The sequence below is a fragment of the Leiobunum rupestre genome, chromosome 2, assembly GCF_980474605.1.
Source record: "Leiobunum rupestre chromosome 2, qqLeiRupe1.1.hap1, whole genome shotgun sequence".
In the NCBI taxonomy this organism is placed as follows: domain Eukaryota; kingdom Metazoa; phylum Arthropoda; class Arachnida; order Opiliones; family Sclerosomatidae; genus Leiobunum; species Leiobunum rupestre.
The window spans coordinates 91,584,597-91,656,685 of record NC_143385.1 but is presented as its reverse complement, the minus strand read 5'-3'; the positions used below and the strand labels follow the sequence as shown (position 1 = coordinate 91,656,685).

At 36.5% G+C, this 72,089-nt stretch overlaps 1 protein-coding gene and 1 long non-coding RNA gene across 4 annotated transcripts; one reads left to right on the top strand and one right to left on the bottom strand.

Annotated features, from left to right (window-relative positions):
- Nucleotides 1-39,075: 39,075 nt before the first annotated feature.
- Nucleotides 39,076-53,130, top strand: LOC149960336 (uncharacterized). 3 transcript variants are annotated; one of them, XR_016478438.1, is made up of 5 exons: nucleotides 39,077-39,286; nucleotides 39,340-39,413; nucleotides 52,649-52,704; nucleotides 52,761-52,947; nucleotides 53,004-53,130. It is a non-coding gene; the product is annotated as an uncharacterized LOC149960336 (long non-coding RNA). The 3 variants fall into 3 exon arrangements; XR_016478437.1 differs by having other exon boundaries at nucleotides 39,076-39,286; nucleotides 52,649-52,947; XR_016478439.1 differs by lacking the exon at nucleotides 52,649-52,704 and having other exon boundaries at nucleotides 39,079-39,286.
- A 657-nt stretch (nucleotides 53,131-53,787) lies between these two features.
- Nucleotides 53,788-54,385, bottom strand: LOC149960335 (death-associated inhibitor of apoptosis 2-like). The gene is made up of 2 exons (XM_090167449.1): nucleotides 54,354-54,385; nucleotides 53,788-54,154 (listed from the first exon to the last, which is right to left on the bottom strand). The coding sequence occupies exon 2, from the start codon at nucleotides 54,145-54,147 to the stop codon at nucleotides 53,788-53,790; it is 360 nt and encodes a 119-aa protein (XP_090023575.1). The 5' UTR covers nucleotides 54,148-54,154; nucleotides 54,354-54,385.
- Nucleotides 54,386-72,089: the final 17,704 nt, after the last annotated feature.

The following is a 72,089-nucleotide window of genomic DNA, read 5'->3' as shown; positions in this document are numbered from 1 at the left end:
CAAAGTGCATACAGTTTTTGGACTCAAAGTTAAGAGGTAATTGTATGGAGATTTTTAAAAGAACTACATTTCACATTTAAGAAAAATAATCAAAATTTGAAAGAACAAGCTTCATCAAATGTTCCATCCTTTTGATCGAAAGTAAAGTTAATTTTATTGAAACGTTTTGTAAGTGTCATCATTTGATCGATACGTTTTTTAAGTGTGATCATTTGATCGCAAAAAATAAATAGCACCCGTTGTAGACCTTTCTAATCAATTTCATGTTTCAATTTCAGTAGCTAGAATTTCACTAGTTAGAATAGCAGTAGGTGGGATCTAACTAGTTACGATATCAATAGGAGCGATATCATAAGTTACGATATCAGTTGGTGGGATATAACTAGTTACAATGTCAGTAGGTGGGATATAACTAGTTACAATGTCAGTAGGTGGGATCTAACAAGTTACGATGTCACTATGTCGGATCTATTTATTTACGATGTCACTATACTTTTTGTCAGTAGCTGGGATTTCCCTAGTTATTATGTCAGTAGGTTGGATTTTACTAGTTTTTGTCAGTAAGTGGGATTTTACTAGTTACTATGTCAATAGGTTGGATTTTACTAGTTTTGTTGTCAGTAGGTGGGATTTCACTAGTTACAATGTCAGTAGATGGGATTTTTATATACATCCATCGTGATTATTGAGAATAGGGTTGCTAGGCTAGGCACCAATTTTATAGGTACTTTGAACTTAGTTTAAAAAATAAAAAACAATGCATTGTATTGATTGGTCGATTTTTTGAACTTTGATATAATATCTTTCAATTATAAAGGAACCCATTTTTTAAGGTTGATCAAATACACTGCGATCAAAAGAACCTGCCGTCGATAATTTGGAAATCTGTCAAAAGTACCCAAATCTATGGAATCAGAGATGAACACGGTATAAAAAGTTAATATCTAATCAAAGTAGAGCGGTTGATGTATTTTTAAGCTTAGTTAAATTTGTGATAATTCTTGGGTTTTCGCTCAAGAATGCTTAAAATTATCAGATTTCACGTAACATTTTTTTAAAAACGTATTTTCAAGAATTGTTTCTGATTTTACGCGCATATTCATTTCACAATTGTACTCAATGTACGAAGTAAGTCAATCGCTTTAGTTTTGTCAACTCTTCCAACCTGGGATTCGGAAGTTTTTATTTTATTTTCATTTTTCTCGTGATAAGAAAATATAAATACACCTTTCTATAAAGTTACATTGGCCTTCTTGTTGAGATGTATCGGGCGCGTCACTCGTGAAGTTTCACTATGAAAATTCGACGAGTCACCCTTTTTATAAAAATGTAACCTTCAAAACTGAACTGAACTCCTACGTTTCTCGTGACGAAAGCGATACATTAAAACAAGTTCGGCAAGCGTAATGACTTTATAGAAAGGCCTATTGAACTAAGCACTAGCATCAGACAAAAACGCTTGAAAATAATGACAAAAGGACACCATATGATTATAAAATCGAGCCTCGTGGATTGATGTCTTAAGCTTGCAAATGTTTCTTGATGTCTTAAATTTGCATTGTGTCTTGATATCTTAAGTTGGCAGATTAAACTTGCAGATTGTGCGTTAGTGCTTTAATCTTGGAGATTGTTTGTTCGTAAACATGCGGATTATGTATTAAATTCTTAAACATTTCGATTGCGATTTAAGGTTTTAGTTTTAACTCAATTGACTAATGGATAATAATAATAGACTCATGGATTTGGGAATCACTGTATTTAGTGAATTTTTGTAGTGTTTACATTCTTCCTGATTTGATCAAGAAGAAAATCCAGTAGATGATAGTGAACAGTGCCATCAGAATGGGAAATAATATTTTCGAAATGCCATCGAAATTAATTTCCCTTCGATTTGCTCCCAAGAGCTTCTTTTGTCTTTTCCCCGAGGTTTTCTTGGGTTCATTGTTCTCCGAGTTAATCTCCAGCTTTGATTTGTTTATCCAAACATTTAAATTCTCCAAACTGTTAAAAGGTGGCTCTTCTGGATTTATCTACAATTTAAAATACGAGTTATCGCGTAAATAAATAACATTGAACCAAAAAGAGGAACGTAGGTGTTACTCTTATTTGAAACTTGGCTTATCGCAAAGTTACAACTAAGCAATAGAGTAGAATCAATGTGACACTGAAATTGACATTTTTCTGTAGTTAGTTTGGAAGAACTTTTAGGAAATGAAAATATAGCAAATGCAATTGACTAGGTCATTGTTTTATCATAAATTATTCAATCTCAGGACTTTTTGTTAAGTATTTATGAATTTCTATTTCATCATTGAAAATATAATTCAAAATATTAATCAATCTGTTTTAGAGAAAAATCCGAATTAGAAGAAATGCTTCATAAAGCCAATATTTTTATATTTGGTGTATTGCCGGAATTTTTAAATTTGCTCTATTGCCAGAATTTTTAAAATTGTTCTTTTAAATGAATTATTGGTTCAATGCCAACCATATTAAGCCAATTTAAAAAAGGAATTTTTTAACAATGATTGACCGAATCCCAGGCTCAGGTAACATTTCCTAATTTCAAAAATATACAGTAGTTACATAAGATACGTTATAGTTTATTTCAACCATGAAAGGTTTATTGGAAAATAGTTCATAACTATATTTCTCAGGTGGTGGTGTGTTTCACTTTCAGGTCGTCAAAAATATGTTACTTAAGACTAAAAATTAACAAGCAGAAGAGCCATTGCCAATTTTTTTCTTTACCAGGTAGGGTAAATTCACCTTATTGAAAATTGATTTTTAATATTAACAGGAGCTCATCAAGATAGGAAAATTCAACTTTAAATGCAGTAATAATCAGCTAGGTTAATGCCAAAGCAACACGGTAGACCCAAGTCAGCTAGCGACTTGAATACGTTTTTTAAATCAAGTGACCAGGTTACAAGCTCTTCTTACCACGCGAGCCAAAAGCTACATATAACCACTTTTACTATTAATCTCAACCAGTTTTAATGGAAGGAGAAAACGAAGAAACCCTTTTATCAGTGGTTGCGAAAAACTTTTTTCTGTGTAAAATTAGAAGGTCAGTTTTAAGAGATTAATAGTCACACTGTATTCTGTTTATTATTTATGATAATATTAATCTTTCTGTTGAATGTTTCGCTTTTCATGATTTGAAAAAGCCATGGCAAGGGTAGATTTTCATTAAGTTTTAATTTCACAGGTATTTTGCAACTGATTTCGCTGCAGCACTTCTACCATGATGAGCTCCTTAAATTTATAACTTACAACGTTTTGACTTTTCCTCGCTCTGGAATTAGCGACAATAAATTCAACCAAGGATAGAAAGACGAAGACCAAGCAGCCCAGCAGCCAGATGTCTTGAGCCGTCATGTAATTTACCGAAGGTAGCGCGCTACGAGACGAATGGATTTGGGTGGCCAAAGTCAGCAGGCCGGTGACTCCCAAGGTCACTCTTCCCGGCACGGCATCCACGTCCAACCAGAAGGACACGAACGACAGGCAGACAACCAAGGAACTCGGAATGTACACGTTGATCACGCTTCCCGTCAAATAGCGAATGAACTTGAAAGTGCAGATGAGGTTTGTAGTATTTCCTATAATGGTGTTCAAAATGTAACTTTATTTTCATAAATTTGTTTTTCGTCCGATCAAAAAAAAAGAGAAGTGTACATCAATTGCCAAATATTTTTAGTTTCTACATATAAATTAAAGGCTGGGGCTACTTTAACCCAGGGCCCTGGGGTGCCCATAGCCTCTTCATTGTCGCCACACCTCTAGTTGTCAATAGCCCCCATACTACCACCATTCACTTTGGTGTTAATAGCCTCCACTCATTTTCCACTCCCCTTGGTCTCAATAGCCTCCACACTACCACCATTCATCTTGGTATTAATAGCCTCCACTCATTTTCCACTCCCCTCGGTCTCAATAGCCTCCACACTACCGCCATTCATTTTGGTGTTAATAGCCTCCATTCATTTTCCACTCCCGTAGGTCTCAATAGCCTCCACACTACCACCATTCATCTTGGTGTTAATAGCCTCCATTCATATTCCACTCCCCTCGGTCTCAATAGCATCCACCAGAGTCTGAACGGATCGTTGTCTTCAGATGTCCAATCCGTCAATGATTACTCGGTTCGGATTCAATCCGTCCGTGAACTGTTTATGTAGGATACAATCCGTATGCGTTGCATCCGTAAGGAATTTAATTTGAACTGGCCGATCCGACAATCAAAATAATCCCTTCTGTGAAACAATCCAATCCATAGGATTACGGATGAACATATCCGAATAATGGGACGGATTGGTCGGTTACGGATTTTCCAAATTCAATCCGTGAGAATTGGCCACGAATTGGAGGGATTCGAATTTTACTTATCGAAGGGAATATTGCGGCTCTGAAGTTAACGCGACTAAATACGCATTAAGCTATTAAATAGTGGTATACAAACTTGAACGCCAAATCCCCGGATGTTGCCATAGATTAGTTTATGGTACCGCTATCGAGTAGCGCTTTTTGGAAAACTTTTAGCATCACCGTGAGGAGAGCATTTATTTCCCATTGTCATATTTGGTGATATTATGAACCCCAATTTAGAAAAAAACCAAAAAACAATAACAAAAATCGAAAATTCGATCTCAAAAAAGGCTCTACTTCCTAAAAGTAAAATGAAACATTTGTGAATTACAATTTATAGTTTACTTACTTTTACAAATTACGACAAACTGTAATCAACTAAATCATTAATGACTTTTAACAAAACTCTCCTATTCGAGGCACCATGGTTCATTTTAATCACACCAACAACTTCACTGCAACGTCGTTTACCAAATGTTGCCGCGGATGGCAGACGATTTCCTGATGACATGGAGTGTGCAAATTCACATTTTATCATTAAATAATAGAAATAACACATATTTGTACGTTCATACTATACAAGTAATTAAGCCACTTAGCTGTATGCAACTTATTGCACTCCAGAAAACTGTGTAGTGTTAACAAAGAAATTTAACCATTCTTACAATTTTTCTGTTACACAAAACAATGTTCTTGCCTTCAATTAATTGGATACAATTAAGTAACCCACTTACTTGTAGTGTGAACGGGGCTTTAGACCAAAAAATTAGCATACTTAAGAATATATCTTGTAACATTTGCATTTCATAAAATAGTCTAAACTTAACCTCCAAAAATTGGGGCTTTCAAATGATACAACCACGGTTGATCAGAGCAGGAAGCGAGAAAAACCCCGCGGCACCCAGGGCCAGGGGGGAAAGGGTATTCTTAGTAGCAGCTCCGATGACGAGGGCCAACTACCGCGACTTATAAGTAGAGGAAGAACCATGGGCGTTTATACGACTGTAGACTCTTTCGGCGCAATGTCATTTGGACATCCAAGGCTTTCGAATTGATTCCCTCCCCCTCGAGAAATCAAAACTTTATATTTTTATGCCTAATTGCACAAAACCTTTCCTGGGTTGACGAAAATGGGGTTCAAAAATCGGTCCAATTTCGAACCTTCATAAGATCCAGCTAATTAATCAAATCCTTTCAAGCTCAGATTCATACAGAAAAATCAAATTCGTAAGATGAGTAAGAAATCAAAATCCGTAACTAACCTAGCAATTCATTTATTCGTATATATTAGTCTGTAGTCCTAAAAATTTTAATGTTTTGGATGGTTCGAATTATATTTATTACGCATAAAACACTTATAGTTGTATCCCAAGTGAACGGAACACGGACGGATTGAATTTGGAAAGCCTGAATTCGTTCAGTATCGTATTCATCCAATCAAAATCCAATCCGTGAATTTTTGAGAGTTCAATCCGTAATCCTACGGATTGGAATTTTGCATAAACTTTATTATATTAATTGTCGGATCGGACGGTTCGGATTAAATATCTTACGGTGTGAACGCTTACGGATTATATTCGAAGAGAAAAGGCCACGAACGGATTGGATTCAAAGTAAATATGTAAAATTCCATTACCGATCAATTTGTCCATTGTTACGGTTTACTAATCCGTAACCGTACGGATTGGACGGATCGGATTTTTCACGAAGAATCCGCAATTCGTTCACGCTCTAGCCTCCACACTACCACCATCATCTTGGTGTAACTAGCCTCTACACATTTTTCACTTCCCTCGGTGTTAATAGCCGCCAATCAAACCATTCCTCAAGGTGTAAATAGTATCCACAAATTTCCCACTCCCCTAGTTCTGAATAGCCTTCAAACTAACATCATTCATGTATATGTAGATAGCCTAAACACATTTCCCACTTTCATTTTTTATCAATTTATGGGGTTTAATTTAATTTGCTTAAAAGGTTAAATTTCATAGCTGTTCAGAGTACATTTCCAATAAAGCCTATTAACAATTTTTTTAATATTTAATATTGGCGTTTAAAGTCAGACTTTACTCATCATACTCTTTCCTTTTTTTATATAATTTAATATTTTACTCACTTATAAACACATCAAAACTCTTTTTTTTGCAATTTGATTATTATGTGGCTGATATATTTTTTAATTTAATAACGATGTTTTGGAAACGTACAAGATCTTACTCTCCTCTGGCTAGAGAATTTTTTTGACAGTTATTCTAACAATATCCTTCACACCTTTGCCACTCACAAAGGTGTCAAAAGCCTCGACAGTATCAGATCTCTCCTTGGAGTCTATGGCCAAAACACTATCGCCACTCTAGTAATAACCCCAACAAAATGTAGAATTTAGTGGAATATGAATGATGATATAGGGGCTCGGAGTGGATTCATATTGTGATGGTTAAGGACACTTCAAATCCGACCTCTGACCAATTTAAGTTTAGTCTTTTGGTTCTGATGTTTGATGGAGGATATACAACAAAGCAGGCCTGCGTGTTATTGATTGAACTACCTTGATCCACGAAATCTCAAATTTATATTTGCAATATTTTGGAAATCGGATAAAATTTTAAAATTAGGTCTACTCTCAGGACATCACAGTCTAAATTTATATTAAACTGTTAAAGTGGTTTGATTACCTTCACTGATAAATTATTCTAGCATAAAAGTGTAAATACTTATTGGACCATATATAAATGAGACATTTTCTGGATATTAGGTAATATTTATTGTTATAATTTCAAAATAGCTTGCACTAAACCAGTATCCCTTGAGTTACAGTGCCAGAAATCATAACATAACTCAGTATTTTGATCAGTTGATGACGAAAGGATTAAAAACGATGGTTAGTGCTGTCTAGAATATACATTTAGATTTAGAAAGATTAAATTAATTAACGATCATTAACTTCCTTAGAATTGAATATTTGGGTCCTTATTTTTGCTTAGCTACTGATTTAAATAACCCCTCAATTGAGTCAATTCTATTGAAATCATTAGGCATAGAAGCACGAGTTTGTAATTGTAATTTAAGTGAAGTGATTCACTAACTTCTTAAACCAATACTTGTAATAAAATATCAACTTGGCTATATTAGCGATCTCGTCAACTCGTGCTATATGTTGCTACAGTAGTATTTAGAATTATTTTGTATGGAAGTAGGCTGCAACAAGCGCCAAGCCAAGCAGCAGGGACTTAAATACCGTTTAAGTTTAGTTTATTACGATGTTTACCTCGATTTGTTTACAAAGTCCTTTTTTAACTATCACACGAACCCAAACCTGAATGTTCGCGTTTCCGTGCTGCTTGGTTTTCCGCATGTTGCACCCAACTTCCAGAGGATAGTAGGCCACACTTTGAAGCTCTCTGGCGCTCTTTTAACTCATCGTAGGAAAATAGGGAAAACAAACAGGCATACTTATCAACTCACCCCCTACAATTCCTTAAAAATTTTGCATAACCTTTTGAAACACCCTTTATTTGAATTAGAGGTAGTTTTAATTACAAAGCAGCCATTGTTCTTACCACTGCTGGTGGTTTTGGTGTAATAGTCCGAAATGGGCTCTTTTAAATAAAATTGCAGCGGAGCCACAGACTCCTTGATCGCCAGACTTCTGGAATTCTTTCGTTGACGGCCAATTTGGGTGTCACTCATCCATTTGAGTTTGGCTGTATCATCTCTACTATAGACTTAAGACAAAAATGATTTTTATTGCACGGAATAAGAAAGGTCACACTAGCGTTTGGAAAGGCTTCTTCTTAAAAATGGTGAAATAAAATAATTAATTAATATATTGAAACCCTAGGATTGCTATTGAACTGGGACCGCATAAAATTGAATTCATTTTAAAGGAAAAGAACCATACTCTAGTTTCTACTAAGGTTGTCATGTTCCAAATTATTGGATAACGCGTGAACTGAAAAAAATCCCTTCTAGAGCCAAAGAATATAAAGCCCCAGGAATGGAAGGATTGCTATTATTCGCCGCGTGTTTTTGGCTGCGTTAGAAACTTCCACCAGAGCAAATCAGAGTAACCGGAATCGGCTAACGCAACCCGGTCTCTCTTTCAAAACGAGAGGTGCAAAAGTTCTACTAGACGGAGCTACACCTTCCATTCCTGGGGCTTTATATTCTTTTGCTAGAGCCTTCTTTGCTGAAGCAAGTTCTCACCCTCAGAAATCTCCTAAAAGGGTGACACTCTCCTCAGTATTTTTATTTTTATCTATTGATTAAAATAATAAATGTTGCTTTCAAGATGGACTGGTATGCATGGTTCATAAATGATATATGGTGTTACCACCGAACGACAGTGGCCTTAGGCTAGGCGCCCATTGGCTCTTCTTTTCGTATCCGTCTTGCCTTCCACAAGGCATTGTCTCCGTTACGAAACAAAGGCTTGTGGAAGCTAGGACGGAGATGTTACGAAGAGCAGTGAGCGCCTGGTCTTAGTGACGCCACCGTTTCTGGGGAAGAATTTGAAGCTTATTTGATAAGATTCAATAAATATCTGAAATATTTTCGTAGGCAGAAGAAAAATCTGCGTAAAAGAATTTTCGCAAAATTTTAAGTACTTAAAAGTTTAGTTTAGCTTAATTCAAACTCAAAATGAAGCGAACTACTTTTTACCACGGTGGAGGACACGATTCAGGGCCAGATTAAGACCTTGTGGGGCCCTAGGCCTTAGGTAATTTTGGTGCCCCTTTTGGTGCTCCCGCAATTAATAATTGACAAATGGTTGGAAAATACAACTTCAATGTAAACTTCGCGGATATTTTAGTGACGTTAATAAATGATTGCTTTACATTGTTTCGAAAAATGTGGACGCATTTACTCAAATTAAGCCGGAAAAAATATTTTGTGAAAAGTAAATGATAAAAATATTTTACATTTATTTTTTTCGAAACCTCTTGGTGCCAATTGTAGACTTGATGCCCTCGGCCCAATCCTAGTCGGCCTATTGGGTAATCACGTTTCCATAAAAGCCCAGTATGAGGAAGGTCGAGATCGCGCTGTTTATAGCAGTTTTTTGTAACGTAAGATTTTAATTTATTTGGGAGATAATTAATTTGTAGGCAAAGGTCAAAATCTTCATCTTCTAGGCCAAGATGAACATTTACTAAAGTTCACTTATTTGGTACCTCTGAGATAAATATAGCAAACGTTATATATATTTGTATTCTTGGAATATAAGTATGTCTTCTATACCAAATATTGTTTGTAAAATGGAAATGAGTCCCATGTCATTTAGTATCTTACTAACTTACGTTTATGTTACTTACGGTTATATGCCTACTTACGGAAAAATATTTCCAGTGGGCAAGTCTGAGTGTCCATGGGATAGTATTGAAACTCCATATTACAGCTTACTTCCAAGGTATACCTATCGGTGATTGAGTCAAATAACGGTTAAGTGAATCGTAACCATCAATTGACAATTTAAGCAGTCACGAAAATATACAAACGCGAAAGTTATAAGAAGTTTTTGGAAGTTTGCTTATGAAGGGGTGGAAGATTGGTTAGCGATTTCGCCTCGCAGTAATAGTAGCCTGGTTTGAGCCCAGCTTATGGCATTTGGGTCAAAATCAGAACCAGTCCTTCTGCTTAGAGTTTGCAAGTTGTCTTCCCACTGGTAAAAGGGATTTAACACCGAGTTTTTTCATTTGCTCTCTATAAAGACTTGTTAATGAGAATAATTGGTACTGTAGGCTGGTGCCTCACGTGTCATGAAGGGCTTGCCACCAGCCTCCTACGCCATGTAACCAGGCCACCTGATTTAAAGGCATTAAATGTTTCTAGATGACTTGGGCGTAAGGAGGTTCCACGAGTATTAGCCTAGCTAACTGATTATGACAATTGAAAATGTCTAAGAATAATTTTGTTCAAGAAACAATTTATTCCAAAACTTAAATAACCGGCCATTAATTTGTCTTCTAAGTTTGCGTTTCTAAATGATCGTGGTGTGCTTAAACTGTTCACTCACTGTAGTGTTAGTGTTTATTACCACGAATAAAAGTAAATGAACCCTCCGCGAACTATTCTGTATAATGCAGATGGCTGGTGATCTTTGAGGTAGAGCTGAATGCGTTTACACATTTGAAACGAAGTGTCCGGCTTCCAGAGACATTTCGAGAAATTCTCCGGTATCACTACTGCGTCTGAAACATTGAATTTTGTAACATCCAAAACTGGGTCTTTCCACAGCATAGACTTTAAAAGCAAAAGCTTGTATTCCTACAAATAAATAACCATTTAGAGTAGTGGCACTGTGAATACCTAGTACGTCACCCATGTTCTTTCGTAAAGATCAAAATTTAAGACCAAAATGGCTGCTGTGACCAAAACAACGGAGTGCTACTACACTTTTGTTCTTTGGTAGCTTGTGCCATTTTATAACGGTGCAGCCTTTTGAGCAATAACAGAATAAGTGAGAGCCTTTTAAAACGAGTATCAACCATTGAATTGGGATTAATACTGCTAGAATTAAAATTACGATTTCGGTTGCCATGGTTACGCGGGACCTGTTCTGATAAGACTGTACGAAATCCATCTTTATAATTAGGCGGTAGCGCCATCTATATTTTGTAAAGTTATATGGCTAAAAATAAATAATTATTACTCTCCGTAACTTGAATTAAAAAGGGTCGTGTTGACAGAATAAAATTATTTTTAAACAACTTCAAAGGTTTGTTTGTTACGAGTAATCATACATTTCAATTTCGCATCAGATTCGCGAAAAAATTCAATTGCAATATAGTTGCCACCACTAGTGACAGATGCCGCCACGGTAGAACGATAAAGTTGATAAAGTCTCCTTTTGGAACGAAATGGGTCCTGCGCTATCCAGATTTAGTTGTACCTCTATTTATTCCCAACTCAATGGTATCAACTAAAGTAACAAGCGCCAAAAAACCAGAGCTTCTAATAAACCTAATGTCAGAAATGTGAAATTCGTAAAAGTTTGGAAATGCATACTCTATTTAAGAATGACTTTCGTTTAAGGTTTGTTTTTTGGAAATATCCATAGAATACGTTTAAAGTAAATTAACTAAAATGGAAATTAAAAATCCACTTATTGTGAAATAAAAAGTTTTAATTTTAAAAATTACAACTAGTTTCGTTTCCCCTTCGGGAACATCAGATCTAGAAGCAACAAACACAAGGAGAACGCAGCTAGCCTTTAAACACGCTAACGAACGGTTGTGTACTAATTTCATTGGACGAGCTTCACGAGCCGTTACGCTGAAGACAATTTCCAAATTTTCCCCTTCCGACGGCAGCAGGCGCTGAAGCTTCTAGCTGATGAAAAATGTACGCAAGAAAATCCACGACTTTTGACGGTTTGCGTTCTCCTTGTGTTGTGTTTGTTGCTCCTAGATCAGATGTTCCCGAAGTGGTAACGTAACTAGTGCAATTTAAATAATCAATTGATTTGATTTAAAAAATTTAAATAATCAATTGATTTGATTTAAAAAATTTAAATAATCAATTGATTTGATTTAAAAAATTTAAATAATCAATTGATTTGATTTAAAAAATTTAAATAATCAATTGATTTGATTTCAAAAATTTAAATAATCAATTGATTTGATTTAAAAAATTTAAATAATCAATTGATTTGATTTCAAAAATTTAAATAATCAATTGATTTGATTTCAAAAATTTAAATAATCAATTGATTTGATTTCAAAAATTTAAATAATCAATTATGATTAAAAAATAAATAACAAAGCGCCTGGGTTTAATCGACTAACGCAGTAAGTGACAGGTGTAAAGTCGACATATATTGTGAAAGTGTATTTTATAGAAATGTACGCACCATTTTAGCTTCATTTACATCGAATAAATTCATAATTTTAAGTCTTACTGAAACTTCAATTGGTATTTGATCTGGTTTGAGAAATGAAAGATGTTAAAACTAGCACACTTCATTTAACGAAAAAGAAATCATAAATAAATGAAAAAATAGTTTATGGTTTGAAATAACAGACTTTGTTTAATATCACTTTAATATTAAAGTATAATACAAAGAACAGCAAAAATCTACTTTTCATTTAAACGCATAAATGTATTATTTAAAAGGGAACCCTTATTCTCAAAATTGAAAATATGAAATACATTGTAAACAAAAATATATTGACATTAATGTAACCATTTTGTACAGAATAATTATGGTTTAATTATGAAAACAAATTAGTCGTCATTACCATAAACACTAAACCAAAGTATTGTTAAAAAAATTACACAGAAATGAAGTAATTAATTAATTAATTAATTAATTGTTAAATACTGCTCAGCGTTTGCACGGAAAATAAAATAAATATGAACCCAATGAGTTTGTTAATCAATGTGAAATACGTTTCACAAAATCTTCATCAGATCTGATGAGCTTTAAATGAGTTTAGTTGATAAAGATACGAGTATTCTACTTTAAAGAAAAATATTAAAGGGGAACGGCCAAGCTTTTCCAAATATGGCCTTATTTCCGTATCTCCGCCATTTTAGGGGCTGCCGCTAACCCCACATGAGCGATTTGAGAACTATCCTAACGTTTTAAATCAAGCAATTTAGGCTTAGGTCTCTTATAACTAGAGCGCGCCGTGCGTGCAAAACAATTTTTTTGCGTCTTAGGTTGTTTTTCTGTCTCACCGACTTCTCACCAGGGGTCGCGGCGGACGCGCGCTTTTCGATTTCCCGAAATTTCTTTATTTTATTTAAGATTAACCTCTCAATATTTTTGATGCGGTTTTCGAAATAAATTTTAGTTTTTAATGGAATATAGGGCTCTCTAACTGGTTAAAGCTTGACCGTTCTCCATTAATAATAGTTTATAGCATTACCGTTTATATTATATTTATCTTTAATTTTCGTTAGCCACCATACCTTTTTCTTAGTCCATTTAATTTAACATTGCGATAAGGAAAATAAGCTTCACGGAAATCGCCACTATTTTCAATGATACAATTTACACAAGTTCGTTTTTTTAAACTGCTGGTCTCTGGTTTAAGGTATTTTACCCCGAGTTCTTCGGTTACCCCTTCCATTAAAACTTGTAGAGGTTAACGTTAATAGTTAGTGTAGGGAGCTGTTGGCTCGCGTGGCAGGTTGGGCTTGCTACCACCCTCCTACGCATTGTAACCCGGCCACCTGTTTAAAGGCATAATAAGTCGCTAGATGGCTTGGGCCTAAGGTAGTGCCTTTGGTATTAGCCTAGCTGATAATTATTATTATTATTAATTGTTAAGAATACCTTTAAATTCCAGACCATATTCTTCGTCTCCCCAGCAATATTTCGGTTTACTTTCTTTCCAATTAATTTGAGAATCCGTCATCTTAATGAAACTGAAAGATACAAGTTTCGTCATTGTACATTTAGATGCGATGTTCCGTTAAAACGAACGAAAAAACACCTTAGAACAGAATTTACCTGATTAAATGAAAAAGAATCCAGATTGTACCCTGCAAACGAAAACCTTCCATATTTTAAAATGGCACATTTAGGGGTTGCGGAAAATGAACATAAAGTTGCTAAATCATGCAATATGATACTTTAATGGAAATATCGTGTTTCTCTGAAGGGAAAACACATCAGTCTTCTGTGTTTCATTTTGACAATTTCACTCAGATAATGGAATGACATTATTCCTTCCAGAAGGTAAACACAACGTATTATTTTATGTTTAACGCTCTTGATTTCAATTCGCAAGAATCGCGTGTTTTTCGAGATCGAAATTGCCTCGTAGTACACTCTTAGAAGGGTGCCAATTCTAGTTTTGCGCGTATTCGTGTTTTTAAAACATTTTAATTTTACTTAATAATTTAATTTAAATTTCGGAATTTTTTTTAAACATTTAATTTTCCCAGCCCAAAAACCGCCCGAATCTTGGGTAGATTCGGACTAAATTAAAGAAATTGTTTTATCATAGATAAACGTCTAAGGCTGCAGAACTAAAAGAGATCGCAACGATTTTTCACCGTTATTACATTTTATGACTTCTTGTCAACCCACAGTGAAAAGATCTTCGAAACTTGCTCGCAAAGTTTGGAGTTAAAGCCAGTCAAAGATCGCCTTCCAAAAAATACTACGTGATATGAATAGCGTAAAGCAAGTGTCGGCTCTAGGTGAAGTAGCTCTTTTTTCTGTTGAAGGAAATAAAAAGAAAGAAAAATATTTACATATTTCCCTGAACATCTATTTTTGTATAGGTCGTATTGTTTACATTTTTTTTTATATTATACCTTTTTTTAACTTCGTTGTATAAATACTCATTCAGGTTTTTGTGAATAAACATTCCTTTGCATTACTTTAATCAAGGCAGTTGTTTGATTAGTTTTATTCTTAACATGGTAGCATAGAGCGTGGTTCAGGTTCCATGCAAGTATAGCTCACTGTTCTCTTTAAGTCAATCTACCGTCGCAGTATTCCTTTGGAAAGTCTGTCAAGTTGTCAGTCTCTACGTTTCTTCGTGATCGAGATGGCGGAGCAAGACATTTCCGGTTTCCAGAAGCTGCACGGGTCTTCCAATTGGGCTAATTGGAAATTTGGCGTTGAGATCTTATTGATGGACCGACCAGGAGCATATGAGGTGGTATCAGGGGATATTCTTTTTCCGACTCCACTGTTGCCTAGTGCAAGCACGACGGACCAGGCCGACTTTACCAAGAGAGCAGCAGCTTGGGAAAAAGGCAATAGAGCGGCTAAAGTGGTCATTACCAAAATGGTGGACTCGAGCGACTTCCCGATAATTCGACGCCATGCAAGTGCCCGCGACATGTGGTTGGCACTGCAAAATACTTACGAACCGAAGACAGAGCAAGAAGCCTTAAATCTTCAATTCGAATGGTCGAAGCCCATGTTGAAAGGATCTGATGAACCCATGGTGAAATATATCACTCGCGTCAGGGAACTGGTGGACAAAATGGAGGAGTTCAAGATAAAACCGGATGATTCAAGCGTCCAAGTTAAGATTCTTCACGGGTTACCGGAGCAGTTCGAGACAATTACGGAGCTTTGGTTTACGAAGGCTGCATCGGATCGTACTATCGAAAGTCTCACAGCTACCTTGTTCGCTGCTGAAAAACGACACAGCCTGAGGCAAGCCCAACGTACTGATCCGCCGGCTGCTGGTGGAGAAGCCTTTTATGTAAGGTCTCAGAAAATAGCAAATACTAAGACGTCGGTCCAAGGAAAGAATCTCAACGATGAGACCAAATCTGTTCCTGCCAAACAGAAAAAGAGAGGTGTCAGGTGTTTCCATTGTGATAAATGGGGTCACTACAAACGTGACTGCAAATTGAAAAGGGAAGATAAAAAAATGCCACCCAAATCTGGGGAACAACTTGGATCCGCAGAATTGCTCATTGGCGAAACTACTTCGATCATTGACCCAGCTGAAAGGTTCATTGTCGACACGGGTGCGACCTGCCATATGTCGTTTAAGTTTTCCTGGTTTACCAAGTTCGAAAAATTCACCGAACCGATTCCCATTACATTAGGGAATGGAGCGAGAATCGACGCCATTGGCCAGGGATCTATAGATGTTAATACCATCATTGAAGGCAAGTTTTTTATCTCAACAATCTCTGATGTTCTTTATGTCCCACAGTTGAAGCGCAATCTATACTCGATAAAGTCGGCGAAAGAGAAGGGGCTTCGTTTCAGAGACGTTGGTCAACAAATGCTATTCGTTCGAGATGGAGTTGTCAAGTTGGTGGCGGATTACACTGGTGTATTCTATACTTTAAACATTCGTATCCGCACATCAGAAGCAAACTTGACTGGCGTTGATTCTTTGCAACTCTGGCACGAACGTTTTGGTCACATGAATAAACGGCAAGTCCAATCAGTACTCGGAAGAATGAATATCACTGTTGGAGACAAAAACGATTTCTGTGGAGCATGTGTTAAGGGTAAACAAAGTCGTCGTCCGTTTGTAGAAAGGACACAAAGATCGGCTCGTGTAGGAGAGCTCATTCACGCAGACGTGTGTGGACCGATGGATACGCTGTCCTTGGGTGGTACTAAGTATTTTGTTTGCTTCACTGATGATTACTCGAGGTACCGCTTAATCTATTTTTTAAAGGATAAATCTCAAGTTTCAAAAGCGGTGGTAGATGTTGTGAAGTTCGTGGAAAAGCAACATGGCTTCCCAATTAAGTCAATGCTGACCGACGGTGGAGGCGAGTTTGATAACCATGATGTTGCAGAGATTTTGTCCATGATTGGTGCTCAGTTTCGAAAAACCAATCCATACACTCCACAACAGAACGGATGCGCCGAACGGACCAATCGTACGCTTCTAGACATGGCTCGTACAATGCTGTTAGCCAAGAAATTACCCAAAGGTCTATGGGCTGAAGCTATAAATATGGCAACATTCATTCTCAATCGAGTTGGATCAAGTCGCGTGGAGAACAAGTCCCCTTATGAACTTTTTCATGGCAAGCTACCCAGAGTACACGACTTTAAAGTATTTGGCACTGTGTGTTACGTCAAAACACCGGATGCACGGCGTCGTAAATGGGATCCAAAAGGCGTACGTAGTTTTTTCGTTGGAAATAACGATGATGTTGATGGTTTCAGAGTTTGGATCCAAGAAACAAACAGGCTTGTATGCAGTAGAGATGTTGTTTTCGAACCAGAGTTAATCAGTTCTTTCAGAAGCACTGGTCCTTACGAATATCAGGACTCGGAAGACGCCGGTCATTCTGACGACGAGGACGGTTCGAACAATACCGTCGCTGCCACTTCATCTGGTCATTCTGCCGACAAGGACGGTTCGAACAATACCGTCGCTGACACTTCATCTGGTCATGAGGACGTGCCACCAAAGATAGCGATACCTTATCCCATCAAGCGCCGAGACCATCATACAAGTAAAATATCCCAACGACTATTCGAAGCCATGGTTGCAGAGATCGAAGAGCCTTCTACTTACTTTGAAGCTGTCAATTCGGAGGAATCAAAAGACTGGACTGACGCAATGGACGACGAAGTTCTTTCATTGGCTGAGAATGGGACGTGGACGTTGGTGGATTTACCGAAGGGAAAAAAGGCTCTGTCTAATCGATGGGTCTTTCGTGTCAAGCTTCATGCTAACAACACCATCGCTCGTTATAAGGCCAGACTTGTTATCCGGGGATACTTACAACAGGAAGGCATTGACTACCATGAAACGTACAGCCCAGTTGCCCGATACGAGACCATTCGAGCAGTCATGAGTGTAGCAGCCAACGAAAACCTCCATCTTTTCCAGTTTGATGTAAAAACCGCTTTTCTCTATGGTCTTCTGGAAGAGGAAATATATATGTCTCAACCCGAGGGATATAATGATGGTTCCAACAGAGTCTGCAGGCTGAACAAGAGCCTGTACGGTTTGAAACAAGCACCCAGGTGCTGGAATAAACGGTTTTCCGATTTCCTCTTAAATTTTAGTTTGAGCGAAAGTACGGCTGATCCTTGTTTATTCTACAATAACAGCGTTGGAGATAAATTGATAATCGTGCTGTATGTAGACGATGGACTTGGAGCTGCGAAACAAGAAGGCACGAAGCAAAAGTTTATCTGCGAATTACGAAACCAATTCAAGATAGTAGTACCAACAACTGAACGATTCCTTGGCGTTCAAATCTCACGCCTTGAAGATGGTTCTATTTTTATAAATCAAGAATCGTACGCCAGACAGATTCTCCATCGTTTCAATATGCAAGATGCAAACACGGTTTCGACACCAATTGAAAGGTCCCACGGTAATTTTAAAGATATCGAACTTAATACAGTTGTTCCTTATAGAGAGGCGGTTGGCAGTCTGAACTATTTAGCTACTTGCATCAGACCTGATATATCGTTTGCCGTTAGTGTGGTATCACGCTTTCTGGACAGGGCAACCGCTATACATTGGATGATGGCAAAAAGAATTTTTCGCTATCTTAAAGGGACACTTAAGATGGGAATCCTGTATCGAGCTAATCATAAACCTGGGACCTTGGAGGCGTTTAGCGACTCAGATCATGGGACGGATATTGATACTCGTAGGTCAGTGAGCGGGATGGCCTTTTTGTACAGTAATGGAGCAATATCATGGACAAGCCGTATGCAAAGATCAATGGCGATATCTTCAACCGAAGCCGAATACATGGCGGCAAGTGAAGCGGTAAAAGAACTTGTCTGGCTTAAAACTCTGTTCCGTGACATCTCCCCACTAACAAGTATTCCAGTCCTTCAACATCAGCGCCATCAGGTTGATCAAAAATCCCGAATTTCACCAAAAAACTAAGCACATAGATGTGCGTTATCACTTTATCCGGGAAAGGTATACCAAGGGAGAGCTTCAAGTTGAACATGTACCAGGGTCGGATCAAGTAGGCGACCTCCTCACTAAAGCCGTCACGCGTCAGACCTTGGAAAAGCTACGATCCCTACTCGGAATGGTTTTGGAAATTCCAAGTTCAGATGTTACTAAAATATAGTTCAAGGGGAAATGTTGAAGGAAATAAAAAGAAAGAAATATATTTACATATTTCACTGAACATCTATTTTTGTATAGGTCGTGTTGTTTACATTGTTTTTTATATTATACCTTTTTTTTAACTTCGTTGTATAAATACTCATTCAGGTTTTTGTGAATAAACATTCCTTTGCATTACTTTAATCAAGGCAGTTGTTTGATTAGTTTTATTCTTAACATTTTCAACAGATGTCGCTAGCGTCGAAATCGAAACAAGATGCTGAAGCTACATTTTGACCCAAAAGGCGGGACATAAAAGTATGCTTCGCGTTGATTGGCTCATTTGTAAATTTGTCAATAACTTCAATTATAGTAATTGTTTACAATATACTTTATATGGGATATATAATTTAGGTTAAAGTTCACTAAGTAGAGTAAAAGAGGTCTAAATATAATACTCTATAATGGCTCTCTGACGACGTTATTGTTTCGCTATTTTGAATTGTAGCTTCCGTTCCCATCACGCTCTCCACGAAAGTCATTTTTTTTCGAAGATTCATGGCCATCTCTAATAACAGGGGCCTTTTAATAATACAGGTGGCAATGATAGAGCCGACAGTTGCTTTAATATATCCGATATAAAAGTCAAAATTGTCCAAAATGCAATAAGAAGCTAACTTGGCTGCTAGGGGTCCCGTCAAATTTAATTTAATTTCTCTATGCACAAGTAGCCACAAATAATTTATTTCTTTTAATTTTAATTTAAAAATACCAATTTAAGTCGTTTTTGAAAGTCGGTTTTAACAGAATGAACTTCGGGGGAACATGCCGATAAAACGGGTTTAAAGCGATAGTGTAAAACACTAGGTTTCAAACAAGCTAAAATGTTGTAATTAAAAACATCAGTGAAATGTCTAAAATTAATTTCAATTAACAGAATAGTGTATTGATTTAAGTACGAGCTCAAATTAGTTATTTGTGATTTAGCAGTAGAATATACGCCTTTCAAACATCAAAACGAATTTTAGAAAGGAACTTCTTGCCGCCCGAGCTCTTCGGTGTAAAATTCCATACAAACTTGTCGAGGTTAACAGCAGCAAGAAGAGACGGGATCGATCCAAGCTTGTGGCACTGGGTGAAAACTCAGAACTACTCCTGCGTTGAGTTCGCAAGTTCTCCCCCCACTGGTTTAAGGGGTTTTCCCGTAGCTCTTCGGTTTCCCCTTCCATAAAAACTTGTTCAGGTTTATGGTTATAGTTAGTGTAGGGAGCTGTTGGCTCGCGTGGCATGAATTGTAACCGGGCCACCTGAATTAATATCTTTAAAAGTCACTTGATGACTTTGGATTAAGGTGGTACCTTTGTTATAAGCCTAGCTGATTATTGTTAATAATATTATTAAGTTTGAATTCAAACATGTTTTGTTACATTTTTAAATATTTGTATTAAGTGTTCAATTAACTTCTTTTAAGTATTTAACAATTAACTTAACTTAATTTATACATTCAGTTGCATTTAATAAAAAATGACCACTAACTTTTAAAGTATATGCTTATATAGCTTTTACTAAGCCATAAGGAAACTCACGCGTATAAGCCTTGCATTTTCGACATAAACCCTTCTAAGGGTGTATCCGACTATAGCCTGACCTTTAAAAATGACTCGATGGATCATTTGATAAAGCACTTAAGCCGAAAGATAAGTAGTATTATTTCACAAAGTAAATTTAAACTATTTGGCAATCAATGCAAGGTTTCATTTAATATACGTATTGAAATGATTTTGGATATTTATTCGATGAGTTGATGAAGCGAATACAATATTATCGATTTAAACAAGAATAGATTTATATTTAGGGAGAATGGCTATGTTGGACAGTTGGAACGATCCATGGAAACGATGGTCGAATATTTCCCTTGCACTTGGGAGAGATAGAAAACGTCACCGATGACGTCAGTTATAGGGAACCAATGAAATACCGTGCTGATCTGATTTTACTTCAGAGGGAAGGAGGTTACTATTAGAGCTGCCCTACGTTGCAGATACGCAGTATCGACCATTTTTAACATTTAGAGTTTGAATGCTCCTTATACTTATTTTAGTGCGCGGATTCTAAATTTGAAATCAGTATTTTTCTATCTGGTCAAACTTCCGGATACATGTGAAAATTCAAAAACGCCTCAAAATAGAAAAGTTTCACAAAAGGCGTATCTGCCAAGAGATTTATCTAATTATAAACGTACAAAACGACTTATCTCAAATTATTCTGAGATTTACCCCATTTTTGAGATATTGGTTTTTGGTGTTGTAAGTAGGAAAATTTTCCGCTCAGAAATTTTTCGGGAAAATGACCGACGCTTTTTTCCGGAAACTTTTCAGTATTTTTCTGAAAAAAAATAAAAACATTTTTCATTCCATGATTAGTCTAATACAGGGTGTCTTCATTTGATCGGCCCCGGCAATTTTTTTCAAAAACTGTACCTTCTAGAAATGTGAAATTTTCAGAATGTATTCTCTCGGTGGAAATGGTTGTTATTTGTGAATTTCAGAAAAATTGAGAAATTTTTCACGGTTTTAGAATTTGTAGTTTTTTTAGACGAAATGTTTCAATAAGTAAGTTGTGGAGCATACTCGAAAACCTTTAATGGAGTTGATATGGTCGAAATCGTACATTTTGTCACTGAAATAAGAAAACTATATAGATATTAAATAGTTCAAGCAAACTTGATAGATATTAAATAGTTCAAGCAAACTTTATAGATATTAAATAGTTCAAGCAAACTGTAAAGATATTAAATGTTTCAAGCAAACTGTATTGATATTAAATAGTTCAAGCAAACTGTATAGATATTAAATAGTTCAAGCAAACTTGATAGATATTAAATAGTTCAAGCAAACTATATAGATATTAAATAGTTTAAGCAAACTATATAGATATTAAATAGTTTAAGCAAACTATATAGATATTAAATAGTTCAAGCAAACTATATAGATATTAAATAGTTCAATCAAACTATATAGATATTAAATAATTCAAGCAAACTTTATGGATATTAAATAGTTCAAGCAAATTATATAGATATTAAATAGTTCAAGCAAACTTTATAGATATTAAATAGTTCAAGCAAACTGTAAAGATATTAAATGTTTCAAGCAAACTGTATAGATATTAAATAGTTCAAGCAAACTGTATAGATATTAAATAGTTCAAGCAAACTTGATAGATATTAAATAGTTCAAGCAAACTATATAGATATTAAATAGTTTAAGCAAACTATATAGATATTAAATAGTTTAAGAAAACTATATAGATATTAAATAGTTCAATCAAACTATATAGATATTAAATAATTCAAGCAAACTTTATGGATATTAAATAGTTCAAGCAAATTATATAGATATTAAATAGTTTAAGCAAACTAAATAGATATTAAATAGTTCAATCAAACATTATAGATAATAAATAGTTCAAGCAAAATTCATAGATATTAAATAGTTCAAGCCAACTTTATAGATTTATATTAAATAGTTCAAACAAACTTTATAGATATTAAATAGTTCAAGCAAACTATATGGATTTTAATTAGTTCAAGCAATAATTAAAATTAAACTCACTTGAAAAACTTTCGTCAATATTTGTACGCCATTGCATTTTTTAATTTAAACCCGACTTTCCCCGTCCTCCAAAAGGCGTCACGTGGGTTTAGTTAAATGTTAATTTTTGATATTTTTTAGCAGTTTGACATTTCTCTCAGTGGCCGCGTACCGGTTGCAGAGTCATGTCCTGGATGAATAAATTTTATTATAGCAATTTGATTGTTTTGCAAAAATTCCTTGTATACCATTTATATTGGTATTTAAATCTTATGTGTCTTTTACAATATCTCAAGTCTAGACTATAATGAATCCGACAAATCCATAAACTAATAAAAGATTCTAAGAACATTGTCATGAGCTTATTTTATCAACTTATCATACTGCGTGACATGTCTAAGTTATTGAGATTTTTATTGTTTTAGATGGAAATCGTATATATACTTGGAATGTTCAAAGAAGACTGTGGTAAAGTCCATGATTCCTATTTAAACGACCTTGGTTTTAGGCCGTGGTGCGCCAATTCGGGATTAAGCCTTGGCTAAAATTATAAATTCACGTACCTCATTAACTTTTTTATTCGTCGTAATTGTGAATTTACGCCCAACTTAACCAGTTTCGCAAATAATTTAATAATGTTTTTAAGGATTTAATTGTGATAAAGAATTTTGGGGTTTCTTAAATTAAATTTATGTCAAGTTTATTTTCGATTCAGCGTCGTCCATTTTTATTCACAGGGGTCGGCTTCTTTTAAAATATGGTTACGTATTAATAATGCGGTTCGTTCCTCCACGTGTATTGGCAGCACGACGGAAAATGACCTTTACACATTCCTAGTGCAAGCTTTTAGAAATTCCTGTCCACTATTCTCACTCACTTAGCAGTTATTTTAAACTAGCCGAGAAGCTAGACCTCCCCCCGTAAGGCCCCCTCCCCCTTTTCCCATGCGATAATATCCATGGTACCCTTTTCCCCAAAGTAGGACCACTCCAGTAAGGCCCTTCCTTCCCCTGTTCCCCATGTGAGGCTCTCTTAAATCCTGACTGCAAAGCCTCCTCGTGGCGAGAGCCGGGCAACGTATGGCTAATAACCTGCGGCTGATTTGCACAGGTACACTGTTCCTATCCAGTGGTTTGATGGGGTCACTGGAGCTCTTGAGGGGCTCCACACCCGGCGTTCGGTGTCGCGGGGCTCTTGGGGGCGGTCCACACCCGGTTTGCTGGGTCACTGGAGTCCTCGAGGAGGTGTCTCGTGATCGGGGCGCTGGGTCACTGGAACCTCGGGGGTGTTCCATACTTGGCATTCAATATCCTACTGGGGAGGATTTGTGTGGTGGAAGAGGAAGTCACTCTAGTCCTCAGCTGTGCGAGGGTGGGAATTAGGGCAGCCCATGGTGTCGCCTTTTGTTGGGCCATGATGAGGGCGTTTGTTTGCCATATGTGAGCCAGTCTTTATGGCTGTCTCACTGGCCGAACGTTTGTTTCGCAAAGTGCATTTTTGTCCGGCATGACTCTTTGTCTTGTGTGCCGCCGTAGTGCCCAGCGGAACGGCGGGGTACAAATACATAATCTTATGTTCCCCATGTGATAATTACCGTGGTACCCACCTTCCCCTTTTTCACTTGTGATAATTAACGTGGTACCCACCTCCCCCATTTTCCCATGTGATAATTACCGTGGTACCCTTTTCCCCATAGGCGAACCACCGCAGTAAGGCCCAATCCCTTTTTTCCGATGCGATAATTTCCATGGTACCCTTAACCCCATAATAGACCTCCCCTCGTAAGGCCCCCTCCCCTTTTCCCATGCGATTATTTCCATGGAACCCTTTTCCTCAAAGTAGGACCACTCCAGTAAGACCCTTCCTTCCCCTGTTCCCCATGTGATAATTACCGTGGTACCCACCTTCCCCTTTTTCACTTGTGATAATTACCGTGGTACCCACCTTCCCCTTTTTCACTTGTGATAATTACCGTGGTACCCACCTCCCCCATTTTCCCATGTGATAATTACCGTGGTACCCTTTTCCCCATAGTTTTGTGGAGCCAGAATGCCCTACTGCTGAGTGCAGACAGTCACTCCTCAGACGTCACCAATAAGAGAACGCACCCTATGCTGCCTTTAGATTAAATAACGTACAATAATATTTGTTTATTTGAAATAAATCCATCTCGGTCTTGTATGGACAAATTTGATTTCATTTGATGTCGTTGTACCTCCGAACAACTTTTTTCAATTCAGTTAAAAGTTCATGTTGAAACTTGTACGTTTTTTTGGTACGTCTATAAAAATGTAAAAACAATAAGATGTAGACGTAATTAATTCATTGCGCCATGTAAAGTCAAAAGGTTCCATTTAATTTTGAAAAATGTAAGCCGTGCATGGGATACAAAATCAATAATATTTGAAAATAGCATATAACACAATTATTTTAAGACTTATAAGTTACCGTCACATAATTCACGGACTCAAGGTTCTAATTGGAAAACATTACCACACCAAATATTTTTTACATAAATTAACTAAACAGTGTATTAACGCGTACTTCTTAAACAGAAAAGTTAACCCCGTAAACTATCGGTCATTGTGCAAATTACTTCTATATCCACGCGTCATCTTCATTAATTTTGGTTGCTTTAAATATTTAACCTACTCAGAACAATAAACCCTTAATAATAAAGTTTTGAAATATGATTCCTCTATATAGCAGATAATATTTTCATGGATAATTCTAAATATATTTCATCTTTTATGTTAAGAAACTTCCACCACCGCTCCCGTTACCACTGCCACTCCGTTCCACAATCATATTATAATATCAACACCATACCAGTTCCCGCCACCACTCTATTTTCCCACTTCCTCGTTATATTCCGCCTTCACCCCGTTCCAACCGTCTCACATTTTTAATTCAAAAAACAAGATCCCGCGGCGCCCGCGGTACTTGATCCTCAAACGCACGAACTTGCAATACTCGACCCCAGTTATCCACCAGTTCGTCTGGGAATTCTACCACTTGTTCCACTACATCCATTATTCCCACCGCCACTTTCTGCCGCACTTTGTCTTCCAATTCCGCTATCTTCACGATGATTTCTAATAAGGACCTTAAGTTCACCTTGCCAGCCTCATTTCTGCTCTCAGCCAGAAAAAGTTTCGGGTTCACAAAATTTTGGTAATTTTCGTTGGATGCAGCCAGAGGAAACAATTTTTTAACGCCACCTGATCAAATTAAATGCAGAATATTAAAAAAGTTCCTCAAGATTAAATTTTCCCGCATCTTATAGAAATTACAAATAAGAGCAACTTAAACTATTCCATATAGGTTGAGAAATATCGCTTTATTTTCACAAAGAGTTATGGTGAAGGTTAAAATTAAACGAATCGACCTTATATGGTGCCATATCGCAGGAGCACCTCAAAACCTGGTCTTATCGTTCCTGTATTTTCAGAAATCGACGTACCGCCAAAAAAAGTGTGTTTCCGCTGTATACGGTGAGGGATTTAGATATCAACAATGCTCGATCTTGTTTATTGGGAAGTCCGTCCGTCCTACCAACAATATTCATCTCAAATTCTACGTAACAACAGTATCTCCTGCAACAACACCCTTCAACGTCAACCTTATCAACGTTGCTAGTTTTTTGTGCCATAAAAAATAAAAAAGGTGTACGTCGTACAGCTCTTTATATTTTTTGTTCATTCGTCTGGAGACTTTATAACTCCCAGTCAACAGAAGCCTTCCTTCAGAGTGCCAGCACCTCAAAACTTTGCCTAATCGTTCCTGTATTTTCAGGTATAACTATCGCTTTATAAATTTATAAATTATTGCTCTCTTATATGCTGGTGCTCTGAATAGAACTATTCCTAAGCTAATATGGGTGCTAGTGCTGACTTACAAAATTTTTTTACCGAACTACGCAAAACTAAAACGGACCTACAAAAAATTTTGGACATAAGTAATAATAATAATAATAATCAGCTAGGCTAATACCCATGGCACCACCTTAGGCCTAAGTCATCCAGCGACTTTTGAAGCCATTAATTCAGGTGGCCGGGTTACAATGCGTAGGAGGGTGGTGGCAAGCCCTGCATGCCACGAGAATGAGCCAACAGCTCCCTACACTAACTATTACCGTTAACCTCGACAAGTTTTTATGGAAGGGGAAACCGAAGAACTCGGGGGAAAACCCCTTAAACCAGTGGGGAGAGAACTTGCAAACTCAACGCAGAAGGAGTTGTTCCGAGTTTTCACCCAGTGCCACAACCTGGGATCGAACCCGGCTCCTCTTGCTGCGAGGCGAAAGTGCTAACCACTCCGCCACCCCACCTTTCGGATAAAGTGGATAGTGTAAGTAAATCGGTACAAAATATAAATGGAAAGATGGAAAATCTATGTACAACGGTTAAATACCACGCAGAAAGAATTGACCGAGTAGAATTCAAGTTCGATGAAATTGACTCCCTTAGATTCGAATATGATAATGTCAACGAAAAATACCACGATACCTTAGCTGTGATCAATAAACATAACCTAGACCTACAACGCCGAATCGACCACCTCGAGACAGAAATTAGAAAGGGGAATATAGTCATTTCAGGCGTACCTGAACCAGTGGGGAAAGACAGGGCGGACCTTGCTAAATCTATAACTAATATCCTTAAAGACGTCATTGGAATAAACATCGATATATACCCCCACCAAGTCTATAGAAGAGGTAATACAAGAGAGGGAGTAACTAGACGTATTGTATTTAAACTCAACTAACCCTAAATAAAAATCGACCTTCTAAAACAGGGCTACAAACAAACAGGTACAAATATTTTCTTAGCCCCTGATTTCACACCCATTCAAGAAAAGGCTCGATTTTTTTAAGACAATATCTTAAACAAAATGGTCACGGCCGGGGCAAATTTATTTCAAATTTCTTAATTCAGATTGAAAACCAAAAATTTTACTGTAAGGAATAGTTTAACTCTATAAAGCCTACTATTAATAAATGTATAGCTTTCTTATTTTTCTTATGAATGTTATTTATGCAAATATCAAAAGTGCTCACTGTAACTTTGCAATCCTTCATGCAAATTTAATAGACTTAGGGCACCTGGTTACGTGATGACGCATATTTCTATCACCCTAATTTTACTTTCAAAGGTATTGGAAATAGAATTGGGGGAGGTGTAGGATTTTACTATAGAAATCACATCCCCGAACTGTATTTAATTAACATAAATATAGAAAGTTACGGCATAAAAGATAATAAAACCAACGATGTATATATAATAATTTATAGGCCTCATTCGGCTACTTTAAATGTTTTTTTTTAACTCTTGTGAGAGTCTAATTTCTATTGCACTGGGCACGAATATCAAAAATCGTATCATTATCGCCGGATACTTCAATATAGACTTAAATGTAACTACGCCTGCCTCAACAGCGCTGATTGATGTCTTTGCGAGTTATAACTTAACTCGCACTGTGTCTACAGCTACCCGAATCTCCCAGAAATGTATTGATAATATATTTATAAACTTCGAAGCTCATGCTACTGTCATCTATCGAGATATTACTGACCATTTTCCAATCCACTTGGCTGCCCAAGACAAAATAATGGCGAACCAAAAAATTCAAATACGAAATTTTAGTTTAAAAAGTCTAAATAAATTTGCAGCTAATGTATCTGACCTTGACTGGTTGGAACTAGCCTCAAAAACTAATATAAATGACGCGTACGATCTATGTGAACAAAAACTTAAAAAAGAATATGATTCTAGCTTTGAAACCAAAACGATCACTAAAAAACCTAACTCGTGGGTGTCAAAAGAACTAAAAAATATACTTCGAGAAAAACGCAAATCGCAAAACCAGGCTAAGCGACATCATACAACTGAAAATAAGAATAAATATATGTCTTTTAGGAACTTTGTAAACAATAAGATCCGCGGTACGCGAAATACATACTTCTCCAAAATTTTAAAGGAAAGCAAAACGATCAAAGAAAAATAGAGCACGATAAATTATTTAATGAACAGAACTAAAAAAGAACGACAAATTATTCCCATAGAGCCTAACGATTTAAATAACTATTTTAGAAAGGAAATCGCCAATCATTCTGACACTAATAATTTAAATTGCTCAAGCAACCCAAATACTATGGCCCTTTTTCCGGTTACAGGCTCCAAAATCTTAACAATAACAGATGCTATCTCTAATGACACCGCAGCTGGTTACGATGGTCTACACACAAAGCCCATGAAATATATAGTACAATTCATCTTATTACCCCTCATATTCTTAATAAATTTATCCTTTAGTACCGGTAAATACCCAGAGAAACTTAAAAAAACCATAATTGTTCCCATACACAAAAAAGGTGCTCTAGCTGAGTGTCAAAATTATGGGCCTATATCGCTACTATTTTTTTTTCGCAAAACTCTTTGACAAAGCCTTAAATAACCGCTTAATATCATTTACCTCTAAATACAACCTTCTATCAGACTCGCCGTTCGGCTTTCGGGCAGGTAGGGGAACAATGTCGGCAATAAGTGGGGCATATAAAAGTATCATGAATTTTTTAGATAAGAGCCAAATATGTATTGGGGTTTTTCTGGACTTGAGAAAGGCTTTCGACTCCATTCCACACAAAAACTTAATGAACAAATTAGGTGCAATGGGTATTAGGGGACTGGATAGAAAGTTATATAAGTAATAGACCTTGTCACAGAAAAATAAAATTAAGACTGTCAGTGTCCAATGCTAAATTTCTAAAAAACGGGGTCCCCCAGGGGTCCGTAATATCCCCCCTGCTATTCAACCTCTACATAAATGATCTGACAATCATAATTAAAAATGGTCTGTTTTTGTATGTTGATGACACATTATTTCTATACGGGTGGAAGTGTGTTAATTACGCAATCAATGAAACTAACATATTATTAAATAAAATTAATAAATGGCTGAAAAATAATAATCCAAGTCTAAATCTAGAAAAAACAGAATACATAATATTTAGTAATATAGGGAAAAACACAAATAATAATACTGATTTACAAATAGATAATCAAAAATTAAACAGGGTTAAACAATATAAATACTTGGGATTCAATTTTGATGAACATTTAGATTGGAATTACCATATAAATACTTTATGTAACTCCCTTCGAAGAACTTGCGCTAGCCTATATAAATGTAAGAATATAATAACTCACAAAACCTTAAAAGAAATATATCACGCCCTCTTTGCATCTAAAATGAGCTATGGTCTTTGAATTTGGGGAAATACCTCCGCAAAAAACTAGTTAATGTCTTACAAAAAAGGATAATAAGATCAATAAACAAAGTAAATGTAAATAGAAAAAACGAAAAATACTAGACGTAACTGGGAATTTAAACTCCCCCAATGCAAAACCTAAAAATATATCATCACTTATGTATAACGGAATAACCTTAATAAATACCGCCCTTGAATTCCTTGACATAGAGGAGAAATAATTTAATTTCAAACGAAAACTCAAAGTTTTAATCTTAACAAACATTGTGTGAAAATAGGTTACATATTTCTAACTTTACCCTATCGTTATTGTTGAATTAGTGTTGTTGTTTTTCTGTTTTCTTTTTGTTAATTTTAAATGGGAATTAAATTAATCTTTTTGATGTTTTAATATAATATCTGGGCTCTCAAGTCACAATGATGACTTAGTCCAACCGCTCTGTAAATATACTAATATGATGTCTTAAATAAACATTGATTTGATTTGATTTGAAATCGGTGGGTTGTGATTTATTTCCACAGAAGCATTTTTAGATAGCTATTTCAGCACATAAATTTAAATGAAAAACTTTATCTTAAACTCTTATAAATCGGGGTGCTGATTCAAACCTTTTTAACACCATTTGCACACTTTTTTATGAGTCAAAATTTGATTCTGTAAGGGGTGTTTTATTACCCACTTTTCGGTGCTATTGCCCAATATTTTTAATTAAAACAGTTATTCCACACTTTTTAAACATTCTTCCCAGGTTGTGTCACAAAATATTTCCAATAACCGTGTAATAACACAATGTTTAAGAATGATTGCGCACCTTGGAAGCGTTAAACACACTTTTAAGGAGTAAAATCACCACTGTGAATGGGTTCAAAGCCCTTTTAAAGAGAAATATAATATCTTTGAATTATAAAATTACACTTTAGACGCCATTTTAAAATCACACTTTTAAAGGTGTAAATGCGCACTTTAAAACAGTAAAATTTCACTTGGTAAGAGATAAATAAAACCTACAGAGGTGAAAATTATCCCTATTAAGGAGTTGAATCACACTTTTAAAGGTGGTACAACTCAAAAAAGCGTATTCACACTTATGAGGGTTCTATTTATCTCTAGAATAAGGATTTTGAATACTTGTAAAAGTATTATTTTACTTTAACAAATGGGGGTATTAATACGTTTAAAAGATGTAGTTAACTCTTAAAAAGGAGTATTAACAAGATAAATTATATTATTTCATTCTTAAGAAGGGCGTATTAATGGTTTTTAAGGTGTGATTTTGCGCTTAAAAGAGGCGTTATAACCTGTTATAAGAATGATTACACACTGTTGAAGGTGTGTTTATACAAATAATTGCATTTTTGTCACAAACTACGGAGAAGGCTAAAGTGTTTTAATTATTTGGTTAAGGTGTTGAATCGGAGTTCAACTCATCGATTTGTGTTGAATGATATTAGCACTGTGTGAAAATAACGCAAATTTCTTATTAAAACATTTGTTGTGTGTTAATTCACACTATTTTTACACCGTAAAAAAAACTTCCATTTGGAAGTGTTTAAACGGTGGGAGCAAGGTGAAGAACTTTCTTAACAACTTTTAAACACTCTTATTTCTTTAAGTGTAGGTTAAGACAAATAATTAACTTTCAAAGTGAAATTAAATACAATTGGATAAAAACACTTAATTTTTGCAAATAAACTACGCGGCGAAATCATCACAACTTATGCTAACCTCTTGAATTTTAAAGCTCAGATCCATGATTTCATTTGAATTATTGAAACCATTTTTGGCAATGGAAATAAAATAAAAAATTTAATATTAAATATTCGGAAGCTTTCGGGCCGTAGTCTTTCGTCAGCCGCTACTAACTGATAACAATTTTAATTGTGTATATTTTCTGAATGCAATATAACCCCTGTTGATTATTTATTTAACAATATAATTTTTTTTTAAATTTCCCCCAGCCTTTAATGTTTACGCCATTTTCAATAAAGAACGTATCAGAATTTCAACCAATTCCTTTGGATTCCTCTACTTCTCAATCGACTCGATGGAAAATTACCAGGATCTTGAAAACACTACAATAATGAAAGGTGAAAAACTGATGGAGGACAGACTTAATCTTATTGCTGCATCCGATGCAACTTCTAAACTTTTAAAATCCCGTCATACTACCATGGATTAGTTAGTTTGCAAACGTAAAAGTGACTTGTCGAAGATTAATGATTATAAATTAGTTATTTATGTAATAACAACGGATTTGTCCAATCCCAGCCGGGAGCTATTTGATACTCAGAAACAATTTAAAGATCTTAAATCTCCCATTCACGTGTTTTGCACCAATATTCATTTAAAACAACTGGAACAATGGACTTCAGATTCCTCTTCCGTTCCTAATACTAATCTAGAGGCCCGAACTGAAGCGTATCTTTAAAAAAGAGACGAAATTCACAGGCGACATAATGAAATATCCTATAATCGTGGAATTTTATATCATATTGGTTTTTTTAATTTGTTGTTACGGTCGAATGTTTAAAAAAAAGTCTTGTAAAATAAGTGTTTCTATTATTTACACGGAAACAAATATTTCTTACAGGAAAGAATGTTCTTTGAGCTTCCGACCCAGCTACTCCACTATCGTGATTTCTTATCTAACTTACTTAATATCTTGAGTTTGGCTCCGGAATTTTCAGTTGCTGCCGAGATAAGAAATGCGATCGAGACAAAAATTGTTAAAGTAAGTCCTCGCTTCATTTTCAATCTGAAAGAATTTTGATTTCATTCTTTTTAATATTTGCCTTTTATTCCTCTTACTTAATTTATTCATTTTACTAATGCGTAGTTATCTTGTTCAAAAATTAAAACTACGGGGTAAAATGAAAACTTTAAGTTAAGGGGAAAACAAAACTTAATTTCGGAAAATATGTGACATTTCGGTGCAAAACTGCTTGAGAATAAATGTCTTACTTCCTGGAAATTTTGATTAAATAGATGAAATCAGATATTATTTTTTTATACTTGGGGAAAATGACTATGATGAGACGAAGGAATGCGATTTGCCCTTATCGCAATCACGCTTAAAAAAGTAAGCCCCCTATCATTAAAAAAATCCAATTAGTCCTGTACACTCTGTTTGAAAAGTCTTCGACAGCTGAAATTTTTGCTCTCTTTTTAATTCTGCTAGAAAACTATAATAGATAGTTCGATGAAACCTATTGCAACTTTTATTTATTTTCCAATATCTTTCGTTATTTATCGGTTTCGTCCGCCAAAAATTAATAGTTTGGCCGGAACCGTCAAAACTCATTTTTGACAACTGTTTAAATATTGGTTCTACGGCACTGACTCACGCGTTTTTGAATTCACAATGGTCGATTCATATTTAGAAAGTGGAAAAATTATCCCTCTACAACCAACGGTTGAGAAGTTATAGCGTTTCCAAACTCTCCTCGAAACTAGGAAACACCTAAAATGCATCAAGCGATTATAAATAACGCAACTTCGACGACAATTTGGAAACGCGATAACTTCTCAACCGTTGGTTGTAGAGGGATAATTTTTCCACTTTCTAAATATGAACCGACCATTGTGAATTCAAAAACGCGTGAGTCAGTGCCGTAGAACCAATATTTAAACAGTTGTCAAAAATGAGTTTCGACGGTTCCCGCCAAACTATTAATTTTTGGCGGACGAAACCGATAAATAACGAAAGATATTGGAAAATAAATAAAAGTTGCAATTGGTTTCATCGAGCTATCTATTATAGTTTTCTAGCAGAATTAAAAAGAGGGCAAAAATTTCAGCTGTCGAAGACTTTTCAAACAGAGTGTACCTCAATGGTTTACTATAACCGACGATTAAAGCGCACACCGGTGCCTTCTTCTCGAGGCAGGGGACGAAGATGAGCTCAAATCGTCCTTCTCGCTTGGTTTAAATAAGGACATTCTAGGAATTATATAGAAATCAATTCTTTATTTTTTCTGTTATCTTTGTTTATTTCATTGAACATTATTTCGATTAAATAATATTTTATATTATATAATTTCATAACTCCCGCAATAGAGCGATAGTGAGAAAAACCTTTTCTGCTACTATCACTCATTCCCCACCCTTAAATAGTTCACTCGGTGAAAGAGTTAAATAAATCAAGGCCATCACCTACACTCTTTTTCTGGGCGGGAAATTTTAAATTTCCGGCGCTAAATTCGAATTTTGTATACAAACTTTAAAGGAAAGGCACTATGGTCTAGTTTAAGATTTAGTTACCTTTTTAGCCATGGTGATACGATTCAATAGACCAATTGTTTGAAGTCATGGCTTAAATGGGTGTTTGATGGTTTTGTTGGCCGATTTTCTCATTCGTAATTGAGCGTTATTGTTACACGATTGAAGAACTGGCTGGCATTCATTTTACGTATGGAATAGCGGATGGTAATGCAGATGCTGCTTAACAAATTTACCGTGAAAGGTATCCAAACAGTGTATACTGAACCCTTGAGCTTTCATAAATGTTCATCGTCGATTATGTGAAACAGGCGCAACAGAGGTAAGATTTGGTCTAAACCCACCCGACTTTTTCCTGTGGGGATGGATGAAAGATCTGGTCTACGTAACTCCACTCGAATCAGAGGTAGATTTACTGGCAAGAATGCACGCCACTGAGGAACACATTCGTACCACACATAGATTGTTCCAGGACGTATGTTCAACTCTTCTTTGCCGCTGCGGCCTTCGTCTAAGAGTTGGAGGACGCCATTTTGAGCATTTGCTTTAAAGAAATAAAACTGCGTTTCGCACGCGAAAATGTTTTGCTTCTTTCTTCCGTAAAGTCACATTTTCCTCCTTATTATAAAATGGGCTCTCCTATCTGGGTTCATGTTTTCTTGTGGTTGAGTACGTGTAGGCACCTTTAACCCAAACTTGGAAACTCTCTGACGTTTGTCCAATTCGTCAGAGAGGATCGCGATGATTAAAATTATACATATCTGCTCAACCTTTAATACACCCTGTATACATATTTTTGACCACTGCCGGAGACCAACTCTTCCAACGGATACAGAAAATATTGATAACTAAGCTAATTAGCCTCCTTATCACTGAATGTGCGTAATAAAAATATTTAAGGTATAAGTGAATCATTAATTAAAATCTTGGTCAAAGCGGAAAATGTAGTCCTATATTTTAATATATGCTTTGCATATAATTAAGTAGAATATATCATAATGTAGGTATACAGGGTGCTAACCAAAATGATACAAGGACAATAACTAAAAATGTATTTTAGCTAGGAATCTGAAACTTTCAGGACACATAGAACGTGCAGAGGGTCACTTGACAACGGAAATTACCATGACCTTGAATCATGTCTTCAAGGTCATTTAAAATTTATCTCGAGAGCCATTAGAGATACAAAATTGGTTTCCAACAGAAAAGTGTTCCCCGTCGCATTTTAGGGATAAATAACTTTGAAACCTCCAAATTTGACCATTAACGACATTAAGGTCGTGATGAAAATAATTTTACTAGAGACCAGGTTAAAGGGCTATTAACTCGAATAATACTCATGTATAAAATTTTTCTAGACATACTCATCTGATCAGGCGTATTAAGAAATTTCCAACTTAGATGACCTTTAACTCATGGTTCAAGGTCATTCAATGTTTATCACGAAAGCCAATGGATTTAGAGAAATTATCTCAATTTGAAAGATTTTCCTCAGTGTTTTGCATCGGATTAAAGACACTAAGACTTAAAATTTATATTTACACACTTTTAAATTGGAACCATTTTTCTAAATCCAAATTGGGGTGGCGGAGTTGTTAGCACTTTTGCATCGCAGCAAGAGGAGCCGGGTTCGATCCCAGCTTGTCGCACTGGGTGAAAACTCGAAACAACTCCTTCTGCGTTGAGTTTGCAAGTTCTCTCCTCACTGGTTTAAGGGTTTTCCCTCGAGCTCTTCGTTTTCCCCTTCCATAATTACTTGTTGAGGTTTACGGTAATAGTAAGTGTAGGGAGCTGATGGCTCGCGTGGCATGAAGGGCTTGCCACCACCCTCCTACGCATCGTAACCAAGCCACCTGAATTAATGGCTTTAAAGATCGCTTGCTGACTTAGGCCTAAGGTGGTGCCTTGGGTATTAGCCTAGCTGATTATTATTATTATTATTATTATTATTTTCTACTATCAATCGGTTCTCGAGATATACTTTGAATCGACTTTGAATGACGTTGAACCATGAGTTAAATGTCATCAGAGATTGTTAATTCTAAAAACTTCCTACTAGAAGAGTATGTTTAGCAAATTTTTATATTCTGAGTACTTTTCGAGTAAACACCCCTTAAACCTAGTCTCTCGTGCATTTTTTTCATCGCGACCAAATTCCCTAGACTTTTTATTAGACAAATTATGTGGTTTCAAAGTTATTTACACCTAAAATGTGACGGGAAACACTTTTCTAATTGAAACCAACTTTGTATCTCTAATGGTTCCCAAGATAAATTTTAAATGACCTTGGAGATATGTTCCAAGGTCATGGACATTTTCTACGGGTCCTGAACGTTATAAATTCCTAGCTAAAACACATTTTGATTTATGATCCCTGTATATATTTGGTTTTTTAAATACAATAATAAATAAAGATAATGATAAACCTTAAAGCTTATTCAATTGATATAAGTTCAATTACATACACATTGGCACATTAACACAAAATATAATGGACTGTTGCTACAAGTCCACGCTGGTTTTCTCATGCACCCAATACCGTTACCAAATTTTTATTTCGCGAATGTTAACATAGTTTCTTAACGCGAAAGTAATGATCGATAAAACGAGAGGATGATGTTTAACACGGTAAACGGTAACATGAACGCAGGGGCTCCTTAACATTTTTGAAGCTAGCAAGGACGTGGAAATATCTATCTTAAGGCCTATACGAGGAGTCACCGACCACTTTTATCAAAATAAAAGCGAAGGCCTGGCTTCATCCCATTTTTTAGTTTCACATCGAATATATATTCGAAGTGACACTATTGCTATGGACGGAATGTCGTTACGCAGGGCCGGCGGAAGGTGTGGGTATAGAGAGGGGTGTGTCCATCCGGTGATTGAGAATGAAATTCTCAATCACCAGAAGGACACAAAGCTGTAGCTTGGCTCCCGCCGTTCACCCGCGCCTCTCCCGTTCCTCCAACCGTTCGCCCGCACCTCTCCCGTTCCTCCCTTAATCACCAGAATTTCTAATCACCAGATTCTCGTTCACTCGCTCCCCCGTTCCTCCCTTAATCACCAGAATTTCTAATCACCAGATTCTCGTTCACCCGCTCCTTTCCCCCATTGCGTTCCTCCCTTAATCACCAGAATTTCTAATCACCAGATTCTCCCGTTCACCGGTTGCTTTCCCCCAAACCCCATTCACTGGATACTTTATCTCTCGTTCACCAGCTCCTTTTCCCCATTGCTATCCCCATTCACTGGATACTTTATCTCTCTCTCTCTCTCTCTCTCTCGTTCACCCGCTCCTTTCCCCCATTGCGTTCCTCCCTTAATCACCAGAATTTCTAATCACTAGATTCTCTCTCCCGTTCACCAGCTGCTTTCCCCCATCCCCATTCTCCAAAATTAGTTTTGCTCGCGCAGATATCTGGAGATTAGATTTTTACCCGTTTGCTTATCGCTTCCGAACTCCTTAATTTCTAATCTCTAGGTAATAAAAACAAGTTATTTACATTTAATTTTTTATTTTAGAACTTTGTTTTACATGTTAGTAGGTACTATCAGATATTCCATTAGATGGTTATCTTGTACATTACACAATTAAAACAAATTAAAGTAGTTAAGTTTACAGGCATTTAAATGGGGTGAAACGATCTCCTGCAACTTCATTTAATTTAAAGTTCTAACTCACGTAAGTAGTTATGTGCCCTATTCCTGGATACGCGAGGGGGGCGCAGCGTGCTTTCCCCCACGCGTCCCCAGCTGCGTGACGGGGGGGAATGAAGCGGGGAATCGCGATTCCGCCCCCCCTCGGGCGCGTGTCACGCGCGCGTGACCTGAATAATTAATGAGATTAACAGGTGTTAATTAGTTGACCTGTCAATCAAGTAGGTAACCAAGTGTTTTAAAAAGGGTGCATATTAATGAGCGTGGTATTGTTTAACTAGGTGGATTACCGTTATGGGTCATTGACCTGTTAGATAGTAACATGTGTTTAGGATCATCAAGTAGTTATATTATATGTTTGAATATTAATTTTTGGCGGGAAAGTGTAAGCGTCGCGTGTATAAAAATCAACAAGTGGTTAAACTCTTTAGGTTTATTAATGTACACTTATGTTTGACATGAATATTAATATATGGCTTAAGTTTGTACCTTTATAATTAACCGTTAGGGTTCATGACCTGGTAGCTATATGGTTGTTGAAGTTTTGGCGCGAATTTAACATGTGTTCTGAAGACCGTTAGAAATTGTAAGCGTCGATTAACAAGTGTTTAAACTCTTTAGGTTTATTATATGTTTGAATATTAATTTTTGGCGGGAAAGTGTAAGCGTCGATCAACAAGTGGTTAAACAAAAATAGTTAAAAAGGTGTATTGAATATTTTCGGTTTGACCAACACCGAACCATAAATCTCTAAGTATAAGACTTCTTCAGGTGTCCAGAGTCCAGGATCAGCAGTGTCCAAATATTTAGTTGCTGAAACTCTTTTGGACCTTCATCCTCTAATTCGAAATTTAAGACTTCTTCAGATGTCCAGAGTCCAGGATTATCAGTGTCCAAATATTTAGTTGCTGAAACTCTTTTGACTCCCATAGAACTCGTATTGAATTCATTATACCAGATGGTCATTATTCCTATTATACAAAGCATAAAGTTTACGATAAATAACTTAACATTTTATATTGACATTTCGAATTTACCGCGCCTCCACGAAAATCCCTACTTTCCAAGCGCACTAGCGCCATCTATTGTACTAAATCACTACCATAAAAATATATTTTTGGGCTGTTAAAAATATATAAAATAAATATCAGTCTAATTTGTTTAATATATACCAATATTCATAACACTTTATAATTAATATAATATAACATTTAACCTAACCGATAATTTTAAGCAACTCGCCTCCTGAAAAATTGCCAAAATCTCTCCTTTCCAAGCCCACTAGCGCCATCTATGTATTACGTTGCAAGATTACCATAAAAATATATTTTCGAACAAAAACTTTTTTAAATATATAGCATAAATATCAGGCTAATTTGTTTATTATATATCAATATTAATAACACTTTATAAATTACTAAATTTTTATATATAATATTTAAGTTAGATGGCGCCACTTTCTTCACCCAGCATCTTCACCCAGCATCTTAAGCAACGCGGTCGAAATAGCCATTCTCCAAAAGAAAGTTAAGCCAGAAGTATTGTTAAGATAATGTTTTAAGTTTTGAACGTTTTAAATAGGGTTTCGGGCACTCTAGTTATTGCTAATGGGAACTAAATTGTGCTAAGTATCTAACCGCGTAACTTTTAACATTTTTTAGATTTCTAGGAATTATATTGGCCGCATACTTTCCAGGTAAAATTTTAGGCTTAAAAATGAACATTTTTTAAAATATTTTAACGTTCTAGGATGCACGCCATTACTAACGGCCATTGGTGAAGCTCAACGAACAGTAACGGACTCATCATTGTCATTTGACAAGGTAAAAAACTATAATTTTGAGCTAGTATTTTGTTTTGGGTCGTATATATAAATATATATATATATATATATATATATATATATATATATATATATATATATATTGTATTATTCAATTTAAATAAGGTGTATGATAGAAAGATTTATGGGAGGTCGGGGGGGTTAAACTGGGTACGAGGCCCCGTCAAAAAGTTTCTCCAGCGCCACCAAGTGAGGCGTTTTAGAACGTATGTCGGGGAAACATTAAGTTGTTTTAAGACTAGCTTAACACATATCTTTTTGTGGAATATTTTACAATAATTTGAATGTTATTATAAGTATATTACCATGTCGAGAGAGATCCCAGCTACTAGTAGATTGTTGATTTTTCATAAGGAACGTAAGACTTTTTATCAGAAACATTAACGAATTGTGAGAAAACATGGAAAAAATCCCGTCCTTTTATATCAGTAAATCCAGGAAAAACTGGAAATCAGAATCAGGTTATCGATAACTAGAGGTGAATAGCCCTATAAATTAGAAAGGAATGTCATAGTATATAACCAGTTGTTAATATCGTATCTAATTAAAGTTTACGTGGTGGTTCAGACTAGTGGCCATATTATTTTTGCAATGGACGATCTATTTTTAACATTACCGAGTAACGCTTCGAGCGATTTATACCCGGAAAATACAGCGTCTACTTATAAAGTAAATTTAGGACGACCTTTAAATGTACCTTCAAATTTTGAAGTTGGAATTAGCGAAATTATATTACCGCCAACATGGGAAAATATTACAGAAAAAAACCGGTCATTTTTAGCAGTTTCCACGACAACCGTTAAAAACGTGCAACCGTTTACATACTTTAAAATATCAGTGAAAGTGGGTAAAATTGAAGCGGAGAAAGACCAGAATGGAAATATCCTTCGATATAGTGTCGTGCGCAAACTTATTGCAGCGCTTAATGAAAGTTTAAAAGAATTCGGGCTTGATAATAAATTAAAATTGAACTCCACACAAAACCAAACGGGCTCTGTTGGAATTTGATAACCACCAATAACTACCATATTAGAATTCCCAATGGACCAATTAAAGAGCTTCTCGATTTTGAACCTAACATAAATCCATATCGGAAAGACGGATTTCATATTGGGTCATATTTTTGTACGAAACCTTTTGCTGGTTATATAAAGTCCTTATCGTTAAATAACTTTAATTACATTGAAATTAGAAGTGATAATGTACAAGACGCCGCGTTTAGAGTCGAAACTCGAATTGATTATCAAATACCGACTGGTGCTTACTCGAGTGTCCAAGACATTTTAGACGCAATGATGTTAACCTTGGATGAGGAAATAAGGGATAAATTTCAATTAACCATTAACCATAATGGATCCGTTCACATTGGAGCCGCGGCGGGGTTTGCAATTATATTTCATTCATCTGAGAAAGGTCTCGGTGAAATGCTAGGCTTTACGCGCTTTAGTGAACTCTTGGCCAATACAGATAGTCTCTACGCTGCTGATTTATCAATGGGAGCCAGAACACTATATATATATTCAAATTTAATATACCCTCAATATGTAGGCGATACGTTTGCCCCATTGATGAAAATAATACCGCTAGCTGGAAATGATAAGCCGTTTGAAAAATCTAATATTTTTGACAAAATTGATTACTATCCTTTGAGAACAAATAATACAGAAATAGTTGACATTGACATGAAAACGGATTTTGGCGAAACAATAGCCTTTATAAACGGAAAAAGTGTCATTAGACTTCATTTGAGACGAAATGGCCGACAGTGAAAGTTATTTCAAATATTACCGCGAACAATATGGTGGCGGACCATTTTTTTGCCGGACCTGTTTATCAACGGGGAAGAGGCGTGGGCGGAATTTTTAAAAAGCTGATAAAATATATAACACCCATTATCAAACCCGTGACCAATGAGGCTTTTGGAGTAGGCAAGAGATGGTGGCAAGATTTAAAACAAGGACATGACCCTAAAGAAACGTTAAAGAACAATTTAAGAATCGCCGGTAGCAATTTATTACATAAAGCGGCTGATCGATTAACGAGAAATCAGTCTGGCAGCGGCTGCCGTAAACGACGAACGGGCCCCATTAGGAAACGAAAAAAAGTGTCCAAACGGAGAGTTACAAAAAGAACCAAACTTGACTTTTTAGGATAATAATGGCGGTTTACGAGGGAATGCTAAGTCAGCTTGATATTTTTCAACGCCCATTGGTCAATACTAATGTAATTACCACAACGGAAATAAGATATTTACCAACAAACAATTTATCGGACAATGGCCCTCTGGAATTTTTTATTCCCGCGTCGGAAGATTTATATATGGATTTATCAAAAACTATGTTAAAATTGAAACTGAGACTTTTACATAACGATGGATCGAATGTCCCAGCCGTTGAAACAAAAGTGGCACCAACGAATAATCTTATAGGGTCGCTTTTTAGTCAATGCGATTGTTATCTCGGGGATACTTCTACCCAGTCCGCGAACAACTGCTACGCTTACAGTTCCTACATTGAAAAATTAGTCAACTATGGAGAAGATGCAAAAAATTCGCAGCTCCAAAACGGAATGTTTTATATGGAGTCTACGACCAAGCCTTCGGAGATGTGGTTAGATACGTTCAAGTCAGAGTCCAACGGGGCCCTGAAGCGAGGCTCAAGATCAAAAGAATCGCAATCCTTTGAAATAATGGGGCCTTTGTCTGTTGATATTTGCAAAATTAATAAGTTTATGTTAAACCAAGTTCCGGTACGATTTCGTTTAGTTAGAAGCCCGCGCCTAACTACCGTCATGTCTATGGAAGCAGGCAAGGATTATAAACTAGTTATAGACCAAGCGTACTTGTACGTGACAAAAGTTAAAGTTAATCCTTCAATCGTATTGGCGCATGCAAAAATGCTAGAATCAGATATTCCAGCTATCTTTCCCTTAACGCAAACGATTGTTAAAAATTTTAGCGTAGCGAGAGGCCTTACGAGTATAAACCGCGATAACATCATTTTAGGTAGATTACCGAAACGAGCTATTGTGGTTTTTGTCAAGGAAGATGCGTTTATCGGGTCATTGAATAGTAATAGTTTACAATTTGAACATTTAAACGTGACCGGTTTGTCCCTCTCGGTGGGTCCTGATCGTTATCCTCCCGATGGGTTCCAAATGGACTACGACGAAGGGAATTATTGTTTACCTTATCAGAGTCTATTTTCCGCGATGGGGATCGATGGGGCCGACCGTGGTAATTTCATAAGTTTTAAAAATTTTAAATCCGGGTATAACATGTATCTATTCGATCTAACAAGCGACAACAATGCTAGTGGGGATTATATGTCTCTTAGAAAGGACGGTAGTTTACGACTCGATGTGCAATTTAAAAACGCATTAACACATAATGTGACATGTATAATGTATTTTGAATTCGATAATGAGATTTTGATAACACGCGATCGCAAAGTAATTTATAACGCCGAATAAAACCCATTTAAAGCACTTTACCTTAAGCGGTTTAACAGTTCCTCGCTTGCAATCGTTCAACCATGTCACGCTCTCATTATCTCTCCGATAAACTGGAAATTTTTCTTTCAAATGACATTCCGGGTACCGATCTTAAAATTAAACGCCAAGGGCATAGAAAATACGTTTCATTTAATCTTAACGTTTGGGAAAACTTATGGACATTTTCCGATGAAATTGACACATTCTTTGACTTGACAAAACCCCCAACCCGATTTCATAGTTGGCTAACCGATTACGTAAAACTCGAAGGATTTATATGTCAAAGAGGTAAATTTATTGATTTGCGTTCGCACGTCCGCGGAGCTAATGACAAGTATAATGTCTTGTACTCGACTTCAAACGGTTTTGCAATGTGTAAAACAAGCTGGGAGCGGTTAAAAATTATTCGCTTAAGTCTTAATACGGAAATTCAGGAGAGAAAAAACTGTTACCAGTGTATGAAGAAATGTATTAAAGACGAATGAACCGAGATTCTAATGTCGTTAACGGGATCCTGTGAAAATACAGCATGTCACTTTCAATTGGCTCATGACATTACGTGCCTTCCCGTAGCTTCGCATTGGTCTGAAAGGCTTGAGGCTAATGTGAAAAGAGCTCTTCCTCTAGTCAATTATCAAAAGACTCTAAATAATTTTAACGAAAACTACCCACATTGTTCTTTAAACATACATAATTTATTTCATGCAATGGTTAACGATGTAAATGAAATTATTACAGAATTTTTGTTTTAATAAAGGGTATAAATTTAAGAATATGTATGGTTTGTTTAATTTTTATTACAAGTTAAAAGGTCAAAGCGCGCGGCCATGAATAAAACCATAGAGAAAGTCTATTACGATCCTGAAAATCCAGGGGGATTAGGCGGTGTCAAGCGATTAGAAAAAAGTTTGCCCTTAATTCCAAAGACCAAAATTAAAAAATGGTTGTTAACGCAAGACCCCTATACGTTGCATAGAGACCGAAAGCTTAAATTTGCTCGTACACCAACATATGTGACGTCACTGAATGAAATTCATCAAATGGATTTAATAGTTTTGGACGAGTTGAAACCGGATTATAATTATATTTTAGTTAACATTGACGTTTTATCGCGCTTTTTATCCGCGTTACCTTTGAAAACAAAGAGCGGGAAAGACGTTCTACAGGCGCTAAAAAAAATTCACAAAGTTAATAAACCCATGAAAATTAATACGGATCAAGGAAAGGAATTTCTTAATAAGACCGTACAGGATTATTTAAAAAAGAACGATATAAAACATTTTGTAAGTTACGGGGACATAAAATGCGGAATCGTAGAACGCGCCAATAGAACTCCGAGAACAAAATATATCGTTTAATTACTAAAACTAAGAAACCAAATTTCATTAAGGATTTACCGAAAATTGTTAGATCGTATAATAACAGTGTACACAGGTCGACCGGGTTCAAACCGTGTGAAGTAACGGTTGATAATGAGCATTTAGTTTGGAAAAATCTTTACGGTAAAAAATCAATTAGGGAAAAAGCCAAATTCAAAGTCGGTGAACGTGTTCGATTAACAAAAGCCCCGAAAGCGTTTACTAAAGGCTACAAGGGATACTGGTCGAAGGAAGTGTTTACTATTAAGAGAGTGATTAATAGACCTCGTCCTGTTTACGTCATACAAGATCAAAATAATCAAGTCATCTTGGGTTCATTCTATCCCGAAGAACTACAAAAGATTCTATCATGAATACTAATCAGCTTGATGAATTTTTGAAATGTGATTATAGAACGCGCCCATTTTACATTGGTACATTTTCCAAAGACGCGATTCCCAAAAAAGCGCCGAAACAGAAAACGTATTGTTTTATTATAAATACGGACGATTCGACGGAACCAGGTTCTCATTGGGTCGCTGTGTTTATTGAATCGGGAAAGGGAGAATTTTTCTGTTCGTTTGGAAATTCACCTGTTACGTACAATTTTAACTTGGGTCATTTAGCTAAAAAGTGGGTATATAATAAAAATATTATCCAACCGATTGACTCGGAAACATGCGGTGCTCATTGTTTATTTTATATCGTATGTAAATGTTCGGGGTATACTTATAGAGAAATATTAGATATGTATAATGATACTCTATATATCAATGACATAATCTCGTTATGGAATATGTGTCTGCATTTAATGAATCACGAAAATAAATATTGTAATCAATAAATTTTTATTGTATCAATTTTTCCATTTTTTAAGAGGGCTTAATGCGCGGCGTCTGTTTTTAGGTGTCGGATAAGGTTTGCGAACATTTAGTCTCCTCTTCACGTGCTTTTCATTCGTTTGCAAATCTTTATCCGAAAATGGTAGAGACACAGCCTCCGATAAATTCTCCACGCTTTCAGCCGATGGCCTATACGTTACGTCGCTGTCTCGTGTAGTACCCGTCGCGCCTTCAGACGTATTGAAGAGGTTCCTTATGTTACTGGTACTTTCGGAACGGCGTGGTGTACTACTTGAAAGAGGATCAAACTCGCGGCGGAGTGCTTCGTGGACGGCTTCGGGAATATTCGGTGTTGACTCCGCTATCAAATGATCCGGTAGAAACGCCGGGACTGGGGGAGTAGGTCGAAGAGGGGGTCTCGGTTCCGCGTGTAGATAAACGGGAATCGGATCGGGAGAAATCAACGTAGTACTGGGTGAAACGGGGGAACCGCGAGAGACATTTCTCGGAGAATTTGTTGGTGTAGCTACGGGTCGTATCATCTGCGCCGGTGCGAGAAGAGGAGCCACGGGCCGTATAATCTGCGTCGGTGCGAGAAGAGGAGCTAACGTATTCGATGGAGGAGGCATCGCTGGGGGCTCTAAACGAACGGCGGGGACTCCTTGAAATTCTTTAATTTTAAAGTACCTTTGAAGCATAGTTAAATACTCTCGTAACGTATCCTCCTCACTCCCTACTTTAATCGGTTTATTTATGATACTTTTCATTTGATTTTGAATAATGTCTATTAATTTGGCCGTATCGCTAAAATAGCTATCAGCGGGAACTAAAACGAATTTTTTCATCGATTAATAATACGGTTAAGAACCACGGGAATTAATGAACCGAGAATTGCACCCCAGAATCCGCCTCGCTGAGATATTAGAATTTTTCGACGGTTTAAGTCGGTTAAATTTTTACGAGCAAGTTTTCTGATGCACGCTTTATAGCGCTGTAATATTTTTTTCCTATTTGCGCCTACAGGTAGCGCCCCCCGGGTAATATTAAGACAAATATTAGAAATAGAGTTTAATTGTTCGGGACTAGCGTTTTTAATTAAAAATTTGCGCTGACTGGGGGAAGCTTTTTTAATGAGCGTTAAATAAGGTTTATGTTCCCGTATCGCTCGTGGCCAAGTCATCTTACGTAATGAAACAATTTTATAAATACATTCAAATTTATTCAAAAAACACAAAGAATTTATACAATGAAAACATTTTCACATATTTTTTATAGAATATATTTAACAGAATAAATTTTTTTTAAACATTATTTTTAAACCCGTCACCATTACTCTAGAAAAGTTATCATTGGGCCCTCTTCAAATAAGCAATTTGTTCGCACTTTGAAATGTTCTGGTGTTTCTTGATTTAAATCTAAAACAATATTAGAATAGGGTCGAGAAGCAGTTACATTATTGTACACATTACTTAGAAAATTTGGGTTATTAGGAAATACTTGTCGACTGAGACATGTAATCTGACTAGGATCACGCGGACTCTTAAATAGAACAATGTACGATGAGTTCAAGCTAATATCGCGAGCCGCTCGACCTTGACCAAAAACATTTTGGGTTAAGAATAATATAGTTAAATTTAAGTGGTGACTACCAACACGAAATAATTCCGAAACGTACGCGTTATTTAAACAACTTTGAGATAGATCGTCGAGAACGAGCAAGTTATTTATAGAACTATCAAATATTTCTTCCGGTTTCTCACTTAATAAACCCTGATGAAACTCGATATCAGGTATAATTCTTTTAAGCTCATTGAATTTTTCCGACCAAATATTATAACAATAAATGATTCGCTCGGGAGGTTTCTCGAACAGCGTGTGTCGATTTTTTAAAAGCCGAAAAGTCCAAACTGTTTTTCCGCATCGACTCGGTCCACTGATGAGGAACGTGGTCGGCGATTTAAACTTGAGCCGCGTTACTGACATTTTTGTAGCCGAAGGGAATACTGGTACCGTCGCTCTTGAAGATTCGCTTGTTAGACGTAAATCCAACGAGTTTTTCAGCTGGTTTTTGGAATAGCTGCCCCGTTTTTAAACGTTTCACGTTAAATGGGACTTCGACGCTGTATTTCAATTGTTGGTTGCGTGTAGCGAGGTCCTTCAAAGCTTCAAAGTTGACAATTGACTGATTTTTTTTAGTCAATGTAATGCCCTTAAGTTTAGTAACAATCTTTCCAGATTCGAATAAAATTGAATAAGCTTTACATCCCAAGGAAACAAAGGCTTTTATATTTTCATTGGGATACTGGTCAGCTAATGTACCTAGGGTAGTCCCTAGCGGAATATTTCAGTCTTTACTCATATAAAGAAAAGCAGAATCAGTATCGACGTAATTTAAATTGGAACCAATTTGAGCCATTAATTTGTATAATTTAATACGGCCGTAACTGGCTACAAACGCGCCTATCGTTGGTGACCCTTTCCGATAAGTTGGAACGTAGTCTTCCCGAAAACGAGTGGTGACTAAGGCAATATCATCGTCTAGTAGTTTAAAATCCGTTAATTCTTTGGTTTTATCGGCCAAAATTTCGACTAATTCCTTATAAGAATTAATAAAAACACTTTGGCCTCGATTTAAATTAATGGAATTTTTGCCCCACAGACTGTTTAGACTAAGTTTGCCAATAGCTTTTAAAGCGGGATTATCGGTTATATCGTCTAAATTTAAATCTAACCCGTCAATTTCATTAAAGTCTCGTAAATAATTAAGTTTTTGTTCTAATGTAATTATGTCTTTTGGATACGACGAATTTTGAACTTTGATTTTGTAAAAAAGCCGAATATAGTCATCGAATAGCGGACAATCTTTATCGAATGTCTCTCGGTAATGATGTACTTCGTGAATTGTAATAATTTTGTAACCGTACTCTATCGCTAGATAAAACTCGGGGGTCGTCCACACGTCGGTTATGCTACGCTCTCGATCAGTATGGGTACATTCGAAACATTGTTCAGCTGCACATTTGTAGCAGAGAGTATAATAAATTTTACTATTAATTTTAGCTGAGAGAATTGGGAGGTTTAAATTGGTAGGTGGCAGCACCGTAGCTTTAATAAGACCAAAATAAGCGTTAACGGAAAAATTAAAGTTACAAGTTATAATTTCGGGGCTTGATTTGGGATATTTATAGGAACTCATCTGGACCGACGGGTACATACTATTGAAATCCACGACTTTGATTGGTCGATCGGGAGTGGCTTCGGCGTAAATTACAAAGTTTTCGACCCTCCCCCCACGAATGGCGTCTCTCGCTCCTATCGGTTTGGTAAAGGGTAGGGAATCGCAGAAACTCGCAATTGCTGGGTCTTCTACTAACTGATCATACTCGTGCTCCCATATACTAATAAACTGTGCATTAGGCCTTTCCTTTTTTAAAAAATTTTCGCGGTCGAGGGTTTTGAGATAAATATTTAAATTATAATCTTTTAACTGTTTATCGTAAGCCTGGTGGTCAGTGTGCAGTGGGCATTTATGGTAATGGCAGCCGTAAAATTCGGCAATTATTTCGGGCGAGGAACAATAACCGTCTAATCGATAGGGATAAATGACATGTTCGCCACCTAGCGATCGCGCCGTTTGAAATTTCACGTTGAGTTTTTTTCCCAAATAAGCTAACCATTTTAGGGCCTTGACACTATGCCGTTTCCTATAACCCGTCCCCGGAACAATCGCGATAGTGTTTGGTTCGACAAATCTACTAAGGAATAAATTTGTGACGGCTCCCGGCAACGTTATGGCGTTTGACCCTAACAAATCAAAATCGACTGTTTTTAAAAATAAATTTCTAAAACTATCGAATCCTTTCTGTAAAAGTTTAACGTCATCGATCGCGTATTCGGTTAAAACTTTATTTAGATCAAAAACGACGTAACGTTGGGAATCGTACCATTGATTAAATTCCACGATTTCCTCGTCCGTAAATTTGTCGATACCAAAATATTCTTTCTCGGGGAGGGCGCCGATGTAATCTAAATTGTTTTCCGTAGCGAATGAATAACAAAAATAACCTTTCTTTTGGACAATCTTAAAAGTTTTCGAGAAATTTCGAAGGGCTGTAGGTAGGAACATGAAACTATCGATAAAGGCTATTTTAAATTGGGCGAGAAACATACCCAGGGCTTGGAACCGGTATAAATTATCTCGGGTTTAATCTTTCGTTTTAATAGACCGTTAAGAATAAGCAACGTATCGAAACCACTCCCGAAATGGCTAATTAATATGACGTTTTCAAAGACCGGCCTCGTAACCGTATCTCTTTTCCGACCATTAACTGTCACCTGGCATGCTAATAAATAATCTAGGAAATTTTGAACGCAATCAAAGCCGTGAAATTTTCGGTAATCATAATTTGTCGAAAATGGCGCCTCTTGCATCGCGGAAATGATTAAAATTGGTCTAATTGCAGTGTCAGTCGTTATGGTTTCAAAATCAAAATAACATAGTCGTTTCTCATTTGATTTTATTTCTAATGGGCGGACGTGACACTCGTTTTTGGCATGCTCAATTTTGCAAAAAGCGCATTTGTTGTCGCAATTATGATTGCCTTCATAGTCTTTCCCGCAATTTAAACAGCGCCTTAAAACCTGACAGGTTCCTAGTTCTACGTGTTGGGAGAAACAATTTGGTCCGGCAAAATACCTATTACAGTCATGACAACGGGTAGCCTGTTCTATACTGGGGTGGAATTCGGGGCCGCGACATCGACGGCATTTAAGCTCGGGTCCGCAGTCGTGACTTTTTTTCTGTTTGATATTATGTAACAGGGTAAGACAAAATTTACAGAAAGATTTTACCCCAAACATGGCCGAATAAGATCGTACGACGTGGGTGTGGTCTTTAATTTTTAAGAGGAAAATTTGTTTTTCTTTAAAGTGTCCAATAAACACTTTATCGAAATTATCGTCCGCCGAGATTAATATAATTTGGTAGTCGGGTAATATATTTTGGAATCGGTTAATGTCTATTATTTCTACGGGGCCTTCGGGAACCCCCGCTAGGGCGTGTAATTTTTTAGCTTCAATTTCTTGTTCGGGCTTTTGCCCGTTTCTAATTGTCTTTAATTGGTATTCGTTAAAACTAGCACCCTGTCCTAAACTTTTTAAATGCTGATAGTCGGCCAAAACTCTTCCCACCGCCAGGGCTCTCGTAAAACATAAATTGTCCGTATTTCTAATGGGAATAAATGTGTTACCTTGGTTGATATACTGATCTAAACATTCATAACTTCTGCTTCTAACACTGCGAGGAAGTCCTCTCATAGGGGTATCTTGAAGAAATATTAGGTCGAATCGGAGGGGTGAATCTAAATAAATGGTTTTTACGGACTGCGCTACCTTTTCAATCCCCGTTAAAATTCTCTCAGCTGTCAATTCATTGATATTCATTAATTTGAAATTTATCGGATCTTGCAGCTCATCGGAAATTACCACCACCCTGACGCGCGTGTAGCCTAAATTATCGGCCGTAATTCTATCTAATATTGATTGGAAAATACGGGTCAGTTGGTTACTGATATCCGCGTGGTTTAATTGGTCTAAATTTTTAAAATTACACTCGAATAGCATAGATTTACACCTATACTTTCGAGAAGAACTGGCAATGATTTTATCTATTGAGTAAAAATTTTTAGGGTTGAAACGGGTGCTAAGATCGAGGGCCATGGTGTTTTTAAAGTCCTGCGTAAATATTTAATACGGTTTGAATCGTTGTCGCGACGGTCGTAAACTTCGCCGGAATTCTGCAAGTTTAATAGTTTTTCGTAGTGACGTCCACGGTTCTTGTAAACTAGAACTTCACCTCGCCGACCCGCTAGAATTTCAACCTTCTCGTTTCTTAGTTGAAAATCACCTTCTTCATAAACTATCTGTTCTAGATACTCTTTTAACTCATACGCTGAATCTAGTTTGACGCAAACGCCGTCTTTTGTCGCGGTTGGCCGATCGCTATTTTTGACGTAACGCCTTATATCTAAATACAAGTTATTTTTGAAACTTGCAATTTTTATCCCGAAATTTTTATGGCGGGAAAACTCTACGACTATATCCGTCCAGCCGTCGTCTACTGGCTTAGATGGACCGGCTTGAGATGGACCGGCTTGAGATGGACCGGCTTGAGATGGACCGGCTTGAGATGGACCGGCTTGAGATGGACCGGCTTGAGATGGACCGGCTTGAGATGGACCGGCTTGAGATGGACCGGCTTGAGATGGACCGGCTTGAGATGGACCGGCTTGAGATGGACCGGCTTGAGATGGACCGGCTTGAGATGGACCGGCTTGAGATGGACCGGCTTGAGATGGACCGGCTTGAGATGGACCGGCTTGAGATGGACCGGCTTGAGATGGACCGGCTTGAGATGGACCGGCTTGAGATGGACCGGCTTGAGATGGACCGGCTTGAGATGGACCGGCTTGAGATGGGCCTGGCTTGGATAGGGTGCTTTTGGGTGGCGCATCAACTGGTTTGAATGGCGATTGTTTCGAAGGGCTATCGAGTACCTCGTGGCATGTTAAATCTATGATATCGGGTTGATTCTTCGGGATGTCTACTTCGAAACGAGTTTTCTTAATATTTACTTTATTTCCGAAATCTAATCGACGACGGACCTTATTGACCTGGGAGCAGGGAGGTGTTTCGGATTGGTTCTAAAAATTAAACTAAATTAAATGGTATAAAAAATAGACTGAATTAATAAACTATTACTTTGCGGTCAAAGTCCATCGTGCCAGAATAATTTCCTAACAATAAACGGTCATTTAAAAAAGGTAATTCCCCAAATTTTAAAATTTACTTACAATTTCTTCAAGTCGAATGCAAGTTGTGAAATAAATGCAAATAAAGCGCGTCCCTCTATTTATAGTCGCAAAACCCCCTAGCGGGACGCTTAGGAACTTCTATAACACATGCTAATTTATCTAACGCTTTTTATTAATACATGCGTAATTTTTCGTAATAAACAAAATTCCCCTAGCGGGACGCTTAGGAACTTCTATAACACATGCTAATTTTCATAACGGTTTTAGGTACTCGTAATTTTTCGTAACGGTTTTTTTATATCAACATGTGGTAAATAAACCCCTAGCGGGATGCTTAGGAAACTCCATTTTCTAATGATTTTGTAACAATTTTTTTACGTACTCTATTAACGCAACGTTTTTTTTTATATCAACATGTGGTAAATAAACCCCTAGCGGGATGCTTAGGAAACTCCATTTTCTAATGGTTTTGTAACAATTTTTACGTACTCTATTAACGCAACGGTTTTTTAAAATAAATCAATGTTTTCTCGAGAAAAATTCCATACACGAACCTAACCTCGAGCTATAGTAAATCAAATATTTAGGTTAAGATTGCCGAGTATAAAAGGCGTGATTTTTTCATGTTTTATCACATTTCGTTCCTGAACTACAATGTAAGTTGTAAAACGTCTTAATACGAACCTTTTCAACAAAAATTTAAAAATTTAGGGCTTCCAACACTACAGCAGATTTCATTAAAGTAGTGAAGGGGAGAGGACGCGGAAGTAATGTACTTTTGATAATATACTGTAACAAGTAATTGATAATTATTAAATTATAGGAGAAAACGCGGACCTAGGACCAGTTCGAAGTAATTATTTTCTATTTTTTATTATACTTTTATAAAATTTCTAACCACCAACCCGAGAACTCCCCAACGCCCTCGAACTCTCCCACGATTCCCTATCGGGAGATTTTGATCAACCCGTCATTGTCGGCGGAAATGCGAGTACTGGACTTGAGGAAAGGTAATTCGTTAAATATATTTTAATACGTATGAAATTATAATATGAATTTTTTCTAGCGCCGGGGATCAAAATCATCGTGGAAGGGGGTAATATATTCAACATGTTTTATTATATTAGCAACTAATTTATGTAATTTTAGGTGGCGCCCTTAAAATTTTAATTTAAATAAACTGTTTATATTTATTTTTGTCTCTTTCTTAATATACACGTTAGTTGTATTATATAAACCATTTTCATACAGACTGGTTAAAACGTACCATTCCTACTTGTTAATCGACGCTTACAATTTCTAACGGTCTTCAGAACACATGTTAAATTCGCGCCAAAACTTTAACAACCATATAGCTACCAGGTCATGAACCCTAACGGTTAATTATAAAGGTACAAACTTAAGCCATATATTAATATTCATGTCAAACATAAGTGTACATTAATAAACCTAAAGAGTTTAACCACTTGTTGATTTTTATACACGCGACGCTTACACTTTCCCGCCAAAAATTAATATTCAAACATATAATATAACTACTTGATGATCCTAAACACATGTTACTATCTAACAGGTCAATGACCCATAACGGTAATCCACCTAGTTAAACAATACCACGCTCATTAATATGCACCCTTTTTAAAACACTTGCTTACCTAATTGATTGACAGGTCAACTAATTAACACCTGTTAATCTCATTAATTATTCAGGTCACGCGCGCGTGACACGCGCCCGAGGGGGGGCGGAATCGCGATTCCCCGCTTCATTCCCCCCCGTCACGCAGCTGGGGACGCGTGGGGGAAAGCACGCTGCGCCCCCTCGCGTATCCAGGAATAGGGCACATAACTACTCACGTATTTGTAGTGTTAGCAGCAGTATCGTCTTCTTCTTCTTCTTCAGGTACAGGTGAGATGCATTTGTCAGAGACCGTAGTTACTTTTGGCGTCGGGGGAATGTCCCATTCTAGCGAAAGGTACTTTTTGTCCGATGGTGAATTATCCCTCGACGGACAGTGTGGAAAGCATCTGGCGTGTTCAAGTTCTGGTACGTCTCCTGATTCCCAGTGTTCTAAGATTCCATGGCATTTGTAACATCGTACTTCATCGCCCCGCTGAATATAGTAGAATCCAGCCTTCGCTAGTTGCTCCTTAGTGACGTGCGGATTTTTCCAGTGACGAAACGTTTCAAGTCGATACACTTCAATGTCCATAGCTGATCTAGACCAAATACGTTCTATAGTTCCAAATGATACATTCTCTAAGCCTACATTTACCCCTAAGTCTACTAAACCTAATTTTATCAATATGGTTAAATTTCTACGCTAAAATTCTCAATATAAACGCTTTTTTCAATATGCAAATTGTTTTAAATATGTCTAAAAATATAGTCTATTACAAAGAAAAAATAGTTACTTACTTTACGGGTAGAAATCCATTGTCGAGCTGTAGAAAAGACTGAGCGATCCGTCAGCAGGTCTTTACTCGTCAATGCGCCGTAGAAAAATGACGCACGGAAGATTAATTTATTCCTATCTTGTTGAGAATAATTCATCACGTGATCTAAACTTCAAATAACCCTCAAATTCTATTGGCTGTCTCTCTCTGACAGTTTAAACTGCCTCTAATGATTGACGACACATATTAACCCACTTGAGTATTTGGAAAAAACCCTTTGGTACTCGAAGGAGAGTTTTGGAAATACCACGTTGACGATATCAAAATCGAGCTCTCACTTGAAAATGTTAACGGAAAGCAATCCTCTTGGAAAATTGAGTTACGTAGAAGATTGCTAAAAAATGGCTAAGTGTTATGTTTTTTTTCAATAATGAGTCTTATTTTTTACATTTTAAAGTATTTATTAAGAGTGAAAAATCCCATGACTACACTGACGGCATATCTTAAGTACCGGTGGAAAAAAATCCATTGCTCAAAGTTCAGTTATCTTATTAAACGTGCGCGTGCACAGAAAAATGAACGAGTCACGTGATAGGAACTTAATTTCTACGCTAATCTTACCCCTACTAGGCCTAATTTCTGTCTAATACATTTCCAATATATAAATATATAAAAGAATGCCTAAAAATTTAATTTTAAATATAATAAAATAGCCTAGCTGATTATTATTATTATTATTATTATTATTATTATTATTATTATTATTATTATTATTATTATTATTATAACTTACTTTTCAGCGTGACCTTCAATGACTATTCCCAATGCTAAGACTCTTTATTGAGATAACGAAAACTGTAACTCAGAATTGATTCCCATGACTACCCTGACGGCATATCTTAAGTACCAGTGGAAAAAAATCCATTGTTCAAAGTTCAGTTATCTTATTATTCTGGTGCGCGCGCACAGAAAATGAAAGTCACGTGAGAATCGGTACGTCACTGAAAATAGTGGAAGTGTCATCACTAGAGTTCTTTTATCAATATATTTAATTAAGGATTATTTCAAAGTTTAGATGGCGCCATGGTTCTCAAAGCAGTGATATTAAAAGATCTCAACGGGTGGAATCGGAGAAACGCTAAAAATATTATCGACATATTCATTCTCCCTGAGTATAAATAAATAAATAAATAAATACATTCTTGGCGTAGTAGTAGGATTTTAAGAAAAAAATTAAATACGGAAAATCAATTATTTTATTTTAAAGGTTTTGTGATTTCTCACCAAACAATTTCAACATCTTCAATGTAGGCTATCACATCAGGGGCATCTCAAAAATCTTTTTCCTCTGATCTCCTAGTTTCTGCCTCTGTCTTTAGTATTTATAAATATTTTCCTATCCATAAACCATTTCCTAACTGGTGGACTTTGATAACACTAAAATTTTACTTATAATAATATGCTGAAATACATTTTCCAATACGCAAAAAATTAAAGCTAGACCTAAAAACCTGTAAAGTGTAAATAGTTAAGACTAAATTTCTAAGCCTAGCCCATGAAAGTACATTTTCCGTAAATCATATCCTAACATGAATGCATTTGTTAAGAATAAATGTTTTTTTTTAAAATATGCTAATTAATTTCGTAAACAAGCATAAATTTTAGTTCGCCCTTCCTCCAAAATATCTAATAGAGCTAGTACATTCTCGATAAATATACATGTTCTTGGGGAATAAGAGACGTTTTTTATCAAAGTAAGCCAAGTTTAAAGCTTATTGTCATTGGTTCCATAACAAAAACCACATTGTAACGTGATAATGGCTGCTCACTAATCCCAATTCCATGTGAAACTCTTTCAGTTTCTTTTGAGTTTCAAAATAGGGTTTTAGAAATAGATTTTTCCTATTTCATTAAATATAAGTATTAAAATTAGAATTGCTTCATTAAATTATGCATTTGTACTGTACTGTACAAATACCTGCATTTGAAATTGTATAACATTAAAACACAGTTTTTTTTTAAAAAATATATCAAGGTTTTCAATTCAGTTAAAAATAATTATATTAGATGTATTGTGTTTATATTTTTAACTTAATTGTATTGATGTTTTAAAAGCAAACCTCGGGCCTAAGAAACAGGCAAAGTGTAAATTGCTAAAACTAAATTTCTAACTCTAATAATGTGTAAATCAATTATACAATTATCTATTCATAAGTGTTAGAGACTTTATTACAATGAAATAAAACCATGTAGAAATGTATATGATATAAATTTAAGAAAACTCAAACATTCGACAGACATAACTTTTCTGTTTTAAATCAACAATTTTATTATTCTTTCTTATCATTTTTTTTATACAACCATTTGTTTTTATATAGATAACCTGAGGACGGCTATAATATGAACATATACCTAAAAAAATCGAGGGTTAAACAAAAACAACCTTAAGTTTACTATTTTTATATATTCACACGTCCTCAATTATGCAAATTTTATATTAACATTTCTACTATACATATTTCATAATTATCTCGTATAAAAGAGGGTCATTTTTGTACTATAAAACCATTCCATTCCTGAAATCCGCTACAGGAAAATCTGCAAAGGGATAAAAAACAAACATATATATAGCTTTAATCAAATAAATAAATAAATATATTCCTTAGGGATTATAAGTTCGCGAAAGGTGTGTATTATATTTAATTTCTTACATTTCGTATCATTATTTAATGATTTTTTTATTTTTAAAAAAGAATGTCTTACTCTGAAGTCCACACTCTGGTTTTGGAGTTACAGCTTCAATTTTTGATGGTGCCCCAGCCGTGTACTTAACAAACGGTGTCAATAGTATCGTTGTCTCAATTCAATCTTGGGATTGTCTTACTGAAAAATGGTCCTATGTCATTGACGCTCTGGGGTCACAAACAGGAATACGAATTACTCTACCAACGCCTACTATTGAGCAGTATTCGGATTGCTGTTACAACCATTACTTTCGCGTAACGTCGACAGGCGGAGAGTTTAATTGGATTCTGCAACCATTTAGTCAAAAGTATTTGCTAGATGAAATGTGTTTAACTGGGAGTTTGACGCTTAGCGTACCCCAGGTAATTGCGTTCGATCAGTGCAAACCCAGAATTGATGAGCAACTTTCCGTACTTCGGCAAAATCAATCATCCATCACCACAATGTATGAAGTTCTCGAACAAAAATTCAGAACTTTCTATAGTGTTTTCAAACCTTTGGAGAGGAGAGAGAATCCCTGTGGCTTTTTAGAACTATACAGTGGATTCCGTCTCTCAAACGACTTTTCTAAGCCTTTGGAAAACCTCTTTTTAGAAAAATTCTGTGCGAATTGCCCCTTTGAAATATATTCTCTAATGAATTATTGTTTGAACGATATAAAACATTTACAATTACTGTTGGGAGACATACTGTAATTTTCTAAACAATAAACAAAATACGAACCATTTTCATGTTTTATTATTATTAGGAATATTGATGAAAAAAACACACATTAAATATTTATTTCAAACTTCAATAACTTTGACTTGATAAAGTAGGTAATATATGTTTCCATCTAAGTATACAAAAAATGCTTCAATCTTTCAATAACTTTATTTAAATTACATTGATTGTGAGTTGAATTTACAGGGTATTCCCCCAACGATATAAACGAATTAATTTCTCATTGTTTAAATGATGTCGCATACTTAAATTATGCCTTTTCACAATCAATGTAATTTAAATAAAGTTATTGAAAGATTGAAGCATTTTTTGTATACTTAGATGGAATCATATATTACCCTACTTTATCAAGTCAAAGTTATTGAAGTTTAGTAAATTATATCCTTCGCATACTTAAATTATGCCTTTTCACAATCAATGTAATTTAAATAAAGTTATTGAAAGATTGAAGCATTTTTTGTATACTTAGATGGAATCATATATTACCTACTTTATCAAGTCAAAGTTATTGAAGTTTAGTAAATTATACCCAGGATATAAGTTATCATGTTGACTTATAACCCTAACTTAATAATTTAAGCAATTCTTTTCTCTCTCTCTTAAAGAAATCTTATTGTAATAAGCTTAAAAATTTAGGAATAAACTTATATTATAGGATGAAGAAAAGTCAATAGACATTTATTTGTAAATTATTCGCAATTTTATTTATTTATTTATTTATAAAACGAACTACAGTTCGGTCTCTGGGAGGCTTAGGGTAATGACAGCATCCCATGAAATCGAACGCTGAGCACTCCTCCTGTCGACGGCTTCTCTTCGACCCTCTTCTTCCACAGTACGTACAACGGAGATGGGGCGGGAACTCCTTTATAAGATGCCCGGGGATGTGTTTGGTATAGACATTACCATGTCGAAAAATTACACCCATTTGATAATGCGCGCACTCTCGACCCCAGCAAAAGAACAGTCCTCCACCTCTTACAGCCAATTCTTCCGTACATTCGCCGCAGTGAAAGCAAATCATAGATTCGGTTGTCGTACCGACGTACTCATTTCCCGATGCCAAAGTTATGGAAATAGGATCCATTACTATAAAATTAGTAAGAATGAATGATTGAATATAATATATATATACAAAGTTTAGAATTTACAATTGACGTATTTCTACGTACTTAGTCCCTCGAGCCGATTCCGAAACAATTCGAATTGGCTGTTTTCTTAATACTATCTCTCAATTTTTCTGTTTACCCTTTTTTATACTCGAAAAAAAAACAATTTACAACTGGCATCATAATTATAAACTGGGGGCAGGTGGTGAGGGGGGAGGAAGAGAAAACCTTTCGAAAACCAATCAAATTTAGTTATATCAAAATCAAAACAGTAGTCCTCCAAATTGGTAGTCAACCCAAAAATAAGTAATTAAAAATTTAAACTATATTCAAATTTTCCTAATGAATCATTATCGAACAAGGGCTCTAGAAATCGTTATCATACTCGTATCTTATTAAACGGTACAGATGTTTGTGAAACAATTTTGGTCGGGGACACTTTACGTGTTTCACTTTATCGATTTAAAATCATAGTTTTAAGCAAAATCGTAAAACTAAGTACTTACTTTCTTAATTACAAGAACGCTAGGACGTCGCTCGTAAATTGCTTAGCTTAATAAACTAATCTTCACTATAACAAGATCTGTTTACAAGAATACTTCATAGATTATCTTAAGTAGCGTATCTAAAGAATTTTAAATCGAGTTAAACGCTATAAAAGGAATTTTTTCGTAAAACTTGTCATTTGTGTTTGAAACTTCTTTACTCGTTAGAATATTTTTTAAATATTTGTCTTTAATATTTATCCATAATGGAAATTCCTCAGCAAATTCTGAAATTCGTAAGATTAACGAAATATGCATGCGCGCCTACACGAGAAACACCTGGCTCTGCAGGTCTTGATTTATGTAGTGCATATAACTATGTTGTAGCCCCCATGGCAAGAGAGCTAATAAATACTGATTTAAGTGTAGTTATACCTGATTTCTGCTACGGACGTATTGGTAATATTATATATATATATATATATATATATATATTTATTTATTTCTACCCCCTCGTTCGGGTCTTTCCGTAAAACATGGTATTGATGTTTTAGCAGGTGTGATAGATAAAGATTACACTGGTACAATAGGGGTTGTCTTGATTAATCACGGGAAAAACGCATTTAAAATCTTCAGAGGCGATCGAATAGCTCAACTTATCTGCGAATGTATTTCGATGCCAGTTCCTATGGAAAGCCTTGTGAGTTAAATTGATATGTTCCACCCTCCAAAATTATTATTATTATTATTATTTCAATTTTCCTGTTTTGGTTTGTATTAGCAAATTGAAGAAGATACAGAAAGAGGATCGAGAGGCTTCGGTTCTACAGATATTTGAAATAAATATTTAATGTGTGTTTTTTTCATCAATATTCCTAATAATAATAAAACATGAAAATGGTTCGTATTTTGTTTATTGTTTAGAAAATTACAGTATGTCTCCCAACAGTAATTGTAAATGTTTTATATCGTTCAAACAATAATTCATTAGAGAATATATTTCAAAGGGGCAATTCCCACAGAATTTTTCTAAAAAGAGGTTTTCCAAAGGTTTAGAATAGTCGTTTGAGAGACGGAATCCACTGTATAGTTCTAAAAAGCCACAGGGATTCTCTCTCCTCTCCAAAGGTTTGAAAACACTATAGAAAGTTCTGAATTTTTGTTCGAGAACTTCATACATTGTGGTGATGGATGATTGATTTTGCCGAAGTACGGAAAGTTGCTCATCAATTCTGGGTTTGCACTGATCGAACGCAATTACCTGGGGTACGCTAAGCGTCAAACTCCCAGTTAAACACATTTCATCTAGCAAATACTTTTGACTAAATGGTTGCAGAATCCAATTAAACTCTCCGCCTGTCGACTTTACGCGAAAGTAATGGTTGTAACAGCAATCCGAATACTGCTCAATAGTAGGCGTTGGTAGAGTAATTCGTATTCCTGTTTGTGACCCCAGAGCGTCAATGACATAGGACCATTTTTCAGTAAGACAATCCCAAGATTGAATTGAGACAACGATACTATTGACACCGTTTGTTAAGTACACGGCTGGGGCACCATCAAAAATTGAAGCTGTAACTCCAAAACCAGAGTGTGACTTCAGAGTAAGACATACTTTTTTAAAAAATAAAAAAAATCATTAAATAATGAAACGAAATGTAAGAAATTAAATATAATACACACCTTTCGCGAACTTATAATCCATAAGGAATATATTTATTTATTTATTTGATTAAAGCTATATATATAAATATATATATATATATATATGTTTGTTTTTTATCCCTTTGCAAATTTTCCTGTAGCGGATTTCAGGAATAGAATGGTTTTATAGTACAAAAATGACCCTCTTTTATACGAGATGAGAAGTATGTGGGCACTTAAAAAAATTAGATACCACTAATGATTATTTCGCTGTATACTTAAGTTATTTCTAAAAAAAATATTAAAATCAACTTAAGTACCCCTGTACTACCTTCTTTGTTTTCGAATTTCAGATAGCAAAACAACACTTAAGTTGAATTCCTTTTATTAAAATTGATACTTTAATATGGTTAGAAGTATATAAATTAAACAAGAAGTGTACCCCCTTAGCTTAATTTGAGCCCTCCCAATGCATCCATAAAGTTTACGAAGCAGACGATGGTAAAAATTGAGGTCACCATTGAGAATAGAGGATTGAAAAAGTAGAGTGCTAAGCTCAGTAAACATGTATTTGGGTTTTGTCCTATATGAATTTTCACGTTTTCAGAGGGTTTAAACATTTTATACCAATTTTAAAAGTCGCGTTACTTCATTTTCTTCGCGATTTATATTTTAAAGGTTATTTTTTATTGTCATGGTCTTTTATTTTGTATTGAATTTAACCCTGTATTTAGCGTTATTTCTAAGTAATATCTATAAAGAAGTTGAAGCCTTGGTTGTTAATGTGGAAGTTGAAACTAATTGATAGTCATCATGAAAATTGAGTCATATTTACACAAACTTCCAGAGAAAAATATATTTCACCAAACATATTGATTAAGTCTTCTATCTTATTTTCAGCCTTTAACCGAACTTTAAACCGAAAGTCTACAGAAAATGTTGATTGATCTAGGTCTGTAACTCTTGTAGAGGTCAACAAAGCATATGCGTATCTAAGCGAAGCGAAGCGTATAAATAGTCTTTGCTCTCCCTCTAACCTCTTAAACGCACCGTGTAATGTAGCGAAACGCAAGTTTTTCTAACACTCAAAACCTATAATCAAACTAACTTGCAAACCCTCAATTGGCAATATTTTATAAATTAGATTTATCTGTAAAAGTTTTATTTTAACATTTCTAATATCAAATGGTTGACAATATTTTATTAATTAGCTTTATCGGTTCGCTGTAGTCGCGTTACCATGTTATCTGCGTCCGTGCGAAACGGAAATCAAACGGAAATGAAACGAAATTACCTGGCGAGCGAAAATATTAATTAGTGCACTTCTTGTATTATTTATATACTTTTGCTATGGTACATTTGATTAAAAAATTTATAAATTACCAAACCCCTCCTCCCACCTCTCCCCGTTTTTAAGTACCAAATGAAGTTATTATTTCAAGTGATTTCTGATTTGGCATAAATATAGGAGCGAGCATTCTACATTTTTACATTCTTCGTAATTACGAGCAAGTTTAAGGGTTAAATATTAGCTATGGAAAATAACGTGGATATGCGTGTAACTAAAGCAGTTCTTAGGTTTTCTTTTAAGCCGGATATGCCAACTGAAAAACAATTTTCGTTTAGAACGTTAGAAATAATGTTAAGAAAATATAAAAACTGGTATTTACGTGAATTGAACCTGCAAGAGGACAAAGGTTACATCGACGTCCATCTAGCTACCCATGTCGTCATTGAGAAGATTTTTCAAAGATTGGGCCCTCACTCAAGGGAATACATTAACGTAAGCTTGAAATTTGTTTTGATCTAATTATTATTATTATTATTATTATTCGATTCAAAACTTTGATTATACAACATAAAAACTTGCGGAGACTAAAGCGTTAGTAAGTTAGTGTATGTATGTATGTACGATAGTGGATATATGAGACAGTGATAAATTGAACTAGTGAATAGAAGGTATGGATTATCGTTTAGCTTATTATTTTGATTTCTTTACTTTATAGATCGAGAGACGTATTGTAGCGGTCTCGGACGAGGAGGATGAAAAAGTTAATGCAATGCTAGATGTTTTTTTACACGGCGATTTACCCAACGCTGAATAAAACGAAGCATCTTAATCTTCGGTGAAACGGGTACCGACTCCCAAAATTGAAATTAAGGCAAAAAAAAAATCTGTATAAAAATAAAATAAATAAATTTATTTTGATCCGAATATAGTGAAATATTTATTCGTTGAAGGATCTAGCGACATCTGGCCTGTACAAAGATACACAGGGCAGCATGGATCTGATAACAAACGCCAGCTGAATCAAAAGAAATTGAACTTTACGGAAACATTTTTTGTGATATTTTTTTGATTAACGGTGTACAACTTAAAGTTTCTCTAACTAGAAAAAAACAATGATTTAACCCTATTTAGCGACACTCTTGACGCGTAAAGTTGAAATTATGCCTAAATTTTACTACCCCCTCAACAAGGTTTATTACATAGTAATTCCAAATATCCCTTTACCCGTACCGAGATTAAAATAACTTTTAGGACTTGAAGTTTCGATTATCTCAAGTGTTATTTAATCTCTAGATATACGACCCAGCGTTCTTTTAGTTCCTGGACCCCCTCGAGGAGAGACACGTAGCACGATTCTTTTATTTCCTATCCAACAATAATCATTTCAGTATATATCGGCAATTGCTAAAATAGTGTATTCTACCGAGTTAATAGTCTCTAAGATTTCCTCTAGTGGGAACCCCGAAACAGGATTAATTTTTATCAAAGTTGTATCAGAAGTAAGCGCAATGTATTTTCAGCTATTCTAATTTGCCTAATTTAACACGTGACGATTTTTTAGCGCCAACCAATGAGCAGTAACCTGGTAAATTAACGATAGGGTGCGAACAGATTTGATATTCTCTAAGATAATCTCGTAGCATTGTCATTTCTTTTAAACGTTCCAATTGCGAATCAGTTACTGTAGTTAAGGAAAGGGTAGGGTCTTGGGTATCAGTTAAATCTATTATTTCCATTTCTGGAGAATCGGGTAAAGTTACTATGGGTACTTCTGGGAGCTCGTTATCAGTTATATCAATCAATTAAGGGGAGTCGATTATAATCATTTCAGGGGTATCAACTAAATTAATTTCTGGGTATTGTACACCTTTCATTTCATTTTAATGCCAATTTACTTTGAAAATTGTCAACGTGGTATTTCCAAAACTCTCCGTCGAGTAGCAAAGGGTTTTTTCCAAATACTCAAGTGGGTTAATATATGCCGTCAATCATTAGAGGCAGTTTAAACTGTCAGAGAGAGACAGCCAATAGAATTTGAGGGTTATTTGAAGTTTAGATCACGTGATGAATTATTCTCAACAAGATAGGAATAAATTAATCTTCCACGCGTCATTTCTCTACGGCGCATTGACGAGTAAAGACCTGCTGACGGATCGCTCAGTCTTTTCTACAGCTCGACAAAGGATTTCTACCCGTAAAGTAAGTAACTATTTTTTCTTTGTAATAGACTATATTTTTAGACATATTTAAAACAATTTGCATATTGAAAAAAGCGTTTATATTGAGAATTTTAGCGTAGAAATTTAACCATATTGATAAAATTAGGTTTAGTAGACTTAGGGGTAAATGTAGGCTTAGAGAATGTATCATTTGAAACTATAGAACGTATTTGGTCTAGATCAGCTATGGACATTGAAGTGTATCGACTTGAAACGTTTCGTCACTGGAAAAATCCGCACGTCACTAAGGAGCAACTAGCGAAGGCTGGATTCTACTATATTCAGCAGGGCGATGAATTACGATGTTACAAATGCCATGGAATCTTAGAACACTGGGAATCAGGAGACGTACCAGAACTTGAACACGCCAGATGCTTTCCACACTGTCCGTCGAGGGATAATTCACCATCGGAAAAAAAGTACCTTTCGCTAGAATGGGACATTCCCCCGACGCCAAAAGTAACTACGGTCTCTGACAAATGCATCTCACCTGTACCTGAAGAAGAAGAAGAAGACGATACTGCTGCTAAACACTACAAATACGTGAGTTAGAACTTTAAATTAAATGAAGTTGCAGGAGATCGTTTCACCCCATTTAAATGCCTGTAAACTTAACTACTTTAATTTGTTTTAATTGTGTAATGTACAAGATAACCATCTAATGGAATATCTGATAGTACCTACTAACATGTAAAACAAAGTTCTAAAATAAAAAATTAAATGTAAATAACTTGTTTTTATTACCTAGAGATTAGAAATTAAGGAGTTCGGAAGCGATAAGCAAACGGGTAAAAATCTAATCTCCAGATATCTGCGCGAGCAAAACTAATTTTGGAGAATGGGGATGGGGAAAGCAGCTGGTGAACGGGAGAGAGAATCTAGTGATTAGAAATTCTGGTGATTAAGGGAGGAACGCAATCAGGGAAAGGAGCGGGTGAACGAGAGAGAGAGAGAGATAAAGTATCCAGTGAATGGGGATAGCAATGGGGAAAAGGAGCTGGTGAACGAGAGATAAAGTATCCAGTGAATGGGGTTGGGGGAAAGCAACCGGTGAACGGGAGAATCTGGTGATTAGAAATTCTGGTGATTAAGGGAGGAACGCAATGGGGGAAAGGAGCGGGTGAACGAGAATCTGGTGATTAGAAATTCTGGTGATTAAGGGAGGAACGGGGGAGCGGGTGAACGAGAATCTGGTGATTAGAAATTCTGGTGATTAAGGGAGGAACGGGAGAGGTGCGGGGGAACGGCGGGAGGAACGGGAGAGGCGCGGGTGAACGGCTGGAGCCAAGCTACAGCTTTGTGTCCTTCCGGTGATTGAGAATGAAATTCTCAGTCACCGGATGGTAACACCCCTCTCTGGGTATAGTGGGTAGCACTACCCACACGGTAAATTCCAAGTGGGTATTTTACCCACTTTAAAATGTTATATTTTTCTAATAATGATCTCAAAGATCTGACTTTTGAAATGTTTGTTACTTTTTCTAAGTATCAATAAAACTTGACATTAAAACTATATTGTGCCAAGATTCATGTTTATATTTTACATAAACTACATCACCTAAGAAAATTAATTAATAGATAAAAGTTATCTATATTATATTGTTTAAAAAATATATATCTCATATTTTATTAATTAAAGTTTAAAAATATGTAATTTTGAAATAACCCATTGATATTATGGGTCTATAAAATCTCTAAAGACACTCAGCTCTAAAATAAATATAAGCCATCTTTCTCGCCCGTCTGCTCGAGTTACTGGAACCCAATGACGTCACTGGCGCGGAAGAAAAGCTTTACGCGAATTTTCCCCAGCGTAAGTTCTGAATGCGCCCCCGTTGGGTCATAGCTATCGCTTGGATAATTTTAATTAATGCTCCGCCAATGTAATGTCGTTTGCGGACCCTTTTTTCAAAGGTAAAATCCTAAATATTTCTATAGCTATAAATCATTTAATATAATAACGAGAAGAAATACTACAATTAGACTCTTTACTAACGTCTAATCACTTAAACAATTGTCTTAAAATAGCCTTAAAATTCATTTTGGATGTGTTATTCAAAAGTGGTTTGAAAAATAGTTAATATCATAGGCTGTTTAACGTGTTAATCAATATATTGTAACGTCGGACTCGCGAAGACAGAATTGTTTTAAACTAGATGATACTAATCGTGGAAACTTAACGGTAGGTTTTCAATGGCATTCCTCAATTTCCTCTTTATATATTTTCTTGAGAGGCTCTCACCCCTACCGGCCAACTACCCACACGAACCGAACACCACCTGCCGGCCCTGTCGTTAAGTGTCGTTTGTTTGTTTGTTTGGCGTCGGCGTCGTGGAAAGCGACTACACGGTAGATGGAGCGACAAAAATAATTTAATTTATTATGTCATGCTTGAACTTTAAGCCTTGAACACTTTTATAGTTTGTATAGATGATCCAGAGATTTTCCGCCCCCTCACGCATGCCGTTAATTTCCGCCCCCTCCAACCAACCCCCTTAAAGGGAGAGTGACCGAAACAAAACAAATTGGTCTCATTCGATAGAACACTTTGACGTGCACGCAGTGCCGTTAATTTCCACACCCTCCGACCAACCCCTTTAAAGGGAGAGTCACCGAATGGTACGATATCTTTCGACACGAAACTTGTAATACGCCCTAAAAATGGCGATGAAATCATCGCACTGACGCGTCTTCAACTGATTTCCTATTTTCCGCAAAATAAATTCCTGGGTATTTTTTTATGAATTTATGAATTTACATGACTTTTGGTGCCTAAACTACACAATTGTTTGATATCAATTACATAAAATAAACACATTTGAATCCCAGAGTAAGAATTTCTTTAAATCATATTTCCACTAATTTTAATAATTTAAAAGAATTATGTTCGTCGTGTTTTGCTTACCTATTTCACCTTTGATACTTTCCGTCTATCTAACGATAGGAAATCACATGGCCTCAACAGCTTTTGTAATAGTTTGCCCAACCGGGTATCCTGAGGGTGGGCGGCATCCACTCTTTAACTTAGGATGGCAATTTATATATCGAACGATAGGAAGTCACATGGTCTCAACAGCTTTTGTATTGCTTAGCCCACCCGCGTACCCTGAGGGTGGGTGGCGCCAAAGTTTTAATCCTTCAACTTAGGATGGTATTTTATATATCTAACAATAGGTAATCACATGTTCTCAACAGCTTTTATATTGGTTTGCCCACCCGCGTATCCTGAGGGTGGGCGGCATCCACGCTTTAACTTAGAATGACAATTTATATATCAAACGATAGGAAGTTTGCCCACCCATATTCGCCGATGTTGAACTAATATTACGGCCTGGGCCCAGTGTAGTTACCAGGATTTCCAAACTGGTGGCGCTTAAGCCGTAAGCACTGGTCAGGGCCATCCCATTGAGTGATATGGGGGGGGGCTCACAAAAAGGTTTGTAAAGTTTAAACATTGAAGCCGCCTAGGAAAAATTAAATTTTTGATGCCCATTTTTAAGTTCGAAGAAACATTTCGCCAAGTAAATTGTAAAAATTCTGAATTTTAGGAGGCGCTTTTCGGAAATTTTAGGTGGCGCTTCAGAATGTTTACAGGTGGCTCAAGCGCCGCCTGAAACAGCCTAGCGACGCCACTGCCTGCGCCTACTTGTTTATAACGGTCTCCCGAAGGATATTGTCGCAATTTTAATCCGCTATGATTTAAAGATTCGATTTGGTTTTCTATCCCCAACAGTTTCCTGGACACAACCTAATTTTCTACTATATGCACAATGAAAAGTTACAAGTGTTGACGTCAAACAACCTTGACAAGCATTCGGTGGGTTATTCAACGGAAAATGCATGTTATTGCTATTAAAAATGTCTAACTCTATGCGAGTGTTTTTGGATCATATGTTTTCTATAAACTGTACTTACCCGTTTTTTTGGGCAAAACAAATTACCTATTAGTAACTCGAAATGGAAATTCTGCGAAGCTACTGGTGTAAATAAATAAATAAATTTGAAATATCAACCAAATAAATTGAAGTTATCAACGAAAAAAATTGAAGTTATCAACCAAATAAATTAAAGTTATCAAACAAATAAATTGAAATTATCACTTTTTAATGTTGATGGGTTTTTTGAAATATTTGTTAACATACACGCAAAATATCAATTATAAACAAGTAATGGCTTTATAAATAAATAAAAAAGTGAAAAGAATCCCATTTTAAATATTTAATTCAAATTTCCCTAGAAAAATTTTAAATTTCCCGCCTTCTTTTAAGAGTCCCGAAAATCGAAAAGAGTGAAAATGTTGACCTTGACTATTTCCACTTTTTTTCCTGTGAGCGAGGTCGGCGTGTGACAAACAAGTCGCCCCAGGCCGTAATATTAGTTCCACATCAGTGTATTCGAGAGGGCAAACCCATACACCCTTAGTAGACACGGGTAGGATAACTAATACAAAAGCTGTTGAGGCTACGTGATTTCTTATCGTTTGATATATAAAATTCCATCCTAATTTGAAGGATTAAAACTTGGGCGCCACCCACCATCGGGATACGTGGGTGGGCAAAGCAATACAAAAGCTGTTGTGTGATTTCCTATCGTTTGATATATAATTTTCCATCCTTGGTTAAAGATTGGCCACCGCTAAACCCTCAGGATACCCGAGTGGGCAAACCAAATTAACCAATACAAAAGCTGTTGAGGCCATGTGATTACCTATCGTTAGATAGACGGAAGTATTAAAGGTGAAATAGGTAAGAAAAACACGAAGAACAGAATTCTTTTAAAATATTAAAATTAGTGGAAATATGATATTAAGAAATTCTTAAACTGGGATTAAAATGGATTTATATTAGGAAATTTATATCAATTATTTGGGTAGTTTAGGCACCAAAAGTAATGTAAATTCGCAAACTCAAAAAAAAAATACCCATGAATTTATTAACTTTTCGATCACTCTCCCTTTAAGGGCGTTGGTCGGAGAGGAAAAAATTAACGGCACTGCGTGCGCTTCAAAGAGTTCTATCGAATGAGACCGACTGTTCTTTATGGTCACTCTCCCTTTAAGGGTGTTGGTTGGAGGGGGCGAAATTAACGGCACTGCGTGCGCGTCAAAGAGTTCTATCGAATGAGACCAACTGTTCTTTATGGTCACTCTCCCTTTAAGGGGGTTAGTCGGAGGCGGCGGAAATTAACGGCACTGCGTGCGCGTCAAAGAGTTCTATCGAATGAGACCAACTGTTCTTTATGGTCACTCTCCCTTAAAGGGGGTTGGTTGGAGGGGGAGGAAATTAACGGCACTGCGTGCGCGTCAAAAAGTTCTATCGAATGAGACCAACTGTTCTTTATGGTCACTCTCCCTATAAGGGGGTTGTTCGAAGGGGGCGGAAATTAACGGCAATGCGTGCGCGTCAAAGAGTTCTATCGAATGAGACCAACTGTTTTTTTTGGTCACTCTCCCTTTAAGGGGGTTGGTCGGAGGGGGCGGAAATTACGGCACTGCGTGCGCGTCAAAGAGTTTTATCGAATGAGACCAACTGTTTTTTTTGGTCACTCTCCCTTTAAGGGGGTTGGTCGGAGGGGGCGGAAATTACGGCACTGCGTGCGCGTCAAAGAGTTCTATCGAATGAGACCAACTGTTCTTTATGGTCACTCTCCCTTTAAGGGGGTTAGTCGAAGGGGGCAAAAATTAACGGCACTGCGTGCGCGTCAAAGAGTTCTATCGAATAAGACCAACTGTTTTTTGGTCACTCTCCCTTTAAGGGGGTTGTTCGAAGGGGGCAAAAATTAACGGCACTGCGTGCGCGTCAGAGTTCTATCGAATGAGATCAACTGTTTTTTTTGGTCACTCTCCCTTTAAGGAGGTTTGTCGGAGGGGGCGGATATTAACGGCACTGCGTGCGCGTCAAAGAGTTCTATCGAATGAGACCAACTGTTTTTTGGTCACTCTCCCTTTAAGGGGGTTAGTCGAAGGGGGCAAAAATTAACGGCACTGATTGCGCGTCAAAGAGTTCTATCGAATGAGACCAACTGTTTTTTGGTCACTCTCCCTTTAAGGTGGTTGGCCGGAGGGGGCGGAAATTAACGGCACTGCGTGCGCGTCAAAGAGTTCTATCGAATGAGACCAACTGTTTTTTTATGTCACTCTCCCTTTAAGGGGGTTGGTCGGAGGGGGCGGAAATTAACGGCACTGCGTGCGCGTCAAAGAGTTTTATCGAATGAGACCAACTGTTTTTTTTGGTCACTCTTCCTTTAAGGGGGTTGGTCGGAGGGGGCGAAAATTAACGGCACTGCGTGCGCGTCAAAGAGTTCTATCGAATGAGACCAACTGTTTTTTTCTGGTCACTCTCCCTTTAAGGGGGTTGGTCGGAGGGGGCGGAATGTAACGGCACTGCGTGCGCGTCAAAGAGTTCTATCGAATGAGACCAACTGTTCTTTATGGTCACTCTCCCTTTAAGGGGGTTTGTCGGAGGGGGCGGAAATTAACGGCACTGCGTGCGCGTCAAAGAGTTCTATCGAATAAGACCAACTGTTCTTTATGGTCACTCTCCCTATAAGTCGGTTGTTCGAAGGGGGCGGAAATTAACGGCAATGCGTGCGCGTCAAAGAGTTCTATCGAATGAGACCAACTGTTTTTTTTGTCACTCTCCCTTTAAAGGGGTTGGTCGGAGGGGGCGGAAATTAACGGCACTGCGTGCGCGTCAAAGAGTTCTATCGAATGAGACCAACTGTTCTTTATGGTCACTCTCCCTTTAAGGGGGTTAGTCGGAGGGGGCGGAAATTAACGGCACTGCGTGCCCGTCAAAGAGTTCTATCGAATGAGACCAACTGTTCTTTATGGTCACTCTCCCTTTAAGGGGGTTAGTCGAAGGGGGCAAAAATTAACGGCACTGCGTGCGCGTCAAAGAGTTCTATCGAATGAAACCAACTGTTTTTTGGTCACTCTCCCTTTAAGGGGGTTGGTTGGAGGGGGCGAAATTAACGGCACTGCGTGCGCGTCAAAGAGTTCTATCGAATGAGACCAACTGTTCTTTATGGTCACTCTCCCTTTAAGGGGGTTAGTCGGAGGGGGCGGAAATTAACGGCACTGCGAGCGCGTCAAAGAGTTCTATCGAATGAGACCAACTGTTCTTTATGGTCACTCTCCCTTAAAGGGGGTTGGTTGGAGGGGGCGGAAATTAACGGCACTGCGTGCGCGTCAAAAAGTTCAAACGAATGAGACCAACTGTTCTTTATAGTCACTCTCCCTATATGGGGGTTGTTCGAAGGGGGCGTAAATTAACGGCAATGCGTGCGCGTCAAAGAGTTCTATCGAATGAGACCAACTGTTTTATTGGTCACTCTCCCTTTAAGGGGGTTGTTCGAAGGGGGCAAAAATTAACGGCACTGCGTGCGCGTCAAAGAGTTCTATCGAATGAGACCAACTGTTTTTTGGTCACTCTCCCTTTAAGGGGGTTAGTCGAAGGGGGCAAAAAGTAACGGCACTGCGTGCGCGTCAAAGAGTTCTTTCGAATGAGACCAACTGTTCTTTATGGTCACTCTCCCTTTAAG

Coding starts and splice junctions, on each gene's coding strand:
- LOC149960335 (XM_090167449.1), bottom strand. CDS start 54,147: ATGGACATTGAAGTGTATCGACTTGAAACGTTTCGTCACTGGAAAAAT.